This window comes from Prunus persica, chromosome G4 (assembly GCF_000346465.2).
Source record: "Prunus persica cultivar Lovell chromosome G4, Prunus_persica_NCBIv2, whole genome shotgun sequence".
Classification (NCBI taxonomy): Eukaryota; Viridiplantae; Streptophyta; class Magnoliopsida; order Rosales; family Rosaceae; genus Prunus; species Prunus persica.
The window spans coordinates 9,121,699-9,192,601 of NC_034012.1; the positions used below are offsets into that span (position 1 = coordinate 9,121,699).

At 36.0% G+C, this 70,903-nt stretch overlaps 9 protein-coding genes across 9 annotated transcripts in view; 3 read left to right on the forward strand and 6 right to left on the reverse strand.

Moving 5' to 3' along the window:
* The window catches only part of LOC109949026, a 1,762-nt gene extending 1,407 nt beyond the window's left edge, over positions 1-355 (reverse strand). Inside the window, exon 1 of the mRNA XM_020563248.1 lies at positions 186-355. Within this exon, the coding sequence (XP_020418837.1) occupies positions 186-240 (55 nt within the window). The 5' untranslated portion in view covers positions 241-355. The remainder of the gene's footprint in view (positions 1-185) is intronic.
* On the reverse strand, positions 27,012-27,851 carry LOC109948937. Its single transcript, XM_020562876.1, has 2 exons — positions 27,775-27,851; positions 27,012-27,363 (listed from the first exon to the last, which is right to left on the reverse strand). Exons 1-2 carry the CDS (start codon positions 27,834-27,836, stop codon positions 27,123-27,125), a joined length of 303 nt encoding a protein of 100 aa, XP_020418465.1. The 5' UTR covers positions 27,837-27,851; the 3' UTR covers positions 27,012-27,122.
* On the reverse strand, positions 29,629-30,788 carry LOC18779752. The gene is made up of 3 exons (XM_007212191.2): positions 30,578-30,788; positions 30,390-30,443; positions 29,629-30,153 (listed from the first exon to the last, which is right to left on the reverse strand). The coding sequence occupies exons 1-3, from the start codon at positions 30,673-30,675 to the stop codon at positions 29,973-29,975; spliced, it is 333 nt and encodes a 110-aa protein (XP_007212253.1). The 5' UTR covers positions 30,676-30,788; the 3' UTR covers positions 29,629-29,972.
* On the reverse strand, positions 32,127-32,815 carry LOC109948885. Its single transcript, XM_020562700.1, has 2 exons — positions 32,632-32,815; positions 32,127-32,517 (listed from the first exon to the last, which is right to left on the reverse strand). The coding sequence occupies exons 1-2, from the start codon at positions 32,724-32,726 to the stop codon at positions 32,307-32,309; spliced, it is 306 nt and encodes a 101-aa protein (XP_020418289.1). The 5' UTR covers positions 32,727-32,815; the 3' UTR covers positions 32,127-32,306.
* On the forward strand, positions 34,540-40,154 carry LOC18779010 (gamma-glutamyl hydrolase 2). Its single transcript, XM_007213828.2, has 10 exons — positions 34,540-35,241; positions 35,764-35,850; positions 36,523-36,612; positions 37,192-37,286; positions 37,702-37,762; positions 38,194-38,283; positions 38,412-38,474; positions 39,029-39,117; positions 39,627-39,719; positions 39,810-40,154. Exons 1-10 carry the CDS (start codon positions 34,798-34,800, stop codon positions 39,862-39,864), a joined length of 1,167 nt encoding a protein of 388 aa, XP_007213890.1. The 5' UTR covers positions 34,540-34,797; the 3' UTR covers positions 39,865-40,154.
* LOC18780626 (DNA polymerase delta subunit 3) lies at positions 40,534-45,712 on the forward strand. The gene is made up of 8 exons (XM_007213840.2): positions 40,534-40,737; positions 41,291-41,346; positions 41,434-41,558; positions 42,031-42,190; positions 42,929-43,362; positions 43,527-44,084; positions 44,433-44,532; positions 45,212-45,712. Exons 1-8 carry the CDS (start codon positions 40,669-40,671, stop codon positions 45,333-45,335), a joined length of 1,626 nt encoding a protein of 541 aa, XP_007213902.1. The 5' UTR covers positions 40,534-40,668; the 3' UTR covers positions 45,336-45,712.
* LOC18780637 (ubiquitin domain-containing protein 1) lies at positions 46,746-51,199 on the reverse strand. Its single transcript, XM_007213924.2, has 4 exons — positions 50,771-51,199; positions 49,384-49,506; positions 47,352-47,471; positions 46,746-47,136 (listed from the first exon to the last, which is right to left on the reverse strand). Exons 1-4 carry the CDS (start codon positions 50,805-50,807, stop codon positions 47,072-47,074), a joined length of 345 nt encoding a protein of 114 aa, XP_007213986.1. The 5' UTR covers positions 50,808-51,199; the 3' UTR covers positions 46,746-47,071.
* Positions 53,036-57,938, reverse strand: LOC18780717. The gene is given in 9 exon segments (XM_020561531.1): positions 53,036-53,954; positions 54,410-54,498; positions 55,997-56,206; positions 56,512-56,682; positions 56,905-57,016; positions 57,018-57,065; positions 57,067-57,098; positions 57,210-57,281; positions 57,617-57,938. Coding segments are annotated over 9 exon segments (1,467 nt in total). The 5' UTR covers positions 57,702-57,938; the 3' UTR covers positions 53,036-53,306.
* Positions 59,625-62,891, forward strand: LOC18779058 (protein transport protein Sec61 subunit alpha). Its single transcript, XM_007212033.2, has 7 exons — positions 59,625-59,760; positions 59,985-60,351; positions 60,706-60,933; positions 61,081-61,435; positions 61,526-61,653; positions 61,766-61,901; positions 62,224-62,891. Exons 2-7 carry the CDS (start codon positions 60,008-60,010, stop codon positions 62,461-62,463), a joined length of 1,431 nt encoding a protein of 476 aa, XP_007212095.1. The 5' UTR covers positions 59,625-59,760; positions 59,985-60,007; the 3' UTR covers positions 62,464-62,891.

Below are 70,903 nucleotides of genomic sequence, written 5' to 3' on the forward strand. Positions count from 1 at the left end.
ATTTTAGAACTAATTTTTTTTCTAAAAGTATTTCCATATCAAATAGAACTAGGATATTGTACAAGGCGAAATTCAATATATGCACCAAAAAGTATATATTTTCAATATGAAAAGAGAATGTTTAAAGTAATTAAATTGCAAATAATCTTCATCACAAACAATTAAATGAAAAAGAAAAAGCATACCGACTGGGCAGCCGGGTTTCAAAAGTGGAGACTTATCGCGATCAAGGGGGACCATCTCTGGCGGGCAAGGGACCTTTCCGCCACCTTTCTTAATGATGACAATCGAATTGCCACGGATTGATAAATCGCTTATGCGGGGGATATCTGGCCAGAAAAAGTCCTTTTGGATGCGGTCCTTATCCATCTCCACCGACTGGGCATCCGATTTCTGGCACTTCAAGGATGAGACAAGGTCCATGGCTGCGTTTGTTGGAAAGAGAGGAATGCCTGCCTACAGAGCTTTGGATTTATTAGGGTTCAGGCTTCATATAGAGATGAGACTGTAAATTGTGAGATTAAAAAAGGAGGTTCTTTCAATTAAAATTAAGTGCGCGATAGAACTTAGCCCTTATAAATTATTTCCTAATCTTTATTATTTTAACACGCATCCAATGTCGATTCTTTCTTAATTTTTTCTATTAGTAACCTAGACATACGTGCAGATCAATAAGAATCATTGTTTTTATAACTGGAAAGATGGGTTCTCGCTCTTCTGACAGCAAAACCAAAATATGCTAATTCACAGCCGAATTGCAGATATCTGGTAGTAAAATTAAAATTCACAGAAAAACCAAAATATGTTTTTGAAGCCAAAAAAGAGAATTGATACCTGAGAATAAATCAGCGCCTCAAGTACACCCTCAATCAGTAAACGAAGAACGCTCAGTAAATAACCAAAATAAGAAAATAGTAAGAAATCCTGAAGAAGAAGACTCTGTATGTCAATAACCAGAAGAATAAATAGAAGACTTAGGGTTTCCTGTTTGTTTTGGTGATAGCGCAGCTTGTGAAGAGAGTTAATTTTGGCTTTTCACTATTTAATTCCACAATCTTTTGTTTCCTTTTAGGAAGACTTTGCAAATGTAAAATAAATTTTAAAACTCTAAAAAAGTTAAATAGTGGAAAGTTTTTGCTCCGATCATCCAATCAGTGACATAAATCTTTATTTCAAATCATCATAAATTGACGGAATCAAGAAATACAAAGTTTATTGGCAAACAAAATTTAAATAAATTTAAAAAAAAAAACATACAAATGAACAAAAAAGAAAGACTATTATTCTTAGCTAGTCACAGCTATTACAAGAGGATTACGTTACTTGATTTTCAATTTGAGTCAGCATATTACATTTCCAAATGTTCTCTTATACGGTCGAGAGTTTAAAAACTCAAAGATATATAAGATGACCATTGAATTTGTAGCACAAGACTTAGACTAAAAGTCAACCAACAAGCAAGAGAACGATAACCCTAAGGGCTAGTTTGGCATTGCTGTGTTGTGAAAATAATCGCTGTCAAATTTGTTGTGAGAAAAATCAGCTGGGAGATAAAGCAGTTTGGCATTTGGTAAACTTTTTTTTTAAAGTGTTGTTGATACTGATTCCCGCATAATCAGAAAATGATTGCCACATAATCATTAAACTCAGCGCCTCTTCAAAACTGATTCATGCATAATTAGAAAATGAAAGCACCTCATTAGCTGTTTTCTCTTATAGCTTTCTCTCACAGCAATTTTAAACAATAAGTGATTTTCTCATAATTTACCAAACTGGCTGGGCTTTCCAAAAATTTTTAAAAATCACTTATCACCCCAAATAAGCAATGCCAAACTAGACCCTCCACATAGATAAAAACATAATTAAATATTCTAAAAATTAAAAATTAAAAATAATCAGAAAAAACCTTACAAGCCCCCACCCACTCCCCCAGCCGCCCCAATCCTCCCACCCACCCACGCCCACCCACCTCCCCCATCCTCAGCCATACCAATCCTCACCTGCCCACCCCCATCCCTTCTCTTTTGAGCACCAATAATCACCCACCCGCCCAACCAAATTGGTTACCCATCCCATCTCGCCAACCGCAACCCCTTTTCTCACGAGCAGCTTGATTATCACAAAATAATTTATTCGCTGTGAAAATCTACAACGCCCACATTGTTTGTCGTTGCATCCAACATATCGTCGCTATACTTGGTCCAATTTGGAAACGAAATTCATGTCACATTCTGCGGGAATTTAACATTTTCCTTGCTGAAAGACTACTTTTACTAGAAAATATAATTCCCCGCTGAAAAAATCCTCGCTAAAGCAACATTTTGTCTTATTGTAGTGCAAAACTGAAATCTTGTAGTAATAGTTTAAGCTATAGGATCTCACAAATTCCCAATGCCATAGCTCTATATTCAGCTTCTGCACTTGATCGAGCAACCACATTCTGCTTCTTACTCCTCCATGTAAGAAGGTTACTATCACACCCCAAATTTTTTCCTTTTATGGAAGTGTGAGGTAAAAGAAAAATTGAGACTAAATATTCAAATAACAAGAAACATGAAAACTAAACATAAACTTTTATTTAAATCAACGTAATTTGCATTGTAATTTTACAAGCAAAAAAAACAAGAAAGAAACACTCTCTCAGCTTTTTTTTCTTTTTTTTAAAACAACAAAACGTCCAAAATTATCTACAACTCGTTCTTCTTGTTTCCAGATCTGTTAAGTCTATGCTTTTAACAATTTTCTATTGGCTTCCCATGACAATATTGTAATAGGACATACATTGTAAACATCCGAGCCCAAGTTTAGTTCAAGAATAGTTTCTCTAAGTGTTCTTATTTGGCTGCTATCTTATGGAAGATCAATCATATTGACAAAGGCTTCGTTAAAAAAAAAAAATCATATTGACAAAGGCAATTTGTGCATTGCATCAATGCATTCATTAGATTTCTTAAGATTATGACTAGTCATCTTGTTTTCGTATGACTAGTCATCTTTTGCATCAGTAAGTTTTCTAGCTCATTGGTTTCCAGCTGGATCCTACCAAACTTTTTGTCTTATTCTACGAATTTTCTCAGCTGTCATGTGTACTATTCTGACCTAGGAATTTTTGGGTAAAAGCCAAATGATTCCTCATTTGGCAGTCGTGAATTTTGAGGTGAGGTTTTGAAAGATTTCTTCCATTCTTTTAACCACCATTTTCATCTATGAGTTTTCTAATTTAATTTTCGAAAACTGCTTTTGAAATATGAAATCTGCATCTAGCTAGAACAAACACATTCTCATATATATATATCTAGGTCAGATTCAAGTTTGGTTTCTTCAAGAGTATGGTTTCTTGAAGAAATTGATCTTTTCTCCTTAAATCCAAATTGTTGGTTTCTATTCGAGTTTGAGCTGGCTAGCTAGTGCCACAGGATGAAAGAGCTGAAGAATGAGCTCTCATTGCCAAAAGAACTAAGCTGCTAGTTTTGCTAAGTTGGATAAGAAGATTGTACAAAGGAGGTATAGCTTATCTTCCTAAATAGATCTAGGATCTCTTGAGCTTGCTTGTGTTTCTTTGTAAGAATCTTCTTTGCTTAGTGGATTGCCTGGTCGGTTGATGACCGTAGTTTTTCCCAGTGGTGGGTTTTTAGGTGAACAATTTCTGGTTTGCAGCTTCGTTATTTTATAGGTTTGTGTTCTTGATAGTTGACTAGTCATCGCATGATATTCATGCATTTCTGGGTTTGTGTTCATGCGGTTGACTAGTCATCATTATATGTTGTTTGCTATTTACTTGATTATGATGTTTTTCACACACTTTCACCATAGTTGTTGCTTTCACATGGTATGCCTAGATTGACGGGTCCTTCTGAGTGCCTAGGTTGTCACTAGTAATCTGCTAGGCTAGCATGTAAAGATTGTTATTCTCTATGTGTGTGTGTTCTTCATTATGGTTTCTCATGACTAGTAGTTAACTAGTCATAAGTATATTTAGTCAAGGTTTAAAGTGTGTGAAGATCATTGTTTATGCTTGAATAGCATTTAAATTACCCCTCGTCACCTAAGTACCAATTTCAATTTGTATCAGAGCACTAGCTCTTAATATAAATAGAGAGATCCTTTGGGTGCTAATTAGTATTAGGTCTGTAAACATAAAAATGGATCAAATTGCTCCTTGCATTCATGATGAGCTTGGTTTGTTTGTTAAAAAATATAGAAGGGTTGTAAAAAATAAAACCAAAGTCACTAGGAATTGTCAAAATCCTCCTAGTTCCTTTGCATGTGTGTCTCAAGACAACGTTCTTGAGTAGAGGAATTTTTTGGATTCTTATGGCTTTACGGAGAACAAAAGTTTCAAGGGTCTTGTAAAATGCTACATACATGGTGGTGCTGGTGTGGAATGTGCAAATAACCACATGACAGAAACTAAAGGGATAGAATAGTCAATTAGTGTACAATGGAGTGATAGTGATTGTGATGATTCCAACAAGTTTATCACTTCATCTAATGAAAAGGCAAATCATTTTGCCCTTACTGTTTCTGTTCATAACTCTATCCTTGCTAGAGTTCATGTAGTTAATGAGGGAGAATCTGAGTCTAGAAATGATAGGCAGGATGACCAGTCATACAGGAACTATGTGATATGACCCAGATACTACAGCAAGTTGCACTTAATGCAAAAGTATATTAAGAACAACAAAATGACAACCTAGGATCAGAACTTGGACAACTGATAAGTATGTCTTTTATAAGACAAAATGCGAAGTATGCGAAGAGAATAGTATTAGAGCATCAGAGTGGAAGCGTACACCTGAGTAAATTTGGTCGGATCCTAATTCCTATATTATAGGAAACAAACTCTAGAAAGCTGTTCTAGATAATCTTGGACATTGTAACATAGTTCATGACCAAAGGCAGTACATATCTATGCAAGAGAAATTGATACGTCAACACCTTTTGGATGAAAAGAAAAATCTCCTTTATAGGAGCACTTCCTACCATGAAAGATCAATGCTATTATAGTAAGAGAAATTCTCATGGGGCAATAGCTCAAGTTGAGGAACTCAAGTCTCATCAGGCATCCAAAATTCAGAGAAAACGTTATATAAATGAGTTGGTTACTCATGACGTTGATCGTCTCTAAGTGCCAAAATAAAGTTGATATAGCAAAGATCACAAAAGTCTAGAACACACCGGCTATGGCTTTATAAGTGACTTAAGGTCAAACACATTATGTGGCTAATTGGCTTACGTGCAACTGGGAGACTGTTAGACGTATGCCCTAGAAACCAATATAAAAATGGAAACTTCTAAGAAAATAATATATAATAATCAAAGGGGCAAGAACGTTGCTTTAGATATATAACGTGCACAAAGTAACAAGTCCATGGATTATGACATAAATGGAAAGTGGTCTAAAGAAGTTAAATGCACGAGACTTTTCTATACATATGGATATCATATCCTAAAACGTTCCTAGTCATAGGATCACTAATTGGACAATGGTGACCCGCAAAGACTGGTACACATTATGTCTGATCAATTGGGAGGATGACTAGTCTCAAGTCATTCGCGTAGAGACACTGAGACAGATGTGCAGGTGCTCTATAGAAGATGGAGTCCACTGAACGCGATCAACTCTAGAATTCTTGTATGGAAGTCTTATTCACAGGTGTCAAACAAAGAATTCTAAGTTGTGATATTACAAATTAATCCTTAGATCTGAGACATCACAGTTGTCTTATGTATCTGTTGTTTCTCTTTGAGAGCACTATATGATCGTATCGAAATAATGTGGCTTAAATGTGTTCCTCAAGATTCTCAGCATGTGTATAGAGACAAGTGAATGTACAACAAGTAATCTCTACTCGTAGTAAAAAGAGAGAATACTCTAAAGATATGATTTATGAATCTTTGGCCAAAGTATTGGATGGATATTGAAACAAGAACGTTTGCAATTTCATCAAATTGAATCATATAAATTTAGAGATGTTATATTACGGATTTTGACACAAGTTTACCATATCTCGAGAATATGACATAGAGTATTGAATTAAAGAAGGATCAAATTGCATTGTAATCACAAATTGACTAGGTTCTCTAAATGAATTCTTTTTAGCTTTTGTAGCCATGACATACTACTAGGTGTCACTCATAGCTTGTAGAAGCCGTGTAAAAACTAATTATAATTAGCCTTTCACCAATAGGGAGAATTGTATGGAGGATACAATTCACACTTGATTCAGAGTGAATCATTCATATCCACTGCCTCGCTAATTAGAACTTATAAGATCGCACACCGAAAAAGAATCGATTGAGAAATTAAGAAGAGAATAAATGATTTTATGACTTGGTCAAAGTCAATATGAAAGTCAAAAGTCAAAGGTCAGAGGTCAAAGGTCAAACAGTTGAACCGACACTTGACGCGGTCAACTAAGGATGATTGAGACTAACACTCGTTATACAAGTGAGTGATTAAATTAGTTAAATCACTAGAGTAATTAAATTGATTAGAATAATTTAATTATTCAATTAAAGTTATGAAACTTTAATTAAATGTCCCATATGACTTGGAAATTCAAAAGGGAGTTGACAATATAGACTTAGGCACATATGTGAGACATTATAGGATCAATGTGTTGAACCAAGATAGCAAAAAGATGACACACAAGGGAAGGGGGGGTGTGGATACTAGGGCTTGGGGATATTTTTGTCACTTTTGTGAAATGTTTTATCCTTTAAGTGTGTAGCTATAGTATTCTATCATTCTAGGGTTTTCAAATGGGAGAAATTGGAAAAGAGAAAACATCACGCTTTCTCTCCCTAACGCCTTGAATCTGTCACGTCAAGTGACGGTACTAGCACCACTCTTCACTTGTTGTCTACTCATCCTCTTATCCCATTCAGTCATTGGTGAAGAGCTTTGGGGAGGTGCATATCTTTGTACCTATTTGGAGAGCTACAAGGTGGAGAATCAACATCAAAGGGAGAGCCAACAACAAAGGGATCATTCCCTTTACTTGAACACCATTCTTGGTTTCAAAATTCGCTCCAAGGGTATGAACATTTTATAGTAAGGAAATCCAATTTGAGGCACCATTATGTTTTGGATTGCTTAGTGGGAGTAAGAATTTACTGTTTACATGAGAAGGAATTGGATCTTCAGAATGTTTTCTGCTTACCTTATTGGTTACCTAGAAAAGTCCAAATGGTATAGATTTTATTATCCTAACCAGGGTATGAGATTATTGAAATCAATAACGTCAGTTTCATTTTAAATGGTGAAAATAGTGGGAGTGGATAACCAAGAAATTGCTCATCATGGCAGAACCAAATTCTACAACATGCCACAACATACCATTATATTTGAGTCTTTCCTTTGAAATGTTACGTAATATTACTGTTGTGGATCCTATGTAAGAATATTTTATAAATATTATATGTGGCCCACATGAAGTGAACTATGTGGTAAATAAATTGTTTAATTGGTTTAATAAATATTATTCAGAATAATTATATTGGTCAAATATAGAGAAGCAGTTTCCTATGTTGTTATTGTGATGGGTGGTAATTGATTATGGGCATTACTAGGAAACGGTCATCTTTTTGCCTATAATAGTGCACATACGTACCCATCTTATGTGTACGCTAATGAAAACACGTATTAGGATTTTTCTAACGTGCAAAAGGCTATAGAGAGAAATTTATTTCCTCTACACTGACGGCTCGCCTACGGATCGCTCAAGACAAATATCTTGATATGGTAGAAGACTAATCATTCAAGGTATGTATGTAATTAAGTCTAATTGAATTTCAGCCTAATGCTATTGTGAAAATCATGAAGTTCAACATCTTGGATCATGGATTGGGTCTTATGATTTTACCCAATATTAAATTTACATCCTATGTGTATTATGGTTGGTTTCAAAATTGGAGAAACTTCTTTGCCATTGTGGATCCTATATATGTATGGTGGTTTTAAAATTTGATTACAATCACCCATTTTTTATTTATTTATTTTATTTCCAAAATGTAAAGGGAATTACACACTTCATTATAGGCATGCAGTAGGTAAACAAAGAAAAAGTACCATTATGGACCTCACTCACGCATTCAAAGCGAGAGGAAAACTTAGAAAGAAGATAAAACTAGATTGGGTTGATAAAATTAGTGTCACAGACAAAGCTAAACATTAATTTGTAAAACCCGACATATATAAAGTCACTCTGGTTGATCCAAAAGAACAATTAAAATAAGCTTTTTACTTGAGTATGAAGTTACATGCACCTCTATATTGAACAGCTCAAGGATATATCTCAAGGAAATGAGGTGCAGGTCCAGTGGTTAATGAACAAAATATAAATTACAGAAGGTAAATAAATGAAAGGGGTTAGATGTTTGGTTAATTTTAACAGGTTGAGTATTTCAAATTTTTGGGGAGTTTTGCAAGGGAACCAATAATTACGTCCCATAATTATCTCACCAACTAGTCTAAAAAAAATAAAAATTAATTAGCATTCTTGCAGTTATTTAAAGGAGTGCATGCCCAAGGTGAAGATGTTACAAGTGCAGTAAAGCTCCCACCAACTCCTTTGTTAGCTCACCAAACAAAATAGGAGACATACCAAGCTCATCAATTATAATCCACGGTAGAGCTTGAACTTGACAAGGCACATTACAGTCATCAAGATGTTGCGGTCGCACGCGACAATTTTGAGCAAATACTTCATGTTTTCTTCTCACTTCCTCATATGGTTCACCACAAATTGTGCAATCAAAATGTACGAGTCGTACAACGAATGTTTCTTTTAGCCCTACAACAACATTGTAGCTATATCCTTGAAACGTTTCTTTGAACACTTCATGCACACCCACATTAAGCTCATGTGTATAGTCTTGATCCCGCCTGTACCACAGAAAGACCAATGAATGCGAAAGACACTCGGTGAACTCATCGTAATGATCAAAAAGCGCGTGTAGAACTGATTTGCAATATTCCAAATTATAGCTGGATTGTGTCATCTTAGCCACGCACAAAAATCCACCGCTCATTTCATCAAAAAGGGCTGCATATAATAAAGTCCTTCTCATGATTTCTAATACGTCTTCGAAATATTTTTGCCTCCAATACAAAAAATAATCCCAAATATGTGGAGCACCAGATCCATTCAAAATTGCGTCATAATCATCAGATGTGTGTTCGCATTCAGAACCATTAACAAGATATGTATGAGGATAAAAGCTTCCTTCCTTTTTCTCGAATCCAACTAAAATAACGGACCCCTGAAATTCCTTCCCAAACTGTGATTCCCATGTGCCAATATACTCATGGGCTTTGTATGCTGCAAGATGGATGGCGTCATCTACTGCCCCATTTGTTTGCATTGCATCTCTTATCATTTTATTCACATCCATTAACACTTCTGCACATTTCTCAGAATCTCCCGCAATTGCTGCAAGTATGTGGCAATCATCGGTTAGACATAATTTAATTGCTTTCTCATTCTCTATAAATCCTTCCTTGTCACCATTTCCATTTGTAGCCCTCGTATGGACACCAACAAAGATTTCTTGACCACATATAATAGCGATGTTTGTTGTGCCCCATCCCTCTACCTGTGTAAAATTTGAATTTTATTGAATATTCTTGTCTTTTCTAAATTAAAAAATAATTTTTTTGGGTCTGAAAATTAAAAATATTTAGGCAGTTAGAATGAAGTAATTCAAAAGACATTAAAGACGTTACACAAACAAAACAAAAACAACAGAGAGGAAGATGCATTTGCATGAGGTTGTTCAGAAAAGAAATACAGGAAAATAAGATGGCAAAATATTATACAACATTAGGAAGATACACCAAATTAAAGAATCAGTAAACTATATGCAAGCATTCCTCCTCACGAAAGGAAAAAAAAAAAAACTATATTTTTGTAAAGTGGTGGTAATATCATAAACCTTCAATTCTTGCTTGGCTTTCTCCAAATATGCATGTTCCGAAACTAAGTTCGGCAATTTTTGATTGATCATAGAATATGCCTCCGTCGTTCCCATGTTCCACTGTATATGTCAACAAGTGTACCTACATTAGTGCAACAAATAGAATACTGGAAAACACAAGTGCAACTCGACTATAATCACCAATTTCTTGTTGAAAAATAAAGGTAAGCTTTTTGTGAGTCCAAAATAAAATACAACCAACAATTGTCCAAAAACAACTAGATGAGATGTCAAACTTTTAGGTCATATATACTATCAAGGAACTAAGAACAAACTAAAAGAGCAAAGAAAATAGAGGACTTTGATATAATAACATAAACATACATCAAATACATTAACAAGAGAAAGCAGAACATGTTGCTACCTCTTGTTACTGGCGTGGTTACTTCGACGCAGCAGGAGAGAGAGAGAGAGAGAGAGAGAGAGAGAGAGAGAGTTTGGCTGCAGGCAAATTAAAAAAGTCAGTCAGTTTCGCAATGGATGAGATGCAGAAAGCAAAGAACAAAAAAAGCCTGCTGTAGTTCGCTGGGAAAAAAAAAGTACTACTTCAGTTGCTATGTCTTTTGGCTCATAAGCCAGAGTAGTCCGACTATGTGTGCAAGGAAGTGCGGTGTGTGGCACCTTTACTGCAGAGGAAAAAAAAAGTGTTAGTCTATACCTGTAAAAAGAAGAGAAAAAAACAAGTGAGAGCATAGCAAATAGGTGCAATTTCTTACGTATAGGCCAAGATGTACCAAAGAAAGAAAGAAAGCTTGATGTTGTCTGCTGCGAGCACGAGCCTTTGAATGTGTAGTTGGGTTACGAACAAGTACCATGCCACCCTTTTATAAAAGCAGCTAGCGTTGTTTTGTTAATTAGGAAAGTTAAAACTCTTTCCCACTGGACCAAGACTTTCCATGCTTGCAATTCAAGAAATCATACAACAAAAAGAGAAATGTCAATATTGATACTTGATTTGTCGTAGGTGCAAATCATGTAGGGCCCACTTCAAATATACTTGGATCTGGAAGCAGAATAATGCTCCTATTTAAGGATATCCTAGGCCCCGTTTGTGCAGGCCGGATTAGACAAAATTGGATTGGACTTTATATTTTGAATTGGACTGGATGGTACTGGACTAGACTTTGTGTATGTTGTTTGGTGTTATACTTAATTTTGAACTGGACTGGAAAACATAGTAATTTGGAAAATTTATATTTATTTATTAAATTTCACAAAACAAAATTCTAGCCTGGCAAAACAGAAGAGAAAAAAAAAAAAAAAAGGTTAAAATGAAAAAAAAAATCGATAGTATGAAGCTATGAAGAAAACCAAGAAAGCAAAAAACAAAAACATTACTTCAAAAGCAAAACCCATCCAACAACTAAAGCAAGAACAAGATCAAATTTCTGGTTCTGATCGCCAGCCCTTGTAAAGAGAACCATTTTCCGCAAGGAATCACAGAGGTTTGACTGAACATTTTCAAAAGAAGAAAAATACAAACGAAACCAAGATGTGAATGAGTTCCAGATCTGAAAAGCTTGCAATGAGAGAAGGCCCGTCGACGTGCAGTACCTCAACTAAGTCGACAAGGCCCGTCGTTCATGATCGGTGAGAGAAGAGAAGGCTTCGTTCTAAATCCATATCTATCGATGGGTTCTAAAGACCCTGTTATTTTGGACTTGTGTCCAATAAACATATCCAATCCATGATTATGTATTTTAAACTCACCAAACAACATACTGGACCCATGTTCATTTTAATTGACATATTCAGTCCAATTCAGCCCGCCAAACATGGCGTAAAAGACTAATTTTGCTTTTGGGTTTGATGAATGTGTTTTGAATTTTTTTTCGGAAAAATTCAATCATAAGGTCAATGTATTAAGGGGAATTACATTTACGTTTTGCCCTTGTTGCCCTTTTAAGGAGTCTTATGACCTCAATACATAGTGAAGTGAAATAGTTCTTTTTTGGTAAGAAAAATTCTCTATCTCTACATTTAGGGCATTTTTGGTAGGCCTCACTCCCTTGGATTATGCTAAATAGGACTAAGCCCGTGTTTGGTAAGATAGAGGACTAAGTTAAATGGGATTGTGGAGTCCAACAGTAGAAAAACCTCCTCACTCGCTCTCCTTATCCAGAGAGCCTAAAATTTGGTTCGCAAAACAAGCCCTTCGCTAAACTGAGAACACGCAACTCCGCCTCTCTCTCTCGTTTGTGTTCACGACTCTGCCACTCCTTCGTTCAACATTGACTGCTCCCAGACAAGTTTTTCTGATCTCTCCCTTTTGATACCTCTCTTATTCCTTTATCCACTTTTCTCATATGCTCTCTCTCTGCAACATTATATTTTTCAAATGTAAAGGGTTGGTTGCTGTTGGCTAGTCCCCAAGCCATCTCCAAAAATTGGGCTTCCCTTATTGCAGCAATGCTTCCAAAGCTGACATAGATGACAGATTTTGGTGCTTCGCAGTTTAGCCATGGAATGCAGCTTTGGTCTTGTGATAATAAGCTGCTACTTGAAGAAGAAGAAGAGGCTGCAGGGAAGCACTTGTGAAATGGGCCTATTGGGAAAATTGGGATGTTGAATTCTTGGCGAATTGTGGCCAGTGAACTTCCTTCAAGGTCTTCAAAAGTATTGAAAATGATCCCATATGAGGCCTCAGTTTCCTTCTTCAGGCCTGACACTAGTTCATCGTATTTTTCTGGGTCCATAGTTTTGAGCACCGGAAGGTCTTTGACTTTGAGAGGTGGAAGCTCTATAACTGGTTCTTCTAGTTGAGAATCTAATGATACCAAGATAAAAATATACTAATGAAAATATGAAGTAATTGAAAGTATAGGTAATTGTTTTCACCCAAAAATTTAAGTAATTGTCAAGTGTAATAGCATATAACAATGCATGTAGATTTTGTATAAAACAGCCAGGGAATTTGGACTCTCTCTTTGTCTGGATATCTTTGTCTTTAACTAATTGTTTATTAAAAATCAAAGGACTTTTTCCATCTTAGTTAAATAGGTTTGATATAGTCAAATAAAAATACATTATATAATTCTTAGACTTCTAATAAGCGAATTAGATTTAAAACTAAGATCGATAAAATTAAAGCATAAAACTCAAAACCTATCGATAATGAGCGGTTATGCCTAACATCTTACGTATTCTTGGTATGAGATTTATGTACTTTGAACAAAGATAAGCAGAGGATCTGGATCCGCGACGAAACATGTAAAGAAAGAAGCTTAATAAAAAACCACACCTTGTATGGGAAGGTAACCCTTTTCCAGCAGAAGTGGAAATGCAGCATAAGCAACAAAGGAAAAGGCAGCTGAAGTCCTTAATAGAATCCTTGGGAGCTTAAGGCTCTCAGCAACAGGTTGAGTGAAGTGAAACAGAAGGTCAGAGATCAAGCAAGCAACAGGCTCCTGATTATCTGATAGCAACCTAGCCAAGCATTCTCTGAAGGGTTCAGAACACTTAACATTGAGAAGAGAAATAAACGCCAAAATATCGCTTGTGGAGGCCTCAGCTTGAGATAAGGCAACAGGGATTGAGTGGAAGGTGAAGTGTGGATAGGTTGAAGGGTTGAGAGGGTTGAATTGGGTGTGGATGATGGTTATGGAGAATCCTTGGTGGTGAAGAAGGTTGGCCAGTTCTAGCATGGGGTTTAAATGGCCTTGAAGGGGCATTGGAAACAGTATCAATTTCAAACCCTTCCTTTGCTCCATGTTAGAATTTAGAGGGAGCCTCTGTGAGATTTCCTTGGCTTTGGCTTCTGATTCTTGTCAATTCTCAATGTTAGGCATATGATCAATGTAAATTCCATGTGGCCTTATGTCCCTTAACTATTATTATTTTGCCACATTTGTCTCTTTTGTTTCAGAAGCATACATGAGAGTAATATTCTCTCCGGCGGAATAAGTATAAAATGTAACACGAGTTGCGAAGATTACAGTTAATTAAAAACATTAAGAAATATAAAATGTCTAATTATATTTGTTAAATTGCAATTAACGTTAGAGAAACAGTAACTCTTTATTCTCTATTATTTCAGTTTCAGACAAAGTTGATAGAAAAACATGGTTCAGAAGGAATATCTTTCCTGCTGGCGGGTGGAAGGGTCGGGCATGATGCAGACCAGTGTTTACCTGTGGTCAAACAGATACCACAATTCTTGAGAATCGCACGTCCTTCATCTTGGCCACAACAGGACCCTCTAAAGAACCAACCACATACCCTACAAACTACATCACAACCATTGCCAAGAATTGCATTCTTTGGGACACGATCCTTGTAAGGGCATCGTTGCGGAATGTGCTCACCCACCTTTAAACAATACTCACATTCACCTGTTTGCAGTTTGTAAATCTATTATTAGATACAACAAAAAAATTAAAAATAATTATTTATAGAAAAAATAAATGAATGAATGAGGATGAAAAAAAACCCAAATATCAGTCTTGAGAGCACATGATATTGAATAACAAGAATCTTTGACGAAATATATGTAAACTTGTAAATAGAGAAGCTACAGACGCAAGGGGAGGCAAGGGGTTGTTAGGAGGTGGGAGGAGGAGCTATATATTTTTTTTTTCTCTCTCTCTAAAATCAAAGGCATACCAATATCAGGACGAGGAAGCTGGAAGAAAGGAATGTAGGTGCCATCAGGACCAGCCTTTGTTTCTTCAGCTTTGCTACCTATTTGCAATTATATTCTTAAATACAAAAAAAAAAAAAAGAAGAAGAAGGTGATGATGTCAAAGAAGTTAGAAAGAATGAGATCTATGATCCATTAAAAAATAACTATAATATTAAATGTCGGTTATCAAATATGCACACACCAAAATAACTTGAATGCATAAATTGTCTTCAAAAACAGAATTGAATGCATCAACCAAACTAAAAGAAAAAATACTTTCTTTTTTTCCAAAATACAGAGTCCAAGCAAATTCCAGATAATCTTCCTCTCAAACCCTAAAAACAAAAGTCAAGAGCATACCAGGAGCACAAGGACATAAGAGAGGAGAATAAGTGTGAGCAGCAGCAGCCTTTGGCTCTAAATAAAGGGCTAGTATGGCATGATGAAACATTTAAATAAGGCCCTTTTACTATTCTATTTTCTCATTCAAATGCTGCAAACATAAAAAAGCGTTTTTAGAAAACTGGTCTAAAAACACTCAGTTCAAGTAATTAACCATTTGTCTACCAACGATCCAAAATCAGTTAGCAAAGGCATGGCACCATATTCTTCAATTACTTCCCAAAATTAAAAGAGAAACGTGCAACACAAAAATACACCCAAATAACCAAATGCGCAACGAACTCAAAACTAATCTCCCTCTAAAAGTATTTTCAAATCAAATAGAACTACAATACAGTACAAGACGAAATTCTATACATGCACCAAAAAGTAAATATTTTCGATATAAAAAGAGAAATTGTCATACACAAAAGCTGACACATAAAAGCCCAAGTAATTAAATTGCAAAAATTCTTCGTTACAAACCCTTAATTTAAAGGAAAAAAGAAAATCATACCGATAGGCCAGTCAATTTTCAAAAGTGGAGACGTATCGCAGTCAAGAGGTACCATCTCTGGTGGGCAAAGGACCTTTCCGCCACCTTTCTTATTGACGACAATCGAATTGCCACAGATTGACAAATCGCTGATACGGGGGATATCTGGCGCGAAAAGGTCCTTTCCACCGTGGTCCTCGTTGAGCCCCACCAACTGGGCATCCGATTTCTGGCAATCTAAGGATGAGACAAGGTCCATGGATGAGTCTGTTGGAAAGAGAGGAATGCCTGCCTGCAGAGCTTTGGATTTATTAGGGTTCAGGCTTCGCATAGAGTTGAGATTGTAAATTGTGAGATTAAAATAGAAGGAGGTTGTTTCAATAAAAATTTCAGATAGATGTGGGAAAAATGACTATGTATAGGAAGACCAATCTACCCATAGAGTCATAAAATTTCCATTGTGTGGTCTTCAACATGGGAATTTGGAGCATGGCCTTTGACATGAAGCCTCTAACAACAGCCATGTTAACAACTAATTAGAGATATACAAAGTTTGCTATATCTTCAGTTAGACCGATTAATAGGCTGCTATTTGGAATGATTTGTAGCAGATGTTGGGGTGGCAACTAGCCAAGTCGACTAATAAGACAATACGTGATAAATTATATGACCAGGAATAGTGACTTGGTTGTTGAAGAGATTAATTATTTGATCTACGTACTGATCGTTAGACCGTCTTAATAATTCTCTTGCATGAACGATTAAGTCATCAAAGTTAATATAAGTATCACAACTAGTCTGCTGATCAGCCTCTTTTATATGTTGTCTTGCCAATTACAACTACAATAATCTTGGAGTCTCGTGAATTGGGAGATTCTTCAATTCCCTTTTGCTTAGTCAACATATATAAGACAACTATTTCTTTTCAATATTTTTTTATTTGGGAGATTCTCCAATAAGAATTTAAGTTAATGATTAGTTACATATTTTTAATATCGCTAGTTGATTTGTGTCTAAGAAACTATTAATACCTTTAATAAATGCAATCCAACAATTAAAATTAAAAATATGTAACTAATCCTTAACATATACTTATTGTAGAATCTCCCATTCTTATTTTGCTGAAAGTTACTGAAATATTTTGTGTGTACACATTCCGTGTCTAGCGAGCTAGAAAGCTACATGCATCGAGAACTTATTATTATATTTAGGATATATATCATTCATATTATATATATGATGTTTCTAGAAAACTATTATTTATATATAGATGTCCAAAAAAACAAAAGGAAAAAGTCACTTGAGGAGTAGGTCTGACTTCTCAAATTTGGTTTGCAATCCTTTGGAGAAGTGAACAGCAGCAAATTAAATTACAGATCGATCCAAGTCAACGTAATTAGGTTGGCATATCCTACGGTCCTCTTTGTTTTCCCATTGACGACCAAAGTTTTTCTAAAAAATTCAGAGGTTTTCTTATTTTTTATTATTTATGATTATGACAAATATACCGACATTTTATCAATTGGTAGAAGCAGTCTTTTTTGGAGTAGCTAGCAGTGACATCTCCTTTACTTTTCTTGCCATCTTTCTGATCAGTCTTTGAGCTGGTGAGATCAGAAACATTCTGCTCCCTCAACCTCGTCGTCCCCTTAATTTGTCTGCCACTCCCTCTGCTGATCCCTCGTCGTCCCATCAAATAGAAACTAGGATATTGTAGATGACGCCAAAAAGGAAAAATGAAAAGCATACACAAAAGCTAAGACATAAAATAAAGTCCAAGTAATTAAATTGCAAATAATCTTTGTCACAAACCCTTAAATTGAACGAAAAATGAAAAAGGATACCAACTGGGCAGCCGAGTTTCAAAAGTGAAGACGTAATCGTATTGCGGCCAAGGGGAACCATCTCTAGCGGGCAAAGGACCTTTCCACCACGGTCCTTATTGACGACCAACTTATTACCGATGATCAACAAATCGCTGATGCGGGGATCATATCTGGTGGGATAAGGTCAGTTTTGTTGTGCGGAAGCGTCAACCAACTGCGAGTGAAAAATAACAACAGGTAGGAGAAAAATAGAACAAAATAATCAACAAGAACAACACCAAGATTTATACTGGTTCGGCAATTGCCTACATCCAGTTTGGAGACGACGGAGTATTCCACTATAATCAATGACAGAATACAATAGTGTTTAACCACTCAGAAAACTCAAGCCCCAAATATACCCAAGCTCACACACTCAAGAATATAAAGGGGATACAAATTGAGTACAATTTAGAGAGGGAAAAATAACCAACAATAGCAACAAAAGCTTAGTTGCCCAAACTATTATTTTTCTCTCTCCCAACTTCTCTCTTCTCTCATCAACTCTCGATGCTTTCCGCTCTACATTTTTTCCAAATGCATGTTCCCTTTTATAAGCCAAACATTTGCTCTTCAACCACCCAACAGCAAAAGCAAAACACACAAGTCAAAAGGTAAAAGTAAGCCATCAATGCTAGCCATTAATTTGTCTCCAATTTGTCTGCTAGCCGAAAGCACCGCAAGATGTCTGCCAGCCGAAAGCAGTTTTTCTTTTGACTAATTTTTTGAGCCAATCATCAACAATCTCCACCTTGGCTCAAAACCTTGAAGCAACACTCTCAATGGTCGTCTCCCAATCCCCCATGGGGCAATCAACAAACTTTACAAATGCCAATTAAGTCTAAGCAATGCTTAAACTTGAGCAACGAAACTGGCTTTGTCAACATATCCGCAGGATTCTCAGCGGTCCCAATCTTCTGAAGAAGAATATTTCCCTCGTCAATAATCTCACGAACAAAATGGAACCTCACGTCAATGTGTTTTGTACGTGCATGATGAACTTGATTCTTTGCTAAATAAATAGCACTCTGACTGTCACAATGAACATCCACATGGTCCTGTTCAATCCCCAAGTCATCAAGCAATCCTTGAAGCCAGATGGCTTCCTTTATAGCTTCTGTTACCGCCATGTATTCAGCCTCCGTAGTCGACAGAGCAACTGTAGATTGCAGAATCGACCTCCAACTCACTGGACCTCCAGCAATAGTGAATACAAAACCTGTAGTGGACCTACGCTTGTCCAAATCACCTGCGTAATCAGAATCCACATATCCAACAACACATTGACCAGTAACTTTATCATGCTGAAACAATAAACCAACATCCACAGTACCCAGAATATACCGTAGAATCCATTTCACAGCTTGCCAATGCTCTTTTCCTGGATTATGCATATATCTACTGACAATACTAACAGCTTGTGAAATATCAGGCCTCGTACACACCATAGCATACATCAAACTACCAACAGCACTTGCATATGGAATTTGAGCCATGTAATGACTCTCTTCACCAGTTTTAGGAGACATAGAAGCACTAAGTTTGAAATGAGGGGCAAGAGGTGTACTAACCGGTTTTGAATTTTCATTCATCCCGAAACGCTGTAGTACCTTCTTTAAATACTGCTTTTGACACAGACTAATCTTGCCCTTCGCTCTATCTCTTTCAATTTCCATACCCAGTATCTTCCGAGCTTCTCCTAAGTCCTTCATCTCAAATTCATTACTCAGTTGAGTCTTCAACCTTTCAATCTCCACTTTGCTTTTACATGCTATAAGCATATCATCAACATATAAAAGCAGATAGATGAAGGTTCCATCTTGTAGCTTGCGAAAGTATACACAATGGTCATAATGATTTCTTGTGTACTTCTGCCCGATCATAAACCGATCAAATCGCTTATACCATTGTCTTGGAGACTGCTTCAAGCCGTACAATGATTTTTGCAATTTGCAAACCCAATTTTCTTTTCCAGCAACCTTAAAACCTTCTGGCTGAGACATATAAATTTCTTCCTCCAAATCACCATGTAAGAATGCAGTCTTGACATCAAGTTGAGCCAACTCAAGGTCAAACTGCGCAACCAAAGCCAACAAAATACGAATAGAGGAATGTTTTACTACAGGAGAAAATACCTCATTGTAGTCAATGCCTTCCTTCTGAGCATATCCTTTAGCTACTAATCTGGCTTTGAATCTCACATTGTCTTTTCCCAAAGATTCCATCTTCTTGGCATAAACTCATTTGCAACCAATTGCTTTCTTCCCCTTTGGTAACTGAACCAGCTCCCAAGTCTCATTTTTATGAAGAGACTTCATCTCCTCATCCATAGATTTCTTCCACTCCACGCTCTCTGAACTTCTGACAGCTTCTTTGTAGGCGGATGGAATATCATCTTCAATAACGGGAAGTGCATATGCCACAATATCAGTAAATCGAACAGGCTTTCGAATCTCCCTTCTCGATCTTCTGATTGCAATAGAATCTTGTTGCTGTGGAGGCTCTTGGGTAGGTGCCTCCTCTTCATCATCCTCGTCCTCTTCATCAGAATCAACTGTAGGACTAGTGTCTGTAGTATCAGACCTTACTGGAACAACTGGAGTTTTCAGTAACTCCACCTGCTTTGAACTACTCATGGTCTTAGTTGCTTCAATTTCACCTTCATGCTTGTTCTGATTTACCATAGCAGCCTCATCAAAAGTCACATCTCTGCTTACAACAAATTTCTTCTCATCTGGACACCAAAGTCGGTATCCCTTCACGCCAGTGCTAAATCCCATAAATAGAGCTTTCTTTGCTCTTGGATCTAACTTGCTCTCCCTGACATGATAGTAAGCAGGACAACCAAATATGTGTAAATACTTGTAATCAGTACAAGGTTTACCAGACCATACCTCCATGGGCGTTTTGCCCTCATTCGCAGCAGCAGGCAACCGATTAATGAGATAGCTTGCATAAGTAATCGCCTCAGCCCAAAACGCCTTGCCTAAACCAGCATTAGACAACATACACCGAACTTTCTCAAGCAAAGTACGGTTCATGCGTTCTGCCACCCCATTCTGTTGCGGTGTCTCCCTAACCGTGAAGTGCCTCACAATACCCTCATCTTGACAAACTTTCAAGAAGGGATCAGACTTATATTCACCACCATTGTCTGATCTGAGAGTCTTGATCTTTCGACCGCTTTGCGTTTCAATCATCTTTTTCCACTTCAGGAATATCCTCAAGACTTCATCTTTACGCTTCATGGTGTACACCCATATTCTTCTAGAGAAGTCATCAACAAAGGAGACAAAATAATGGCTACCTCCCCAAGATGCATTATTGGAGGGTCCCCAAACATCAGTGTGAACATAATCTAGAATGCCTTTAGTGTGGTGAATAGCAGTGCCAAATTTCACTCTAGTTTGCTTACCCAGCACACAGTGTTCACAGAATTCCAATTTGCATGCCTTTGCACCTTTCAATAAGCCTTGCTTCACCAATCCTTGCAACGCTTTTTCACCAGCATGCCCGAGACGCATATGTCATAACCTTGTGGTGTCTGTGCTATCTGCGTCAGCAGCTTCGGTGACAGCTGCTCCACCAATAACTGTACTACCCTGCAAGAAATACAAGTTATTTCGTCTTGTACCTTTCATCACCACCAGTGCCCCATGCACAGCTTTAAGAACTCCACCCTCCATGGTGATCTTGAGACCCTTGGATTCCAAAGCGCCCAATGAGATGAGATTCTTCTTCATATCCGGAACATACCGAACATCACTCAATTCTCTGACTGTTCCATCATGCATCTTCAAACAGATTTTGCCTATCCCTTGTGTTTTGCAGGCATTATTATTGCCCATCAAAACAACTCCACCATCCAGCTCCTCGAAGCTAGAAAACCATTCCCGAATAGGACACATATGATAGGTGCAACCTGAATCCAAAATCCACTCAGTTGAGTGACCATCAGCAGATGAACTAGCCAAAGCAAACTCGAAATCTTCATCTCCAGATTTTGCAACATTTGCTTCAGAACCCGCTTTCTCCTTCTCCTTGTTCTTCAATTTGGGACAGTCTTTCTTCCAATGACCCTTTTGGCGACAAAAGGCACATTCATCTTTAGCAAGAAACTTCCCTCGTGACTTTGAACGAGATTTTCCCCGCTTCCCAGATTTTCTTTCCTCTGTTCGACCCCTTGCAACAAGTGCCTCGGTTTGTGAATTTTGAGTCTTTTGTTCCTTCTTTCGACACTCATGATTCACCAATGCCGCAGACACCTCATCCAGTTTCACCTCGGATTTTCCATACAACAAAGTAGTTGTCAAATGATCATAATCATCAGGCAATGAATTTAACAAACATAGTGCCTTATCCTCGTCAGGAATTATCACATCAAGATTTGCTAAATCAGCAAGTATTTTATTATAATCATTGAGGTGTTCATGCATAGAAATACCTGAGCGATATTGAAATCGGAAGAGTCGTTTCTTCAAGAAGAGCCGATTTTCTGTGCTCTTGGTCATATACTTCTCCTCCAATTTCATCCATAACTTCTTAGCAGAAGTTTCCTTCATATACGGGTATTTCAACTCCTTATCAAGGAACGATCGAATAGTGGCACAAGCATGGAGATTAATTCGAGTCCACTGCTTGTCATCAATATCTTCTGGTTTATCCTCCAGAACCATATCCAACTCTTGTTGATACAACACATCCATAACTTCACATTGCCACATACCAAAATTATTGGAGCCATTAAATTTATCAACCTCTAACCTTGTACTGGCAATTGGATGTCTATTGGATGTAGGTGCCGACGAAGACGATGTCGATTCCTTTTCCTTCAAAATTTCAACTTTTTCTCCAGCCATCAAATCTGCCCGGCACTATTCACTGCTACTGTAGAACAGCACTATTCACGGGGGGGCACTGTAGCACCGACACTATTCACGTGCACTATTCACCCGTCACTGTAGCACCGACAGATTTTTCACTCCCACGAAACCCCAGTCGAAAAACTGGAGCTCTGATACCACTTGTTGTGCAGAAGCGTCAACCAACTGCGAGTGAAAAATAACAACAGGCAGGAGAAAAATAGAACAAAATAATCAACAAGAACAACACCAAGATTTATACTGGTTCGGCAATTGCCTACATCCAGTTTGGAGACGACGGAGTATTCCACTATAATCAATGAGAGAATACAATAGTGTTTAACCACTCAGAAAACCCAAGCCCCAAATATACCCAAGCTCACACACTCAAGAATATAAAGGGGATACAAATTGAGTACAATTTAGAGAGGGAAAAATAACCAACAATAGCAACAAAAGCTTAGTTGCCCAAACTATTATTTTTCTCTCTCCCAACTTCTCTCTTCTCTCATCAACTCTCGATGCTTTCCGCTCTACATTTTTCCCAAATGCATGTTCCCTTTTATAAGCCAAACATTTGCTCTTCAACCACCCAACGGCAAAAGCAAAACACACAAGTCAAAAGGTAAAAGTAAGCCATCAATGCTAGCCATTAATTTGTCTCCAATTTGTCTGCTAGCCGAAAGCACCGCAAGATGTCTGCCAGCCGAAAGCAGTTTTTCTTTTGACTAATTTTTTGAGCCAATCATCAACAAGTTTTGCCACGGTCCTTAATTGTGATTAATTGTGTTATCAAACGTGACACCTATCATCCAATCAATCATACAAACTTTAGTCGAAATCATCATACTTGGATCAAGAATTACAAGGTTTATTGGCACACAAAATAAAAAAAGCAAACGCAAGAAGAAGAAAAACATAAAAATGATACTGGGGGAATTACAAAAAGGATGCAAAAACAAGGCTATTGTTCTTAGCTAGTCGCAGCTATTACAAGAGGATTCAGTTACTTTGGGATTTCTGCTTTGTCTTGGCATTACTTGATTTTCAATTTGAGTCAGCATATTACAAAATCCAAATGTTATCTTATACGGTTAAGAGTTTAAAAACTCAAAGATATAAGATTACAATTGAATTTGTAACACAAGACTTTAAAAGTTAACCAATATCACAACCAGCAAGAGAACTCGAAGCTTATTCATTAATCAGAGGTTCTTCAGAACTTGTTCTGGAATCGGTTTTCGATTTGAGCCATTGGCACCATTCTGCTCCTCCTCATCCGTCGTCACACCATTCTTTTGAGGTACTTGATTGATTTGTGGAGGGGGGCCTGTGGTAATTACTGGCCTGTCCTCATCCGTCACAGCTTCCGTTTGAGAGGTTTTATTGATTTGTGGAGGAGCACCTGTAGTAATACCTGGCCTTCTGGATCCAGAAGCCATATTAGCAACTAATTAGAGATATACTTTGAATGATTTTGTAGCACAAAGTTTTCTGGATAGCACGAAGTTTGCTATATCTTTTTGTGGCATCTATTAGTTGAGCCCAAGGGATGATTTATAGGCATCAGAGATCTTGTGGTAAAAACATTGCTATCCCAAATACAAAAACCAACTCATCAGTAATTAGAATACCATCTCAAATATGCATTTTTATAATCTGACAAGAGTACATGAATATAAATCGATTTAAATCGATTTCCCATTGACCACGGAGATGTTCTAAACCCATGGACTTGGGAACTGATTAATTTAAATTCAAATGGTGAAACTAATGTGAATTCCTGTTCCTGGACGATGGCATGTGTTTGTGAATTTGATTAGTCTTTCCCAAGCTTTTTAAATCCCACATATAGTGACTTGATTGTTAAGGAGATTAATTATTTTATCTGATCGTTAGACCGATTCTCTCTTGCATGGACGTAAGATTCAGTCATGCCACAAGTCCACACTGCTATACGTATCACTACTAATCTGCTGAGCCTCTTTTATATATTTTCTTGCCAATTACAACTACAAATATCTTGGAGTCTCATGACTTGGTTTATCAACTGACATTTGTCGTCATTACATATGTTACTGTCTTATTTATTAAAAATTGAGTGTTATTAAACGAACTCTAAAATTAACTGAGTACACCTTACCACCAAACTATTTATTGAATTACTAATTTACCCTAATATAAAATGACCAAAAAAAATATATTGAATTGTGAAACAAATATAATTTTAATAGCAGTAATCCTACGGGCACCAACTTAAACACCAACTTTTTATTGCCAATTGATGTGTCACATGACATCGATCATCTATTTTAATTTCATCAGCTTTTTTATGTTTTTAAATTTATTTGATTAATTAGTTTAACAACCAAACCCTAACATCATCCTAGCCGCACCACTGTCATCGCTGCAGTACTAGATCCGCCATGATTCCACCATTGACAAACGTCTATAGATCCAATATGACTTTTCTCTTTTGCTGGTTCTTCATGTCCTGGAAATCCCAAGTTTATTTGAGGCCATATAACACTACAATGTGATGGACAAGATGATAGCTGAGATAATCATGTTACTTCTTCCAAATTTGGTGTGACAGAGGATTTGCCCCAGATTTGGGTGAAACACCTCCACTTTTTCCTTGATCAAGTTCATGATAAGTGACGGTATACAAAGTTTAAGGGCCACACCCACAATGAACGAGACTTGAAATTTTAGGATAAAGTCAATTCTACTATTTTCTTTATTATATTTATATTCTTTGTTCAGTTTCCCAGCTTGATGGTTATTATATGACTTCTGATAAAGTGTATTTGGGGTGTGCTAAGAAGGGTTTAAATAGGGTGAATTTAGTTAATTTTATAATTTAATTTTAATATTAGGGTATATTTAGATCATATGGTATATTCAGTTAATTTTAAGATTCGTTTAACAACACTCTTAAAAATTATGTTATTTTTGATAATTAAAGTTTACGGTAATTGAAACTACTTTCCTCCTCCTCTCTCCTTATCTTTTTTCTAGAATCTTTCTTCTAGACCCAAACACTAAAACTCTCTCTCTCTCTCTCTCTCTCTCTCTCTCTCTCTGTGGCTACATGGTCTCCAAAAAGAAGTATGATTGCTTTGTAAGTATCCATTTCAAGAATTCAATCCCTTATTTCGTATTTGGGTTCTAAGTTTTATTTTTATTTTTGCAGAATCTGGGTTGGTTTGTCTCCTCTCTCTCCCTCTTCGTTCCAGTAACCCTCTCGCTCTTGGTTTCTATCAATTCCTAGACGCCAATTTGTTTTTTCTTTAAATATGTTTCCTGATGAATTTTTCTGCATTTGTTCTGAAAATGGGTATATTGTTGTTGGTTCATTGTATCTTGTTCTGAAAAAAAATGGGTATATTGTTCTTGGTTCATTGCCCTTGAAAGTTTGTGAATCTCTTTTGTTTGCTTGTGCTGTGAATTTTTTTTTGGGATAGGATTGTTAAAGTTGGCTCGCCATATAGATGCCAAAGGAGGAAGAAGAAATGATAGAAAAATGAATTTCAAACCAGTGCTCTGGGTTCTGGCGCTCAAGGTTTCAGTTTCCTGTTCCTAATTAACTTGTAGCAAAAGTCCTATACATTATAAATAGGATTTTTAGGGCTAGGTTAAATTATAGAGAGGAAAATTCGAGAAAGAATTTTCAAGAAAGAACCCTAAACACAATAGAATTGAAAGGGGAATTCAAGGATGGTTTTTCAAGTGCATCAAGATTTGAACAAGAATGAAAGAAAAGAGAAATAGGTTCTTTTGCAACATATATTTTACTTATATACAAAGTTGGGATATTCAGAATTTGTGGTGTTTTTTATTATCATATTTATCAAAAGTTCATGTTAGATATATGTATACAGGTAAATATGAAGTAATAATAAGTACATGATATAAACAAATGAAGGGGAATATAAAGTATTAATAAATATTAAGCAAAAAAAAAAAAGAAAAAGAATAGTGTGGTAGTAGGCGAACATTTTGTCAGCAGAGATCAAAGAGGTGATGAAGGAATTCGTCGGCTAGTTCTCGGCAGACGAAGGCATGCAGCGGCGACGAACAACTTCGTCAGGCAACATCATTCAAGCGACGAATCTTTTGTCGCCTAAATAGCATGAACAAACACAACGATGGTGTCCCGACGACTTTCAGGCGACGAAGTTTCGCCACCAAAAGGTTCTCGCGACAAAGAGTTTTTGTCGCGTCAAATACCAGAATATGAGGCGACGAAATCAGCTTTTTGGCGGCCTGAGCTGTGGCGACAAGCGTATGGCGACAATTGATCCCAGGCTGCGGTTTCCTGTTTGATTTAGTGGTAGCGTAGCGTGTGAAGAGAGTTAGGGTAGCCAGACAAGAAAAAGAGCGTCCGATAATTTTGGCTTTTCACTATTTAATTCCACAATCTTTTGTTTCGAGTAAAATTTTAGGAAGACTTTGCAAATAAAATAAATTTTAAAAGTCTTAAAGTTAAATAATGGAAAGTTTTTGCTCCGATCATCCAGCATACACAATCTTTATTTCAAATCATCATAAATTAACGGAATCAAGAAGTACAAAGTTTATTGGCAAACAAAATGGAAAAAAAAAAAACATAAAAATGAACTGGGGGAATTACAAAAGGATGCAAAGAGAAAATAAAACAAGAAAGAAAGACTATTATTCTTAGCTAGTCACAGCTATTACAAGAGGATTCCGTTACTCTGAGATTTCTGCTTGTCTTGCATGACTTGATTTTCAATTTGAGTCAGCATATTCCATATCCAAATGTTCTCTTATACGGTTGAGAGTTTAAAAACTCAAGGATATATAAGATTACCATTGAATTTGTAACACAAGACTTTAAAAGTTGACCAATATCACAAGCATAGCAAGAGAACTATAAGCTTATTCATTAATCAGAGGTTCTTCAGAACTTGTGCTGGAATCCGTTTTCGATTTGAGCCATTGGCACCGTTCTGCTCCTCCTCATCCGTCGTCACACCATTCTTTTGAGGTACTTGATTGATTTGTGGAGGGGGGCCTGTGGTAATAACTGGCCTGTCCTCATCCGTCACAGCTTCCGTTTTAGGTGTTCCATTGATTTGTGGAGGGGGGCCTTCAGTAATATCTCGCCTTGTAGGTCCAGAAGCACATCTTCTAAACAAAAGAAAAAGAAATAGAAAAAGGAATATTAGTGTAAATAATTATATGTAAAATGGAACTTAAAGAAATGAGAATTACATGTTTTGTGGTTCGAATTGGACTGTATTAGTGCGTAATGGTCATTATTTAGTGAACTTATAAATATTGAAACTCGAACTTATTAAATTGGACAACAATTCAACATATTGTGCCTTGTAATAAGGATTGGTTTGGACTCAACTCCAATCCAGTCCAAACGGAGTAAGAAATGCCGACCTCCTTACTCATATAACCTTTAATTATAAATAACTGTGTAAAAAAATTATGGTTTTCCAAACTCTAAAGAAGAGGGGAAAATTCATCACCAAAAGATAAAATAAAAGATGTGGGAAAAATGACTACGTATAGGAAGACCAGTCAACTTACACAGTCATAAATTTCCATTGTATGGTTTTCAACATGGGCATTTGGAGCGTGGCCTTTGACATGAAGCCTCTAACAACAGCCATGTTAGCAACTAATTTTTTTGCATGGACGACTAAGTCAAGTCACAAGGCCACACTGCTCGAAATTAATATAAGTATCACAACTAATCTGCTGATCAGCCTCTTTTATATGTTGCCTTGCCAATTACAACTACAGTAATCTTGGAGTCTCATGACTTGGTTTATCAAATGACCTTCATCGTTACATATGTCGGTATCTTATTTGTTAAAAATTATACTATTTCTTAAAAATTATGTTGAGAAATGTCCCATATTGACGATTAAAGTTTACGGTAATTAAAGAGCTTAAACATATCCTAATCCATTAATTTCCTCTTTTGTTTTCCCGTCAACTGAGGTCCTACGCCAAGAACGACTTTGAAACTTTCCTACTTGTGTTAGATTACATGCTTATATGTAATATATGTTTGTGTCTAGCTAGCTTGATAGCTACATGCATCGAGAACTTATTACTATATTTATGCTATATATGTCATTCATATTATTTATATGATATTTCTAGAAAGCTATTATTTATATCTATGTAAAAAGAAAAGTCACTTGAGGAGTAGGTCTGACTTCTCAAATTTGGTTTGCAATCCTTTGGAGAAGTCAAGAGCAACAAATTAAATTACATATATGTAAAAGATTGTTTTAGTTTTTTTTTTTTCGGTTTAATACTTGTATTATATACGTACATACGTATTTTTAATAATATTTTAGTTTTCCATACGCGTCTTAAAGATCCGATAAAATACACTTTTTTTAAAAGCAAACATACAATACACGTATTAAACACGTACATACATATTTTTCACATTTAATACACTTTTTTTATATACAAAATACAGATTAAACTCACATATTATACACGTATTTTTCATATATTATTAAAATATATGTATATATATTAAAATATTATACATTGCTCGAAGTTTTTAGTTGTATCTCGTCAAAATTTTTGCCAAATAAAACACGTGTGTATTTTATTCTTACTTCTCCTATTCCGTATTTTACTAATTAAACTACTAATTTTTCATTTTCATTCTTCAAAGTTAAATATGTAGAAATTGGCACGTAACTTTTCATAATTGATAGTAATACTAATAATGTTAAACCAAGTCAACGTGTGGATGAGGATGACCCTCTTTAATCCAATAATTTTTGCCTTTTGTTTTTCTTTCGGGGTTAGTGGAAAACTTTTCAGTTAGTGGAAAACTTTTCAGAACTTTCATATTCAATGTAAACTACTGAAATACAGATCGATCCAAGTCAACATAATTAAGTTGGCATATCCTACGGTCCTCTTTGTTTTCCCATTGACTACCAAAGTTTTTTAAACCATGCATGGACTGGGGAACTGATTAACAGAAATTCAGTGGTAATCCTATTTGTTTTTATTTATGATTATGACATACTTGCATTCCAAGGTTGCATATTATCGTTGTATATGTGTGAAATTTTAATGTGCGAATTCATGATCACCTATGTGGGTGACTTTTGTGTGGTTTGTTTTGATTAGTCTTTCCCAAGCTTTTCAAAAGCCCCATAACATTGACTTGACTGTTAAAAGATAATTAGATCTGGATCGTATCTTTGTGCGTGGACGATTCAGTCGAGTCCAAAAAAGTTTTTATATTCTGTGAGGCCCTCTTCAAGTATGAAAATTCCGACTTTGTCATTTCGATCCTACAAGGTGTTCTTCAAATAAATTTATTTCAGAAACTCCTTTATCGAAAAATTATATATCATTGGGAGAGAGGAAGGTGGGCCGACTTAACTTAATTCATTGTACTCAGGCTAAAACACTTCACTAATCATTTGATTATTATTTATAGGAACCATTAAACATGACATCTACCATTAATATGATTATTATTTATGCATACAATATGCTTTCTACCATTAATATGACATCTACTTTAATTGCCATATCCTTCTCAGACATCTTTGAGCTTCGCGTTGAGACCGGATCGAAGGAAGACTTATGCATCTTACTCACAAGCTACTCTCTCTATTAAAAAGCATAGCTATTTTAGAATGTTATATATATCCCAGTTCTTCTTTGCATAGCAAGTCCGTTATTTATTAGAAGACGGATTATCATAAAGTGTCGATATCATTGTCGATAATATGTTTTCAATTGGTAGAACCAGTCTTTTTTGGAGTAGCGGTGACATCTTCTTTGCTTTTCTTGCCATCGTTCTGATCAGTCTTTGAGCTGGTGAGATCAGAAACATTCTGCTCCCTCAACCCCTTCGTCCCATTAATTTGTCCACCACTCCCTGTGCTGATCCCCCCTGGCCTTTTAGCTCCACATCTTATGGACCAACAATATACAATCCAAGATCAGTGATCAGTCAAATACAATAATTAACCAACAAATTACGATGTTTATTTCTCTCTAATATAACACATATTTTCACAAATCATCATCATAATATTTAGTTTATAGATAAAAGGGTCTAAGTGCAGTAATTTATTAGTGCGACGGTAACCAGGAAAAATAAAACTAAATAACTCATATATGCATGCAAATTAAGGAAACCACCGTACATTATGGAGTGACTAATATTCCTGGCATGCATACGGTCGTGGTGAGGATGCAGCCTGCACATATATAAACCAATACAATCATAATTAGCAACAAACACTAAAATTATTTATATTTAATCTTTCAGAGATATATATATATATGAAGGTAAACGCACAAATTAGAAAACAAATTAAAGATGATCACTTACATAATCATGGGTTGATGTTGGTAGGACTTGCAACTGGGAATTGATTGGACCATGTTCATCTTTGGCATGACGATTAAGCCAGGCATACTTAGAGCCATGATCCGCGGATCAATCGATGTTTGAAGAAATTAACTCCCTATCTCTGCTGATCTTCTCAGTAATTTAGAGTGATCAGCTTACTAATTGCATGTGGATATTCTAAGTTAGAGAAAGTCTCGGATTTATAGAGAGGGCCAAAGTGAATATGCATGGCTTCTAGTCTAGGTGCTGCAATAATGCAACTTGAACTGGACCATTCGTTCTACTTTCTTTTCCTTTCCCTTTTTTCCCCTATTGGACACAGAAAGATAAGGTCCTGTCCTCAACCCTTTTGGTTGGTTTATACACGTTGAATGTCTGCCACTTGCTCCATGGCAGTCAAACTTGGATTGAATCATTAGTCATCTCACTGCTAGCACAAACAAACAAAGAATGACTTTGACCGTTGATTTAATCCATGACTCATAGTGCTTAATTTTCTAGGGTTGTTCATGGGCCACCTCTGTTAATTAATTAACAACAATTAGGGGGCTTCCTTCTTAATTATTTCAGGATTATCTTAACTTCATCATTGCCCCTGCAATGATGAACTCCCTTTTGTTGGTTTTTCTTTTCTTTTGGAAATTTATCAATATAGAATGCAATGCATGGTATATGATACATTTATGTTACCTTCTTTTGCAGAAGCAACAAACTTGTAGATAATAAAGAACAAAAGATCTAGTGCATCAATTATTTTCTCAAAAGTATTCATAAGAGGCTAATTTTTATAGGCAAAATTGCAACAAATGGTGATTGAAACACCGTCACATAATGTTACATATAAGATGTGTGTTATAATATGGATGAACTGATTGCATGTAAAATCACACCAAAAAATTACTTAACATAAAAAATTTCGTTAAGTGTGTGTGTATATATATATATTGGTCTAGTTCATAAATAAGCTGACCATTAATCATTATGTGGTGATCAATGTTCATGAGTTACTCTGTACTCAAGCCAGAGGCAAAAAAGAAAATGAGGCAAATAGGATAGTAAACAAATATATATAGGAAAAAGGATGTAGGTGGTTCATTCACATGATTCACGTTGGGTAATAATGAACACATTTTCTTTGTTTAATTTGCTAATGGTGGAGACCTGTCCCAATCTGATCTGTACATATCGATTGAACTACTATCAAACATTGCTTCAGTACTACTTTTTTATCATTAAAAAAAATTAACTGATTATGACATTCACGGTAAGATGTTGTTGTGCTCATTATAGTGAATTGGGTGTTTAGGGGCAAGGATTGACCAACTTGCCTAACACATGTTTAATCGTTTTGCAACTTCTCTGATATGGCATCAGTTATATTTTAGTTTTTATCGTTTAGAAATTGGCAAAAACAACCTTAAAATTACGAATCTTTAAACTAGAGTGGCTCCTTTGGCTAATTAATTTGGCCCACATTTTGCTTACATGAAAACCAAATCGTCTGCACGTATAGATTCATAGCATATTACGTATAGAAAACTAACACATAACAAATTATTATGAAGAAGAACTTATATATATGATCAAGTACATAATGTGCTAACAAGTCACACACTCAGCCACAAAGACATGTTTAGCCACCATAATATTATAACTACAAACCTTCCCTGCAGATTAATTAACCTATTAACAACCCATGCATATATTATTAATCAGTGGCATCATCAGCAGTCTTGGTTGTATTGTTAACCTCATCAACAATGGCATTTCCTTCCTTTGTTTTTCCATCTTCTCCAGTCAAGCTGCTGCTCCTGAGGCTCACCTTCTCAGTTCCCAAACTCCTGCTAGTAACGCTAAGTACCTGGTTAATTTGCGAAGGAGGCCCTTCAGTGATTTTCCTTCTCGCCGCCGCGCATCTTCTGATAATCAAAGATTCATATTTGTTAGAAATCAAACCTAGCTTGAAAGAAGAGAGAGAGAGAGTCTAGAGGGAGATATATATATATATATATATATATTCATATATCACTCACATAATCACAATCTTATTGTGCAGGCTGCAGGGCTTGGAATTAATGGGCATTTGGAGCATGGTCTTTGGCATGATGAAGCTGTTAACCAGAGCCATGGCTAGCAAATTTAATGAAGAAATATATGTATGGTTTACAGCTTAATTTGCTAAGTAAATCAAATTAAGCCTGATAGCTAGTAGCTTGTGAGTTCTAAAATAGGGCGCCATGGTTCAATTTATAAGCTCAGTGTGCATACGTGTGGCGGGTGACTTTTTCTTCGAGCTGGTCAAACTTAGACAGCTAGGAAACCAACACCCCGGAAAATCTTAAAAAATATGACTTCTTCCTTTTTGGTAATTTTAATGCTCAAACGAGTATCATAGTGTTGTGGACATTTGTGATAAATTAAAAGTTGGCATATATTCCCTTCTGGCTTTTCCATGGACTTTAGGTTTGAACCTTGGGACTTGGGGAACTAATGGAGTTGTTGTTCACGTGGTTTCAATTTTATAGTTGAGGAAAAGATGAGCCGTAGATGTAAGACCTTTCACTTTAAGTGCATTGCAAACTTTGACCTTGACACAAGATGTCTTGTATAGGTCTCGATTTGCAGATAAGAGGTCTTAAGTTCGAATTTCTATGGCATTATTTGTGTGTGTGTGAGAAATCTTACTTCCCTATAGTTTAAACTATCTCTTGTACTATAAAAATATATATATATATATATATATATATTATGACTGAAAATAACACTACATAACATATTGACATGGTGTTACAAATTAAAATCTCATTAATTACAAAATTAGAGTAAATTGACGAACGTGGTTATTAAATTAAAATGCATAGACCAAATTAAAAATTCGAACAAAACACATAGATTGAAAAAAGCTACTTAACCCATTTGTATTTGAATAAAATTTATGATGTGTCGCCTAGTATTATAATATGCAGTAGAAATCTATAGTTTATAATTGGCCGGTGCCAAATCCAATTACTTAAGATATTCATCGAAAAAGAATGTCATAATTGAGTTTCGTTATGTTAAATGGGTCCGATCCTTTTCTTCTAATCCATGTTATCCCATCTACCCAAAAAGGGCCAGGTTGGAGTGGACAAACCGGGGCTGTGACATAATTTGTTGAGGTCCATCCATGTCCTAATGAGCAGTGCTAAGGCAAGTTGCTCCCTTGTGTGCGTTATGGGCGTCCGATCGTAACATTTTTTTTTATGTCCAACCGATCGTAACATTCTTTCAAACTTAGAAGATGTATTGTTCTTCTGTTTTTAATGATCAGAAGCCTTTAGTCGTGCACATACCACCTCCTGGTCGGATTTGTCCCATTTCTCTGCCTCTCCAGCATGAAACAAGCCTTGAAGAAGCAAATGGGCAAGCGGTAGTGGAATTTGAGGGTAATTAGGGCTTCTCCTCAAATTGGTGTCTCTTTGGGCTCATGGGCTAAGGTGATAAATAATCTTTGGGCAAATAGCATTGCGTTTTCACTATTTCTTTTTGCAACTTTGGCCCATCTAACTTGTTCGAGTTTAGCATCATAGATGCTACAATGAGAGGTTATATTGAAGGGTTCCTTAGTAGTCATTTGATCAAGTACATAGTTTTTATTGGATTAATGAATTGAACTCCCTCGAGAAGCCCCTTACTCGGCATAGCATAAGAATAGTAATACCCTTCGTAAAAGCACAATGAGTTGGTAAAACTTAATGTTAATCACATTAACCCAATGGTAATCAAATATCAAGACGACAACCACTTATGAATCTCGCGTCAATTTTGTCAACGAAGGGTCTTGAAAAAAGCATAATCTAATGTACATACATGGGATTATGGAGAAAGACTTGTCTATATCTATCGTTCGACGGAAAGTTCTTATCGTGATCGTGCGGTCAGAAATATTTCCCCCCTGTGAAACATAATTCATAACGTGACCACTGACGATTTGCCTCCGCATTTTTCTGTTGGGTTCCTTTTCACGTAACTTCACAATCCACCCTCTTTCTTCCTCCTCTTCAGTCTTCCAAATTGCCGTACTATAAAGCACTGAGCTGAGCTCCCTCGCTGCTCCTCCCGCACGTTTCAATTCAACAAACACTTCTTCAACTTAACTTTCCCCTCCTCCTCCTCCTCCTCCATGTCAACCCCAACCTCCCCATTTCCTCTTTCCCAATATGCCCTCCCATTTCCCAACTAATCCCACTTCTACCCCAACACCCAACTTCGACGACCCAACCTCCTCCTCCGACAACCCGAACGCCGCCCGATCACCCAAAACGACACCGTCAGAGATGTGGAACTACCTCTGGATTCCTTTCCTGATTTCCTTGTCCAAGGAGCTCAGCTTGGCCAAGGCCCAGTCCCCGATTCTCTTGCCGAGTCAACTCGGAGTCGGCCCCTCCGACTCTCCCTCCACCAGGTGTACGGCTCTAGACCCCAAGCTCAATTACCGGCCGGTGATCGGCATCCTCAGTCATCCCGGCGACGGCGCCTCTGGTCGGCTCAGCAACGCCTCGACGGCGTCGTATATCGCTGCTTCTTATGTCAAGTTTGTTGAATCTGCTGGGGCTCGTGTTATTCCTCTCATCTACAACGAGCCTCCTGATGTTCTGTTCCAGGTGATCACCCAAAATTTTAAATTTGGAAACTTTATTTTACAATGATTTTTTTTTTCTTGACAAGAATTTGAGCTGTTTGGAGAAGTTGCTTCTGTGTTCTTTACGTTAGCTTTTTTGAGAATGAACGGAACAAGAGATGTACGTTACCTTATGTGTTGAGTTAATTTTACTCTTATCTTGGAAAAGATCATAACTTTTCAAAAGCCAAAGCAAGTGCTAAAAATTGGCTTTTTTTCTTCATAAGCTGGAGAAAAAATACAAAGTAAAGGCTGTGCTTTTATGTTGGCATTGTCATCAAAAGTTAAAGTTGGTCTTTGTGATATTGGGTTTTTTTCTTTTTCTCAAGTAAAGGCTGTGAATATTTTATATACGCTTTGTTTCAACTTTCAATAAATAGATATGTTTTACTAGCTATCATTTGCTTTAGTAATGTGAGGCTGAGTTTCTTATTTCATCACTAAAGCAATCTGCCCTCTCCCAGTGATTTTGTTATGTTGCTTACTATATACAGCTGCATTGCAGAAGCTCAATCTGGTCAATGGCGTGCTTTTCACTGGAGGCTGGGCTAAAAGTGGTTTGTACTATGACATTGTGGAGAGAATATTTCAGGTAATGATACAATCTTTGCAATATAATCATTTTAGTCCATGATATACAGGGTGACTTGTGCTAAGTAAGTTTTCATGCGCATATAGTCCTGGCTTTCCAGGCAGCCCAGTTAAGTCAAACTTTTATATTTTCTGGGGCTAGTGTTCTGCCCAACAAACAGAAGACTGTACTCCTTGATGCACTTGTAGTTGCTCATCTGGGCCCAGCATTATGCAATACTACTACTTGCTGCCCTTTCATGCAATATCATGGGGTGAATGGTTAAGATACCATTCGCAAAATGGATCGATCTAGATTGTTATAGGGATAAGTGTCATGATGCTTATAAGGCATTGACATGATACTGAGCTTAGTATCGTGTAACTGTCCAAGATCATCAGCATCAAGTATCATTCTCCATGTACTCTAGCCAACACTGAGCCAAAGAAATTTGACAGGTACAGGTTAGAGAGAGTGGTAACCCTAAAAGTTAAATGGGATTTTAGAGGTCAAAGTCCAGGACTGTGTATTGCAACCATGGCATAGTTGTCATTGTTGGCTAACATCAAAGGTTTCAAGGCTGTTTTGCATCATAGAGATATCCAGTAAATTGACTTTTACTCAGGATAGTTTCATTGCTTTCTGAAGAATACTTCCATGTTTATGAGCTATTCTGTTCCTACTTTTGTGCAGAAAATTATAGAGAAGAATGATGCAGGGGACCATTTTCCTTTATATGCCACCTGCTTAGGTTTTGAACTTCTAACAATGATCATCAGCAAGGTAAACTACCACCTCCCACAATTCATTGCTTTTCCAACAGCATTCAGTCTCTTGTCATTCAAAGTGCATATTTTTTCTCCCTTTTTCAATACTTGAATGTCTAAATTGTCACTTTCAACAATGAATATAGTCAATTTTGTTCTTCCCAAAGGTGGTTTAAATGATTCAATTGTTAAAAGAAGTAAACCGGGATGCCATGTTATTTGCACACATGCCCAATCAGATATTCTAACTATTTTATTGCATGTATGCTATTCCTGCTTTTTTGAATGGCCTTTCTTGGTTTTTTTAGGTTGGCATACAACTTGAGACTATTATATAAACACTCTGTTAATTAGCATGGAGATGAATTTACAACTTTGCCTTGAACATTGAATTATGGAATGATAATTCATTCTCTTTTCTTAGTTGATTGCTTGTCATAGTCACCCTTTCAATTTGAATCACCTTTCCTGTCAGTTAGAGGTAGTATTTTTTTTTTAACTCTTCAATCTCTTATCCTTATAGATGTTTCAACAATTCCTGCTAATATAGTTGTCTCGATTTTATGATTGACGCAACTTTCTTTCTTTCTTCTAGAACAAGAAAATTCTCGAGTCTTTCAGTGCAGAAAATATGGCATCAACTTTACTGTTTACTGAGAACACGATTATTGAAGGAACTGTGTTTCAAAGGTACATATAACTTGTAATATGGTTTTCCAATTCAATTTGTATGTAATTGATGAGGACTTTAGTTCTCTTGTGTAAAACAATTTTCTTTTGAAGAGAGTCCTACATTTCTGTTTTATTGCTAGAGATGTATGTAATATTTTTATAAGAAAATTGTTCACTGAAATGGCACATTTATCAAATTTAATAAATATGATGGAAATGTATTTATATTTGTCATCACTGTTTGATATTTTGGACATCTGTACTAAAAGGGAGGATGGTTGATATTCTCTGAGTTGTGTAAGTTTGCCTTCTGTATCTATAGTTGTTACTTATAAAATTGATTTTGGTAGGGAAGTTTGTGTCATGTCATGTTACTGTTTATCAAAGGGTGATTTAATTCTGCAGCCACTAACGTAAGCACATTCTTTTGCAGATTTCCTCCAGACTTGCTTAAAAAGTTGAGTACAGATTGTATTGTAATGCAAAACCATCATGTAAGTTCTAATCTAAAGGCTCTTTCATTCAAGTATTAAACATAGTTATCAAATTTATCCTTCATGCTTGTAAATTGTAATCAGGCATGGCCTGATCCTGAACAATCAATTCAAAATTATTTATTTGGTTAAATCTTACCATTGTTCATTTCTTTTTCCAAAGGCAAACCACTTCAAAACATACATCATTAGCTTCGTTTGAGAAAGTCTAGATTGTTTCATTGTGATTCTGAGGTTTGGCCAATCATCTGACAAAATTGATGAGACAAATGGCTCCATTTTGAGAATGTCTTATATTATGCTTCTTAAACTAAGAAATTTTGGGTTTAGTCAGTTATGCTTTAATTTATGTGGTTATAATCCTTAGCGTACAAAGAGAAGAATAGGCTTTCTAATTTAACCTGAGTTTTTTTAACAATTCAATGCAACAGTATGGTATCTCACCAGAGAGGCTGCAGGAGAATCCCAATCTGTCAAGTTTCTTTAAGATCTTGACGACTAGTACTGATAAAGATAATAAGGTACTGAATGTAACTATCTCACTTCATTATGTGTTTCATCAATTCATTACACATTTCTCTTGTATCAAGTTTCAATCTCTTTTTTCTTCCCCCGAAGATTCTAATTGTTGCAGTAACTCTAATACCAGGTCTATGTCTCCACAGTTCATGCATACAGCTATCCTGTGACTGCCTTCCAATGGCATCCTGAGGTATTACTGTAATATCGTTCAGTCTTGTCTTAAACTGTTACTATTAATTTCAAATTTAGCAATACAAGCAAACAGCACAGTAAAACAATGCTTGAAAATGGAAACATCTTGAGGCTCTTATTTGAATAGGTGTCATCAAGGATCTCTGCTATAAGAGTATAACTGTATAACTCACAACCTTGTGAAGGATAAGCTGTTGTTGTGGAATCATGAACAAATGGATTTTGCTTTATTATCCATCTTTATATGAAAGATTTAAGACAAAGACCACAATAACTATTTCCACTTAAGACATTTGTAATGTTAATATATTTGGGGTCTAAGAAATTTTTTTGATAATTATTTCCATAAACTTGTAAAAGGATTTGCATTGCACAAAAATATTTAGGCACATTCTACAGATTAAGTGAAGAATGGTAAATTAAGAAAAATTGAAAAGCAAAAAGACTAGAGTTTGCATAGAAAAAAGGTCATCTAGGACTGGGTGTATTGTACCTATTGCCAATTCCAATGGATCTGTTTCTAATTGTGAAGACTAACCAAATGCAATGCAGAAAAATGCTTTTGAATGGGGCTCACCAATGATTCCGCACTCAGAAGATGCCATTCAAGTGACCCAGCATGTCGCAAACTTTTTGGTCAGGTTAGCGCTGATGCTTTATCCTTCTGTATCTGTTTCTTTTAGCTCCAAGTGAACCACTATGGTTTTTTAATTGAACTTTGGCTGAAATGTTGAGGAGCACTAAGAAAAACTCTTTGGGAGCGCGAAGATGTTGCAAAGTTAGGCTCAGAGAATCACATTATTCCTTTATTCAACATGCGGATATTATGTCTAACAACATGCGGATATTATGCCTAACAACTTTCAAAGGTGTCATATTTTAGAATAGGGTGATGATTTTCCCACTCCCCTTTTGTCCACTTACACTCCCTTTTGTTTTTTAGTAGTTTTTACTATAACAAAAAAGGGAGTGTACGTGGACAAAAAAGGAGTGGGAACACACAATTTCTAACCAAGGGAGTGTAAGTGGACAAGAGGAGTGGGAAAATCAGCTCCCTTTAGAATATACCTCTAGAACTTACCCCACAAAGTTTATTCAACCAGAATGATAGCGAAGCCTAAACTTACTCCAAATTGAATTTGTGGTGCAGTGAGGCAAGAAAGTCATTAAACAGGCCGCCTGTTCGTAAAGTCCTTGACAATCTCATCTACAATTACAGTCCAACTTTCTGTGGGAAGGCTGGGTAAGCCTGAAGTGCCCTTGAGACTACATTATTATTTTGGATTTGTGCATGAACTTATTAGCTTAATTGTGACATGCTTTCTGACTGTAGGAACGGATTCGATGAAGTTTACATCTTTACTCAACCGTCACTCGCTCATCTGTAAATCAAACATGTACATGGAAGATTGTTTATGGAGATTGGGTAAAGACTGTTTGAAATGTAAACATATTGTATTTATAAGACAGTGGTGCTCTTATGAGTCTAAAAATGTCTCTGCTTTTCTATGCCACGCCACCAGTGTGTTGTCCGGCGTGTCTGCAAGGCTCTTGCACAGCTTTCATTTAGAATTGGCACCTTTACTTGTGCTATCTTCCCCATTATATTTCAGCTTTGTAAACATACAATACTTGGAATGAAGAAAATAAGCATCTGTTTAGCGTCATATTATTGGAAGACCTGTTATTATTCTATTCAATGGAGATGAGGCAAGAGCTAAATTCTTGCCCATAAATGTGAAGGTAAATGTTTTACCTTTGAAGCTTACAAGTTTTGGCTTAACAAAAACGGTAAAATTACATGGGATATTTCTTGACACGCACCGTCGATCAAATTTTTTTTTTAAAGTATAAGTAAATTGGAATTTTCATGACCTAAAAATGGAATTTGCATGATTGCATCAATCGAAGCAAAGTAGGGAAGGGGAAAAAAAAAAAAAAAAAAGGAGAGCAAACCCTGACTATGGCTTCCCAAATAAGCACGTGCCAATCCACAGAGCACGTGCCTATGCGAACTACATAACATAATTTATAGCTTGTAAGTTGTAAGTTGTAAGTTGTAACCACTCAGAGAATGGCGGGAAAAAGAGGTGAGCTTTGGGAGGGAAAATCATTGAAGATCTATTTTTCACGGGCTCTTATTGTTATTCGTAGAGAAAATTAACGACCCAAGTTTTTCCTTTTTTGAAAAAATGGCCCAAATCGAAACCCTAGGAATCATCCAAGACATCGAAACCCTCGTCTCCGATCAACTTCAAGTGGTAACAATCCACCCTTTCTCAATCTCTCGTTTTTCTTCTTGTATTTCACAATTTTGTAACTATTATCTTAATTCACTGTGATATTGATACGGCCCATCGTTTTTGCAATATGAATTTCGCTTCGAGTTTCTTTTATTTAGAATTTTTTGCCGCTGAATACTCTGTTATTATGGAGCTCTGACAAGGGTTTTGCTGAATTTCGCTTTGTTTCAACTAGTTTACTGTTATCTTGCGATATAGTGCCTATATTGATGTCTGCTGCTATACGAATCTTGTACTGGCATCAGCAAGCTGAAAAAGTTTACTTTTTAAAGTAATTTTTTTTAAGGATATGATAATGGGTTGTTGCAGAAATGAAATAAGCTAGGAAACCCTCTCATTTTGATTTGGAGATTGAAATGTGACTTGCATGTTTAGTTGAATATAGATAATCCTGAAGTTTGTTAAAGATGAACAAAGAAAATTTTCACTAGAACTTGAGTTGAGATTTGAGGAACCTCATAGGAATTCATAATATTGTCTAAAGAAAGCTACTTTCAATGCTGATGGGCAGGTTTCCTACAAATGGCTGAGTCGGAATTACTTGGTGTCTTCCAATGCTGCGAAGAGGTAGGGAACTGTCTTAAAAGCTTCTGGCTTGCTTTTTTTTTTTTTTTTTTTTTTGGTTTACATGTGATTGACAGTTTGTATATATAGGTTACTCCATGAGTTTGTTGAAAAACATGGAAATGGGTTGGAAGTGGTATATGTTTTGGCTGGCTGGTTGAAGAGCAATCCTTCGAGCTACCATATAAGGCTTGTTTCTGGGCCTAAACTTGCAGGTAACATTTAATTATAGAATAGTGTGCACATATACTTATGCTGATATCACTGGCGTTCATCCTGGTTTTATTCAATGCAACATGGGAGAGAGAGAGAGAGAGAGAAAGAGAGATTTCCAATAGGATGTTTTGTACTTTTTCCGCAAACCTTATAACTAGTACACACATAGGATTATATACACAGCATATGGTTCCGCAGCATAGAATTATATAACTAGTACACACATAGTACTTGAGTTATGGTTCCGCAGTTTGGAATAGATGCTATTATATCTTTTGAACTTATTCATACTTTCATGAGCAATATACCAACATTGGTTTCACTTTTTAAAAAATATATGTAATTGTTGAATCTAATATAACTGTTCCGTCTGTGTATCATCATCTTTTTAATAAGACTTGGTCCGTCTTGTTATTAAACATCAGGTAAGTGAAAATATTATGGAACTCATGTCTCTCAGCTTTTATGCAGAAGCAAAAGAAGAATTTGAAGGCAACTGTTCAGTCGAGGTTTATAGTGTGCAAGCTTGCATCCCAAAGGATCCAGCTGCATTGTGGAATGCTGAATTTGTACAAGCAGAGGAGCTCTTCAAGCAGGCTCCATCGGTTGAAAATTGCTTGAGGGATAACAGGTATATTTCATTTCATTGTACATCTGTATATAAAATGTATGCTTTTTCTTTAAAATTTAGGAAGTTCCGGTGCTGAGTCTGGTGAATCTGAACAGATTTTTTTATTTATTCTTCGGCTCAGTGATGATTACTTGATAGTTTGACCGTTTATTCATTGGAACCCTTTATAGAAAGCACAGAAAGATGAAGAAAAGTGAATGAAAAAGATCTATCACTCTGAGTTTTTAATTTTATTTGACTTATTTTCTGCTTATTAACAGTATTTCATTTTAGTTATCATAAAGAAAAGGCTCAGATTAGTAGTTCAAAATGATCTATCACTATATGCTCTTAGATTCAGACCCAAAAAAAAAAAATTGCTCTTAGATTTTTAAAGATGAAATTGTTCATCTCAAGGTTAAAGAACTTAATCAAATTTTGTTCTTTTTGTCTCTGATTGGAAATTAAAAAACCTCATTCTTTGTTTTGCATCAGATATTCCTAAAATTCTGAAAATTCTAGGAGAGGACATTTGGCTTTTATACTTTGCAAAATACTAGAGTTTATGTTTTCAGCACTCATGCATGGTAGTGTACTCAGCTGAGAGGGAATTGTTCCATTCATATTTTTGTTTTCTTTGCTAGAATTTAATGTATTATTTTCACAGGACTTTAATCTATTTGAGAGATATAAGACATATTTATACAACTACATATGTGATATTTGGCTTCCTTGATTTTCGATGCTCCTCTTCTTCAGGTTTTGTGGGATTTCCAATTCCTTTGTTAAGCGTAATATGGAGGGAATGCCATTGAGCATTGAAGCTCCACAACTTAAAACCAAAGCAGTTGTAGGGCCATCTGAAAGCAATTTAACTCATCAAAATATTGCATTTCCAAAACATGTCCAGAATAAAGGACAACAATCTAGCCCAAAAGTTGGTTTACAGGCTCCCAATGTGGTAAAAGATGTCAAAAGTGAAAGCAATGGAACAGGAGCTTTTGATCAGGCTAACAAACCACCAGCAGTCAAAGATAAAGTTCCTCCTGTGCCTGCTAACAAAAAGAAAGTCCAAAATGATAAAAGCTCTTCTGCTTCTGGAGGTTCATTGGCAAATTTGTGGGGTCGTGCATCTGTCAAGCCAAAGTCAAATACTCTGTCAGAAAATAATAATTCTATTCTTAATCATACTGGTTGGTTTCATTTTGCTTTATCTTTTTACCTCTTGCCATGATGGATAAGTTGGGAATTTAAAATTCTCTGAGAAACATTTTAGATGCAATACGGGTGGTTTTGTTTTGCTAAAAAATTGTATTGCTGGCTGAAATGTATCTTTGTGTCCTTCCTCCCACTTCAGGAGCTAGTGCAGACGCTCAAGTTTGTGCCCAAGAAGCAGTAGCCAGTGTCAGCAGCGACGATGATGGTCACGAAGTCAATTTCAAGAGAGCTTCCAACGGGGAAGGCACTAGAAAAAGGAGGGTTGTCTTTGATTTCTCAGATGATGACGAAGATGAAGATGCAGTTAATTTAGCATCACCAGATAATCAAAAAGAGCAATCATGCCAAGATCTGAAAGAAAGTAGCAAAGTTTTCGTTCCAGAGGGAACCAGTTTGAACTTTGACGAGCAGGTAGAAGATAAACCCAAGGTAGAAGATAAGCCCAAGGTAGAAGATAAACCCATGGTTAAGGAAGAGGTTTCTGTTGATCGAAAATCTAACCAATCTTTCAGAGAAGATTCTTCAGTTTCAGGCATCAGCAAAGGGAGAAATGCTGGGATTATCCTGAAAGAGAAGACACATAGCTGTATTCCCGAAAAAGATCTTAACAAAAAGGATAAACTGAACACCGCTGCTTCAAGTTCACCTAAAAGAAGAAAAGTTTTGAAGACAGTGATTGATGAACGTGGAAGAGAAGGTACGCTTTGGTTTAGATGCCTCGATTTTCAAAGAGTCCCATTTGCAGTATGTTACTTGGCAAGTTAGCATGGCTGTTTCTGCTGTAAAATTTAACCTTTGCTCTTATTCAACCAAATATAGTAAATTACGATGGACTTCATAGTAACTGTTTATAAGTAAGTTTTTCTTTTGCAACTTATTGTAACTGTTTAATATTAGTTTCCTTTTAGGTTATATATAGTTGAAATCAATCAAAAATAAATATTTTCTCACTGTGTGAGGTAATCTTCTCCTGTATCACTTTGAACAAGACATATATGTCTATTTTTTATCTATTACTAATTTACTTTTAATCTAATTTATACAGTGACTGAGGTAATCTGGGAGGGTGAGGAGACAGAAGCAAAGAAAGCCGACACTAGTATAACGAAGAAAGTTGATAATACAGTTGCCAGTGCTGTTAACAGGTTAGTTTAATTCGTTACAATTACTATTACTATTATTATATTTTTTATTCGTGGTATTATTATTTCCGTTTTATCCATGTTACTTGTGTTATTGATAAGGACCAGTCTGCTTAACTTGCAAGTTTCCATTTTACTTGTCTAGGATGCTTGTAAAGGAACAACATCTTCTTTGTTTTTCACGCTCTATTCTTTTTCACATCATGTGAATTCTTGATCAGTGGGATTACAAACATACCAAAAAAGTTCACATCTTATTCAACTGTGCTGATTCCAACTCCCTGTAAATTTGTGGGTTGAAACAATGTGGCAAATGTCATTGCCTTGTGTTAGAGACGGGTAATTGTATCTGATGTTGCAACCAGGTAGTGCAGGCTTGAACAGCTAGAATATTGAATAATCATGTTCTGGATATACTGCATCAAATAGTGAGATGTTAGAAAAACATGTAGATCCGATGCTGTATATCTCAATTGTTTTGAATTCTGATCATCACAGTTGGCCTTGTATACTTGTACTAGTAATCGAGGCATTCATGTGGTTTCTTTTACTTCCTAGCTTGGATAAGTCAGTCTTGTTATGCTTCATTTGTGCCAAAATATTTCATTTCATTGACTTTTTTTTGCTGAAGTTTTAGCTTGTGCCTGGTGCCTGAACTCTAATGTTGGATTTGTTAATCCAGGCCTCCTGCAGCTAAGAAGTCAGTGGTAAACACTGCTCCAACAAATGGTAAAGCAGGAAGCAAAAAGGGTGGAAACAAGGACCCTAAGCAAGGCAATATTCTTTCGTTCTTCAAGAAGGTCTAAGCCCTTTTTCAAACCCCAAGGATCCCTGCAGCAGTGTTTGATTATAACGGTTCTTACATCTTGTTATATTTTCAAAGATGACAGAGAGAAGAGTGTTTGCTTTTCTTCTCTGCTGCTAATCGAGGGCTCGAATGTGTATATTCTCTTCTTTCGGATTTATACTCTTAATTTCAGCATTAAACCGTCATGGTTTATTTTTGTACTAGCAGAGTGCACACATGGGGCCATTTGGATAGTCTGATTACTTCAAATTTAAATGTGCCTGTGTTCATATTCTACCTTGGATCATGAATGCAGGTAGGGATGGCATATTCCACATTGTGGTTCACCGGCCATTCAAGTTTACCATCGACATAAATGAAAATTTTATTTATTAAGAATTTGACCACCATTTGAAAGATTTGTTGCAGTGAAGCATTTAACTTCATCACATTGAATAAACTGTTTCGACTCCAACTGAAGGGATTTTTTTTTTTTTTTTTTTCTTTGGGCAGCTAGACTCCAACAGAAGCTAGAACAAATAGTATTTGCCTCGTTTCTTTATGACCAAAACCCAAAATTGGGATTTTCTGCGTACCTTAACTACAAGCAGGGATTCTTTGACACAGTCACGTAACTCATCTAGCCACACACAAAAAAGGGGATCTTTGCATTGAGTGGGACCAGTGTGCTCCCTCTTATTTGTGTGTGTGAATAGATGAGTGATATGATCCACCCCTCGAATTCAAGAATTTATCTTGAAGTTAGAAAGGTGTGTCGTCCAGCCTACTAGGGTGGCCACCTTTTAAGTTTTTTTTTTTTTTTTTTTTTGGCCACCTTTTTAAGTTAGCCTTGGCTTTTCAATGTTTTCGGTTTCAAAATTTCTTTACATGATGTCAAAGGACATACTTTTCTTGTCCCAATAGCTCTAATAACGGCTAGTTTTGGGGATAAAAGTAATGATGACTTAGCCAAATATGTAGAATTGGACTGACAACGTGGCCGAGTATTTTGCAGGTTCATTGGTCTACAGGCTTTGTTATTTGTAACAATTTGGGCAATGTTGTTATAATTTTTTTTTAAATAAAAAATAAAAAAAGATTTTGAGCAGAGTTAATACTGAAGCATCAACAACAAAGTTACAGAAGTGTAAATAGACGGGTGCACTCAAGTAACATCATGATTATCTGTTTTTTGGGCTTAATTATATTTTGGTCATTATTAGGTACTTATAAAAGTAGCAATGATCTCTACTCATGGGGTTCACTCACACTATTCATTGAATTGAATTCATGTAAAAGGAACTCATAATGACACAATTTGAAGCAGTAAACAAAAGCAAACTTCGAATACAAAGGATGGCGCTAAAGCCTAATAACCTTTGGCTTATGACAGCGTAGAGCTCCAACAAGAGTCCATAGAGTCTTAACTACTTACAGAAAATGAAATTTTGAATATCACAAAATACGTTTATCTGCATCTTGTTGGTTCCAAAGATTTGGTACAACCTGGGGGTTTTCTTTCGGGGGGAGGGGGGGAGAGAGAGAGGGAGGGAGAAGGAACAAGTGAGATAAAATAAGTCCAAGCATTCCTGTCCAACTGAAGATTACAGCAAACTAGGAAGAATCCAAGTGAATGCAAATGGAAAAGCATAAAAAGTGACCAACTCTATTAAAGATATGGAAGAGAATGAGAGAAAAATATACATGATTTACATTCAATCTTGTGAACAAAGTTTGTCATATCCTCTCCTTGAGTCAACTCTCTCGAATCAAGTTGGTTGGCTCACTCAAAACATACTTGGGTAGTTCATATTTTGCACCTGCGAGAAGTCATGTAAGGGGGCAAGCCAAGAGGATTTGAAAATAAAGAGAACTTATGAAGGTAAATTTGATAATTTAGCACCACTGAATCCTAACAACCTTGAAAAAGATACAGTTTTGGTAATTTTTAAAAATAAAAAATAAAACCTGCATAGATAGGAGTGTTTTCGAGGCAGCAAATAGTTGTGAAGACAAATGCAAATTGGATAAGTACCTCTTTCATCATAGCAAATTGTCAAATCAGCACTTTGAACAATGACCCCAGCACTGTCCACAATCGCTTGTGCAAGGCTTAGATCTGCTTCAGCAGCAGCTCGAAGTGCATCCCAAATCTCTAAAGTCCAGTATAAGTGAAATTTATGGTTCAGATATAACATGTGTGAATAATGTGACTTCAAAAAGAGGGGGAAAAAAAACCGCAGTTGCAATGGAAAGTCAAATAAGAACTTGATCACGATAATCACTTTTCTTTTGAAAAAATCCTTTTTAATTTTTCTATCAGAAGCATGAGCCTACAACACCACTTCCTATTACAAAAACAAACACATCAAAATATAGGGAAAAAAATATTGAGAAGACTTGTGTGAACCATCGCTGGGTGGCATCATGGCATGTGATCATTGGTAATATTTGCAACATTCTGATATTACATTGGTAATATCAGAAGGTCAGAGGTGCCCACTAGTGAAGAACTTATTCAACTAAATACAAATCCCACCCTTAGATATTTGGACAAGACGCTAATCCTTTTTTCATCTGGGTAAGATGAAGCACAATCCTTTTCAACCATAGTACCCCATATAGGTTGTATTTTATTTAATAATAAGCCATCATGTCCTTCCCATGACAACCCACACTCTTTTAACCTTCCCATGACGTTGTAGTTTGTTCAATGTCAGAATCCATATTGATGCAGCCATTAGCTACCATTGCATTCGCATGATGTGATCATCTCCAATATTGGTTCCCCCTTATTCCTACCCTGGTTTGCATTCATTTAACAGTTTATCCTCACTCGTCTTGACCTTATACACTAACAAACCCTCATTTAAGCTACAAGACCTTCTACAGAAAAGTTCCTGGGTTACTCAGTATACCTTACACTAAAATTACCCCCCAAAACAAACACCTTCTATCCAATTAAGACATTTCTTAGGCAAATGCTAGTTCTGAATAAAACAGATAGAGCCGTCATAGGATACCCAAACTGAACTAGAAGTTTAATCTTTAGAATGGTGAGAGAAACTCCAAACTGTCATAAGAACAACACTTTAAAGGGATAAACTCCACCCACCCCTCTTTCAAACTGAAAAGGGAAACACAACCAGCACAAGACCAAAGCCTGCTTAGTTATACAGATAATAATACAAACATGCTTGGAGCGCTGCTCCAGAACACACAACAGTATATGAAAATCAGATTCCCCTATACTATTAAGAATGCTCAGGGTCAATACCAAGATTCGGGTATCTTTACTATTCATTTCTATACAGAACTCATGAATTATTCAGGATGATCATAAACTTACCAAAATTTTATAGTTTAAAATCTCGTACTCAAGTTCTCTAGAACATTTATGCACCTTAATGGTCATTCAATCTCAAATGAGTGCATATAATGGTTGAATTGATACATCAACAGACAATTATAATAAAAACTAAGAGTTCTACAATTTATTTTGTGGATTGAACTCAAACAACTGAAAGGAAACCCGTCTCAAACCAACTGTTGAATATCTAAAGGTGACTAGAAAAGCAATAAAGTATAGTTTTCATCCTGTTTTCTCAAGTCAATGTTCACATGATAAGAGCTTCTATTACCCTTCTTACTGTGTGTGTATACAATCAAGCTCACTAATCATTACTGATAGGTTTAAGAAAATGGCTGTCCTGATGAATTAAATATGGCGGATTATGATGAAAGATATAATTCTAAATTGCAAAGATTTCCAGATATCTTCCCTGGTTTTCCATATATGAACACATTCTATTGTTCCTTTGTTTAGTTGCCACCCCTTGGTTTTCTTATGATTTTCACAAATGTGAAAGATCTGTTTGTGTTATAGAAAAATATTATCTCAGTAGGAACAAAATGTAAAAAATAAAAAACACTGACTAAGTAATTTCATACCAGGTAAGCTAACCTTAGGTAGAGCCCAAAATTCAATCCAAAGAAAACAAAAAGAACCCCAAAGATTTTCTGTAATTATTCATTGTCATTATACATACATTCAGAGGAAATATTACCTTTCCTGCCTCCATAGTGAGGAGCAGTGTCCCAAAACTCTTCACGCAACTGCAAGAGCTGAGACTTTGTTAATGGCTGAGGATGCTTCCAAGGTTTTGGCTTCCGAACCTTTTTCAAAGCCCCTGTTTGATATACAAGTTCTAATTATTGCCTCTGAAATTACGAGTGCTTTTAAATTCCAACAATCAACCACTTTTTCAGCGCATTGAAAATGATCCAAATATAATCAAGGATTTATTAATAGAAAGAACAACAAAACAGTGACAACTTTATTCCATCAACTGAAGCCCCCAACAGATGAGCCTACTTCTTTCCTTTCCCTTATTTTCTTCTGTGAACTAAAAAGAAATACTTAAGCAGTACAACCACAAATCCCCATCCAATAATAACCTGAAGTAGTTCAATAAACTAGTCTAGAAAAGGAAAACTCATGATTTTTTCTGGATTATGTATGCCTTCCAACTATGACATTCATAAGTTCAATAAGACCTAAATTCTCTTTCCAGTAGTACTTCACAATATAACAGATGGCATAATAAACTAAAATTTTATCTAACGCATATCATTGCACAACTTTCAGCTTGCGATCTATAAAAAAGCGCAGATCACACATACATTCAGGCACACGCAGACATGGGCATGAACACAAGGGTAAGAGAGAAGAGGAAGATACATACAAGACTTTCTGAATTTGGGGCTAAACTAATAAAACCACCTAATGTTTTTCATTTATGATCACATAAACGTCCAACATACAGGCTGGAAACTAATGTCAACACGCACACATCGATGTTAAGATCAGAAAGATAATAACAGTAACAAAATTGTCTGAATCAAAGAATGCCCAATACCATCTTCAGCATAAATTCTAAGTCTGGCTTTTCAATGCACAGCTTGATAGTTGAAAGCACATTTAAAGGCCTACATCGATCTCTATAACCGCAAATTTCAGGTGTTTGATTCTTCAGCTAAACGGAATGCCAGTGCTTAATCCTCTTTCTAACTCTATCTACCAAAATGCAATGAAGGTTCCCTGTTCTTTTTCTCAAAAGAATTCCACTGCTTCATCCTTTTGAGCATTGTCAAACAACAAAGCATATGAATCTTGCAAACCATATTAGAAACTGATTGTTGAAGTTAAAATAACAATAATTCATAAACCCCAATTGCATGAACAAAATTTCAGGGAAAACAAAGAATTCAACAGCTTGACTCAGCTCAGCTCAGCTAAGCTCAACCTTTCTCTGTAAATCATATCAGTATTTTACAATCACTTCAAAGATTTCAACTTTCGTTTCCTGCGTTTTCCAAGCAGCCAAACGGAAGCCAAAGCATCAAACCCAAAAGAAAAACGAACTGAGGCAAAGAATGATAAAGTGACCTCACCGTCTCCTTTGGTCTGTGACGATCCAGCACAACCCATTCTACAGAGAGAGATAAACGAAAACGAGAGAAATTGAGAGCTCCGAAAGAAGCAGAAGAAGAAGCAAGCAAGCAGCTTTGAGCTTCGAGCTTCAGCTTCGTGAAGACGCAAAGTCAAAAGTGGATAGACCCGACCCGACCTGACTTCCGGCCAGAGAACCTGCGGTTTTTCCGGTGACAGATCGAGAGTTGTAATAGTAAAAGTCGGACGCTTTATTAGATTTTTTTTAGATTTTTTTTTATGTATTTATGATTTAATTAATCATTGCTCAATTATATACGAATGACAGGAAACATCTTCTACTTTTTCTTTATTTTACTTTTTTAAATATTTTAATATTTTTCTACAAATAGAGTGTTAGTTGGATTGGTCTCAATTTTTGGTGTAGTGTGGATTCAGAGAAATACTTTCATGAAATACAAGTATCACTATTTTGATATCTCATGCCAATAACATTATGACACGAGTGATAACACTTTCATTTTGCGTAGTATTATTGATCGGTGATGGTAAAATAGTGTTATTTTCATTGCATACCCATTTGTTTTATGAAAAAAGTTGGTCACTCCAAAAGACTAGGCAATGCAAGTCTACAAACCTTTTTTTATTTTTTTACATTTACTATTATATTTTATAGAAAATAAGTGAGAGAGTAGAGATAATATTTTATTATAAAAAGCAAGTAGAGCTCGGTATACCTCTTCATTTTGAAGTATGCAATATTACCTTATTGGAGAGAGTATGTATACTTTGCCTACCCATTTGTCTCTTCTCTTAAAACATGAAAATACTGATATAACAAGACAAATGAAATTTACCTAGTTTTTGGCATCTTCCTCGTAGAGATGCTCTGTATAAAAAAAATTTCAATTAGTAATTATTATCGACCCAATGAATTCTCATGTATTTATCTTTCTGCTTATTTCATCTCTCACTTTGTCAATCGTGTTCACAAACTTTTTTCATTTAGTATTTATATTAGGTGAGTCCCAAAAATAAATATATTATATATGTGGTATACATATTAATAGTTATATGCGCTATTTTTTAGTTGTGTATTGGTAAACTATAATGAAGCATGTGAATGTAATGTATTGTGCATGTATTTCTGGTGACATTCAACATTTTATTTTCATTTTTAAGAGGGAGGCATCACAGTCTATTTAGACGAAATATTCAAAGAAACTAATGATGAGTTCGGCCGGAAGTATTTTGTACGATAATTCAATATTTAAATAAACTTGGCACTATGCCACCATCTAATCTCCCTCTTCTATTTGCTGCTTGACTAAACTCTCAATGCTTCTAATCTGTCTATCTATTTATCCATCTTTCTATCTCAATGTGACTTGTGAGGTTGACAGGAATGTTTAGAAACCAAACCAGCGGGCAGTGGGGACTCTTTGTTGTTCAAGACTTTTCGTTTTCATCTTTAAATCCTTCAACAGTGGCCTTTTGTCATTCTAAAGAGACCTTTATACCTTTCTAGAGCCAAATCAATCCTTGTAACCTTAATTCTTTCTGTTTTTCTGATCTTGTAAAAGTAATTTTTAGGTCTACCTACATACTCATCCTACTGGTAATTGGTTCAGTGAGCAATAATTTACTTTGGTTTGGTTGTTTCCTAGTTTCCTTTCAATACAACCCATCTAACATCAGCTTTTTTTAAGGGCTCATTTGAGAGTGATTTTGAATAGGCCGACAAGCACTTTTATAGAGAATCACTTCTCTATGTATTCACTTAGTGATTTTATGGAGAAGCACATGGGAGATGGTTCTCCCCAAAATCACTTAAAGTGATTATATGGGGAAACACATCTTCTCCTCATAAGTGATTTTGGCATATCCAGAATCACTCTCAAACAAACCAAAAATTTATGTCCATATCTCTTTCCAAATGACCTCCTTCGAAAGACACCATTTCAGGTTTTTTTTTAGGTCGACACCCTTTTAGGTTGAATGCATCTATCCATCACCGTTTTACCAATATCCACCCACCTATTATAAATTTATGATTATGACACCCATCTATCCATCACCGTTTTTACCAATATCCACCCACCTATTATAAATATATGATTATGACACCCTATGCCTAGAAGACAATTTCACTAATACATTTACTATTTTTCGAAATACTTGCAAATTTATTAATTTTTAACGATATCAACCTGATTAGCGTATGAGTTTCCAACCAGTGACCATATTATGCAAAACAAAAGAAGAAATTCGAAAATATGCAAACCATTCTGCATGTCGAGTTTCTCATTAACTTCTTAACAAAATGACAGCCGTGTTATGGTCCCTAAACTAAACAGTCATATGTAAGATAGTGCTTGTTACACCATTGTTGAGTCTCAGCTAAGCCATCTGTAATTTTCTTTTTAAAACACATCTTCGGTTACAGACTAGTTCAAAATGAAATACAGGATGCACATTCAAGATAGGGCAAAAACTAGCTGAAATTTGAAGGGCAGCAATCACTAGGTCACAGTTTGATCAAAAGCGATACGAGCTATCAGGTCCATACCTGCTCCTGATATTGTAATTTTCAAACTTTGGATTGTCATAACCTGCTGCCTTCATATCCATGGGTTTTGGTTCTGTCCCAGCTCCAAAAACTACCTCACCACTCTTATCTCGTTGGCGGTGCCTTGGTCTTTCTTTCTGGCTCTTAGACCTGCTATAAGAAGCAACCTCACCAGATCCATAGAATTCTGCAGAATCCTGTCGCTTTGAAGACCGGTGCTTGCTTGACAAAGAGGGATCTTTAAAACTAGCTGACTTCATCTTTGGTGGCTTCATTTCTGAATATTTCTCACTTGCATTGGGTGTATGGGCCTGTCGAGTCTCAGATAGAGGAGCAGGAGCACTCTGTCTCTGAACTAATGGGGTCTCAGCTTCATCTTCAGGCATCCTAAGAGCATCTTTTAATGGTGTGAGGCCTTTCTGGGAGCCACCAGGCATAAAACGGGAGGGGATGAAGTGAACAAATATGCCAGCCAATGCTTCAAGCCCAAGCTTGGATAGATCAATGATGAGCTGTCCAAAAGATGGCCATCCTGGTTCCTCTTTCATGCTCTCCACCATTGGAGAAGATTTCCCATTGCTTGGATGCTCTTTAATTTCACTCTTTAAAGGTGGCTGCTAAACAAGTTATGCATTACATTAAGCGAGTAACACAACTTGCACCAAACAGAATTTACCACAATGGGAAGCATGCACAGCTCTATTACATTGCAATAAAGAAAAAGATGGATTGACTTGGCAAGACCAAGGAAAAACTTGTACAAATGGTAAAACCACAGAAGCATACTTTTCCTTTCCACGAGAAAAGGTGACTTCAGAGATTAGTGAATGCTTTGAAAGAAAAAAGAAAAAGGAAAAAGAAAGAGATAATTGTGAAAACTGAAGCATGCACGAGCAGTAATGAAAAAAAAATAAGGGCAGAAATATTTGACTAAATAACATGTTTTGCTTGTAATGCATTTATTAGCTGAGATGGGTGGAAAATGAATCAAATTTTGGTAAAATTCATGACTAGACCAAGGACAAGCTTTGAAATATAATGTTTATGCATTAGTAGATCATAAGAGGTATACCGTTCTCGAGAAGAAAGAAGGTCCGTATCCCTGCTGAAGCATGCATGTAGCATACCCTACCAAGACAGCACCAACAACCATAAGCACATCTGCCAAAAAGACCCACAAATGTCAGTCAGAAAGAGGCAGCACAATCTGAAGTAGAATTTGAAACATCATAAATATCAGATATTTTAATGCCGCATATAATGCAGGATTATAACAAGCTTATTAGAAACACTCAAAGAGAAGCAAATCATTAACAAAATCTGTGTCGTTTAAAGAAACTGAACACACTACATATATCTTGTGCAAAAAGGAGAATGTCAAACAGAATCATATCCTCTACACTGGATGCACAATACAGTGGTCTCAAATAGGTTTTCCGATTAGTGCTTCCTTCTTACATATACATATAACGTCTATATTTGTTTCACAAAAGGTAAAAACTTGATGTCTATTTGCGGTTAAGTTACACAATATGGACATAATTTTGAATTTGATAATGTTTAATGATAGCATTTGCTGAACTGTAGCTCTATGTCAGTCCATTTTAATCTGTTCAAAACTTCAAACCAACCATAACCCTTCCTTTCCACCCATACTTACATATTCACAGGTCACAAGTGCCATGGGATCTAAATATGCACCAAGAAATATGATTGAAATTAAAACTTGATACGATGCTGGGCCGAGGAAGTGTCTGATTTCCAACAGCCCCCTACCAACAGTACAATAAAAGCTGAGTGTATGACATTGATGAAGATGATGTAGTATAATGTTATATGAGCAAAGGTCTAGACACCAGTAAACTACTTCTCTAAGCTCATGCCCTATTTCATTTGGCTTCTACTAGCACAGTGATGCTTATTCCTAGCTTAGAAATGAATTTACTTCCTTAATATCCATATAACTGTCTGCAAAGGAAACAATTTTAACAAACACATAGAGACATCCTATACATCAAGAACTACAATGAAGTGAACACCTGATCTTCATAAAGAGTATTCCTCGATCCAGATTACATCCAGCCGACACAAAAATTCATCAAATTGAACTTTTAATTTTATGTCAACAAGTGGCAAATGGCTGCTATATCTCTGCTATTTTATGTCCCCATTGATCAGTTAATGGCCATATACTACATTTGAGCTGATAGGGCAACTTATGGGCCATCACCTTCCACACATTCTGCTTCTTAATAATAAGAACTTTAAAGTTTGACCATAACACCATGGTTTTTCTTTGGATCCTCCGAGACATAGACCTTCTATTTGACATCCCTCTCATTTACAGTATCAAATTAAATATTACACAACGATAAGCATTTGTCAGCAAAGCGAACTGATCAAATCATTGTGCATGTTCATCATAAAGTAGAAAATGTGAAATCACACTTGCATAAACTAAAAGGAAAAAACAGCTATACACAACCTATGCAAATTCTAGAGATAGTACATATGCACATGAAGATCAGTGAGTATGCCTGCCTAGACACATTGCATGGTGTAGCTATTTCCATTTCCATAACAGCCAAAACATGAGTTATAGAGCTTTTATGTCATCATTAATGAATGAAAAGTAAACATAAGCAACAGCGGATCAAACCTGTGGCAGAAATTGAACTGTACTGATAATCACAATCCTCCTGGTTGAGAGAGATCTGCCGGAGAGCAGCATTTCCTCTATCAACAACTAGCAAGGAACAAGTAGATTGAATATATACCACATCAAAATCATTTGAGAACATCGCATCTTCACTGGGCCCATCCCTGTAGCCTGCAACATTTGATTTCCCGCCCGCAATGGTTGTCACACCTGCAAAAAGTTTGTATAAGAATGTGAACAATATAATTTATACAAAATCCACTCAATCTTTTTATCGGAATTTGTAAATAAGGTTTTCAATAAAAAGAATCTAGAAAACTTCGGAATTTTTACAGTTTACATTCCCGTGTACAAGTTATATTTCCATACATTAGTTTTGCTAATTCAACATAAATACATGCCATACATACATAAAGAAATTTGATATTTTTCCTTAGTTCACTTGTTGCCAGCATACATCTGTAGAAGCTTCTAACTAACTATGAAAGTAACAAGAACTACATGTACTGATGTACCAGCATCTCCAATCTTTCTTATGGCATGATTCACGGTATCAGCAACATATACATTCCCTTGATCATCCATAGTTACACCTTTGGGATGATTGAAACGAGCATCACTTGGCTTTCCATCAACATGTCCTGTGTAACCCTGAAATGACCCAGCAACCAATCTTCCCCTACTATCTGCAGTAATGAAATGTTCATATTACTCTAAAACTCAACAATATTGAATTCCACAGTCAAACGACCCTCTACAACAACATAAAAGGCAAAAGTAAGAAAATATGAGCATCAATAATTGATACAGAAAACTTTCATCTGACCAAAAGAAAAAAAATTGAAATAGAAAAATGTCAAAAAAGTAAAAATGGAAATTTAAATATCAAGTTAGGGAAAAGAAGGAACAATCTCAATACGGTAAAACAACATAAGTATTGTTGCATAACACTAATCCGCATAATGTTGCTGTTAACGGAGTCACGGCAAAGAGTTCGCCATCCTCTGAGATGCGGATTTTGGTAAGGAATTACTCCAATGTCATTACCTTCCAAAACAGTCTCAACTAAAGTACCCATTCTCAAATTGAAGAACATTCCCATCTGCAATACAACAAAGTGATAAACCATATAAGACCTGTACAGAAATTATGCCAATTAAGCATAAAGTTCATGAAAAAGAACCAAATATTCTAATAAGTCACTTCAAATTACCTGATTGCGGTGTTTTGGAGGATATTTCCCTGGTCCACTTGAGAAGAGAAGACAAGTGTTTTATTAATGGTCCTGAGCAAACAGTTCATTCAAAACCATATCATAAGTGAAGTAATATTAAGAAACTAAAAAACCCATGATGTATATATGCAGATCACAGGAAGACAACATATTATCATTACCAAGTGTATGAGTGAGAGAAAGCTATTTGGGAATATCAGAATAAAGAGAACAAATTTAGTAGAATCAAGAAAACTAAGAACTAGGTATCTAATTATCTATATAATAAAGCTATACATTCATAAGAGAAGCAAGTGAGGATACAAAGCATACCCAGTAACCCAACAGATCAAACACACAACCCAAAACATGAGAGAGAGTTAGAGAAGTTGGTGAGTGATAGTTACCTGCAGGAGCAGCGTGAGCTTGGAATTGGAGGGAGTAAGCGACAGTGAGTGTTAGGAGAGTGAGAAAGAAAAGTGAATTTCTCATTGCACTGGGAAGAGAGATGAGCAAGTTGGTTTGAATTTTCAAGTATAAGTAGGTTTACGAAATCATGACTTTGATTTGAATTGCAGAGCAGCTGCGTTTTGTAAATTTTGGGTTTTGGAAGCAAAGTACCAACTGGGGCTCCGTGTTTTTGCTCAGTACTTGGGGAGCTTGATTATGGTGACTGACAGCCGGTACACACCTCTTTGCTTTGTAGTGTTTTTCAAGCTCTCTCTCTCCTTGGATCTTTTTTAATCTCTACACTTTCTCGTTTTTCTTTTTTTCCTTTTTCACTTTTTCGGAAAGTGAGTTTTTTCCAGGAGGAAAAAATAATTACTGGGATAATTATCTTCTACTTTAATTGAGAATATATATAGTTTTTTTTACCAATGCACCATGAAACTTTGAACTTTGTTTAACTTTTCGAACTTTTAATTTGATTTGAGCCCAGAACTTTCACTTTATGCCAATATTCACCTAACCGTCAATTATGTCACAGTTTTGTGTTTGATTTCATCATATGTATACAAGTTAACTCACGATGTAACCAAGCATTTACCCATTGGGTTTTATAAATAATTTTTGGTCCAACGTTTAGGAATCTAATTGAGCAGCAAAAGTGGGAGGAAAATTTTAAGTCTCGTTGATTCGGGGATTAGGGTCATGGGAATAAATAGGTAAGAGATTCTCATGTTTGGTAAAATCGTTGTTAGGAATTTTAATATCTAGTACATTTAGGGTATGTTGAAAGTATGTCAAAGTAAGCATGAATTTGAATGAGCTAAAATTACCCTCAATTTGACAGAAATATTGATATAATTAATCACATGAGGACATTCGATATGAATTGAAAATTTAAGGGAGCTCATAACTAAATTGAAAATTTAGGGGCAAAGTAGAACAAGATCTATAACTTGCAGGGTATTGTTAAATTTTGCCATAATGAGCCTTATTTGTTTGATCTCCTGTCTTGAGGAGGAGAAATTCTAAGGTATTATTGTTACCCTGTCATATAGAATTATCAATTTATGATAAATAAATTGATTGAATGACAAAGTCGGTATGTCATGAACCTAAAGTCGAGTACTAATATATAAAAACACATATTAATAATATCTTATAAATTAATTGAATGACAAATTTAATATGTCATGGATCTAAATCGAGTACTAATATATAAAAACACGTGTTAATAATATCGGTAGATTGATGATAATACCAGTTGTTCTATGATAATTCGCATTGAAAAATACTCACGATGATAAATAATAATAAAAAAAGAGTGCTGCTAAATGAATCCTAAAATTAACTGAGTACACCCTATGATCTAAGTACACCCTAATATTTTAATTAAAATGTAAAATTAATTAAGTACACCCTATATAACTACCAAAAATACCCCTGATACAGCCTAATACTTGTAGCATTATTTTTTCGTTGATTTTCAGCTTAATTTTTTTAATAGTGTTTATAAATCTTTGACTTTTCATACGGATTTATGCTTCTATTAAAATTGTTGGCATTTTTTTGGCAATTCCAAGTTCTTGCAATTACCACTTCTTTCGTTAAAAACACAATAGGACAAGCTATCTCTTGATTATGGTTGAATATGATTAGTAAGGTGTACTTATTAAAATTATATTTATTTCACAATTCCATATATTTTTTTTTATCATTTTATATTATGATAAATCAGTAATTCAATATATCAGCATTATGGACTTATGTGTAAAAAGAGAATATGATCCTCTTTTTTTTTTTTTTTTTGGGGAATGATCCATCTTTAAAATACAATTCCAAATTCTGTTTTGGGTGTCTTTTTCCACGTCGTTTATACAGTCACGTGTCCATCATTGATTGGCTTTGACCTCGTGGCGACCAAGTCCCACTTTCACAAGCAGGCAACCTTTATTTGTAACGCCCATGCCTTTGAGGTCCATTTATCGTTTGCAGCTTCGGGTCGAGATCCAAAATCCGATAATAGCTCCCTCAGATCGGATTTTCCCACCAGAGAAGAAAACCCATTTCTAGGGTTTCGAGCTCCCAAACTGGGGTTTGCACGGTCAGTCTCTGAACCTGAAATTGATCTTTGTTTGTCTTTGTTTGGATCCGATGTAATTGTGTGAGTGTAGGTGATTTGCATGTGTGGTTGTGTTTGTATTTCTGAATTTCATAAGAATCAACTGGATCTAAATCACCACAAGCATAAAGCCCAGATTTTCCATACCAATTTTGTTTTTGGATGCAAAATTTTTTGACTTGGTCTCAAATGGTGTTTTGGATTAGGTGATTAGCCTTGACGAAGCAACATGGGAGGTGGATTTCGAGTTCTTCATTTGGTCAGGCCCTTTCTTTCGTTTTTGCCAGAAGTTCAGAGCGCTGACAGGAAAGTCCCATTCAGAGAGAAGGTGATATACACCGTGATCTCGCTCTTCATTTTCTTAGTATGCAGCCAGCTTCCTCTGTATGGCATACACTCCACCACTGGTGCAGATCCCTTCTATTGGATGCGTGTTATTCTCGCTTCCAATCGAGGGACTGTCATGGAGCTTGGGATCACCCCAATTGTCACATCTGGGCTGGTCATGCAACTCCTTGCTGGGTCTAAGATTATTGAAGTGGACAACAATGTACGCGAAGATCGTGCTCTTTTGTAAGTATAAATCTTGAGGCCTTCGAATTTTATTTGGGTTAATCTGTATTGATTTGTTCGTTTGCATACTATTTGGAATCAATGCAGCCCAAAGGGTGTTCGTAACTGGCTGGAAAAGTTATTGTTTTTAGAATATGTTTTCAGTTTTGGGTTGAGATATTGTAGTGCCATTGTTGTACTGCTTTCTAAAAACTGTATTTGGAATTTTTTTGGAAACTAAGCCTAAGAAAAATGGCGTATGTTAATTGTGATCATTATGGGTGGCTTTAATATTTAGCATTCTCTTTCATTTTCAACCTGCATATGCATATTGCTATTTGTATTCCATGTGATGATTTCCATTTTTCTTCCCAGGAATGGAGCACAGAAGTTATTGGGCATCCTGATAGCTATTGGTGAGGCAGTTGCCTATGTTCTCTCAGGGATGTATGGTAGTGTTGGCCAACTTGGAGTTGGAAATGCCATTCTCATTATCATTCAGCTCTGCTTTGCTGGTATCATTGTGATATGTTTGGATGAACTACTTCAGAAGGGATATGGTCTAGGCTCTGGAATTTCCCTTTTCATTGCCACCAATATCTGGTGAGTTTGTAATCCTTTCTTGCCTAGTTATGTCCAGCAATGGGATCTTTTGCATAACAACTTACAGTCTGTTCATTCTTTTGTGGAAGTTTTCTGATATACTACTCCAAATTTGAGTACTTAAAAAGTTATATAATTCTTTTTCAGTGAAAACATTATCTGGAAAGCGTTTAGTCCCACCACTATCAACAGTGGGCGAGGAGCTGAATTTGAAGGTGCTGTTATTGCCCTGTTCCATCTGCTGATAACTCGAACAGATAAGGTTCGAGCTCTTCGTGAGGCCTTTTACCGGCAGAATCTTCCAAATGTGACAAATCTGCTTGCGACAGTGTTGATCTTCCTAATAGTAATCTACTTCCAAGGGTTCCGTGTGGTTCTACCTGTGAGATCAAAGAATGCTCGTGGACAGCAGGGTTCCTATCCTATCAAGCTGTTCTACACCTCCAACATGCCCATCATTTTGCAGTCTGCACTTGTCTCCAACCTTTACTTCATCTCCCAGGTACTGGAGATTTAAATGTTTGTATGGGCAGTTTGGGGACTTTCTTCTAATGTAAATTGTAACAATGCTTTTTTAAATGTTTATGTGCAGTTGCTGTACAGGAGGTACAGTGGAAATTTCCTTGTGAATCTTTTGGGTAAGTGGAAGGAGTCTGAATATTCAGGTGGACAATTCATTCCTGTTGGTGGTCTTGCATATTATATCACTGCACCTTCAAGGTAACTCAGAATGTTTTCCTTTATTTGCTCTGCCTGATAAAGGTTGCAATTTTGTTAGTAAACCTGATGATTATCTGTGCTTCAATTGATCTGTTGCTATAATGTTTTGCAGCTTAGCTGATATGGCAGCCAATCCTTTCCATGCACTTTTCTATCTTGTGTTCATGTTATCAGCCTGTGCGCTTTTCTCAAAAACATGGATTGAAGTTTCTGGATCCTCTGCCAAGGATGTTGCCAAGCAGCTCAAGGTATTAAATCTGAATAGTTTAGTTATGTATTCTCTAATAGACCAAAGAAAGTTTTTATATTTTTGTTGAGATCTCTTTCTTGCAAATGAGGGGGTTTGTGTGGCTAGATACCTACCCTTTATATGTATTTTCTAATATATTTCTTATGATTTGTTTCACTTTATGCTTTCGAGTTTAATGACCAGATCATCCTCAAATTATATTCATACCGGAAGCGCTATTTATATAATAAAGATGCATTTGAACAATTCTTAAATCAGAACTTTATGGATTATACACAGAGCTAAGCATCATGCTAACAATATCCCTTTATAATTTGCAGGAACAACAAATGGTGATGCCTGGTCATCGTGAATCAAACTTGCAGAAGGAGTTGAACCGCTACATTCCCACAGCTGCTGCTTTTGGAGGCATGTGCATCGGTGCACTGACAGTGTTGGCCGATTTCATGGGTGCAATTGGTTCAGGAACAGGAATTCTGCTTGCAGTGACAATCATCTATCAGTACTTTGAGACATTCGAGAAAGAAAGAGCCAGTGAGCTTGGTTTCTTTGGTTTCTAGGCAATTTGTTGCCAGTAATGGTGGGTCTCCCTGACAATTTTGGTGTGCTGAGAGATGTAAGTAGGTTTTAACAGCGAAGTTCAAGATATTAGGCTAGTCTCTTATCACTCCTTTGAAGAAAATACAAAAGCAATGCAATCCTCTAAACATAGTGTTATATGGTTTCTTTTCCCTTTTGCGTTTCCGCCACTCCCGTGTTTCATTGTCAAGTATCGTTGGATCTATGTAACACTATCAGGACCTCTGGATCTTTATAATTTACTTGTCTGAAATCTTTAAGGACACCTTTGAGAAGTGGCTGGCAGGATTTTCCCCATGCCCAAGAAATTCCCTTGTTAATTATGTTTTTGTAATTCTGTTGCACAATTGACTTCGCCTTCGCCTAAAAACTAATATCATTGTTTACAGAATACCTGCTTGGCTATGCAGTTCTAATCTTTTATGTCCCATCTAAAGTGTGGTGTTCTACCTTTTACAGTTTTTACTAACATCACAAGAACTTACTGTTGATTTTGTCACGGGGTTCGTTTACAAATTGGTTGATTGAGATGTGACTCTGATGTGTGTGACTGCAACCTTGAAATATTTATGTTTAGCTACCTTAAGTAAGCACATGCCAAATGGAGAGGCTACAGCTATGATTGAAATGCAGTCTCTTTTTCTTTTTGGATTTGCCAAAAGAAATTGCAATACATTTCGTTTGTGTTTATACAAAAAATTTCATTGACTAGCCAGCAGTGATGGTTTTGTATGCGTATACAATACGCGTCTATTTCGATCCGTCTTTAGCAAAAGTGTTATTCGAACCGTCTATTTTGGTCCGTCTTTAGCAAAAGTGTTATTCGAACCGTCTTTAACAAACGTGTTATTCGAACCGTTTGCTCCATCTTTAGCAAAAGTGTTATTCGAACTGTCTTTAACAAAAGTGTTATTCGAAGCCAATCACATATTTGTTGGCGTGACTTGTGGATATTGACTTACTTTCCTTACACACCAAGAATTCCTATTATAATTGTAATTGATTTACTTTAATTCCTGATTTCCTACTGCAAATAGATTTAGGAATTTATTATTTACTTGCCTATTCAGGTTTCGTTGTATTATAAATATGACCTCCTACAAGGAGAAGAATACACAGAAAATTCCCACAAACAAATATTCTCTCATAATTTTCATATTTTAGCATGGTATCAGAGCCTAGTTCGATCTAGGGACCTGTGCTTGTGTTCTTCTTGAAATTTAAGTGCTCTTCTCCCCCCTTGAGAGGGGGGGGAGGGGGAGTGAAAGGGATATGTTTATTGACCTATCCCAATTACCTTGACATATTTCCATGAAGATGTTGCTTATTTCTTGACTCCGACGACCCCTTCTCTTCAAGGGGAGAGGAAGATTGAAGAGAAGTTGTGTATGAGTGAATTAGCTAAAGTTTATATGGAAGAATTTATTGTTGCCATTGTCTCTACTGCCGTGCTCATGGGGTTTCGATGTTCTGCCTTACCTATTGCCGTGCACACACAGTTTCTGTGTTCTGCCTTACCTACTGCCGTGCTCACAGGGTTTCTGTGTTCTGCCTTATCTACAGCCGTGCTCACAGGTTTTCTGTGTTTTGCTATGTGCCCTATTTTTTAGGGTTTGCTCTTGTGTTTCCGCTGTGAACTTTGTTTTAGTTTGTCACTTGTTTCACTCGTGGTTGACTAAAAGATCTTCTCTACAATTGGTGTTTCTCAAGTATGGTGTCCTGTGACTCGCTTGTCAAGTTGGGCCTACGAAATATCTTTGCCCAACTTGAGGGGGAGTGTTGGCGAATCCTTATTTCATTAGAATTTTGGTTACTTACCAATTATATTTTGTCCTATTGTAATAGAGATTATTTTATTTAGTGTTATGGGGGTTGATGATTTTTTCAACCCTCATAGAGGTAGCACCACTGACTCATTCTCTCATTCTCCACCAACCATCGTTGAGTTGTTGAGTTGAGTGCCCAGATGGCTCCGCTCCTACAGATGCAGACTTTTACCCCAAACCCGATCCAGAATCAGGATCCTCTTTTGACGACCCCGACCCCGACCCCGACCCCGACCCCGACTATGATGACGACCACCCAGACCCCGACCCCGACTCCGAAGACGACCCCGACCCCCACTCCGATGATGACCCCAACCCCGAATTTGTCTCTGATTCAGACCCTGATCCCGATTTCGACTCCGACTCCGGCCTCGACTCAGGCTCAGATTCCGATCCTAATTCCTACTCAACCTGTATCCTATGCATCTTCCGCTGCACAGATTATGACTTCTCGACTAACGACCCCGACATATGGACCAGATTGCGCATTTTGTGAAATCCGAGGATCAATTGGCGGATATTTTGACAAAGGCGATTTCCAGTAAAGCATTCCACAATTCACTAGATCAGTTGGGCATTGGCGACATCTATGCACCAACGTGAGGGGGAGTGTTGGCGTGACTTGTGGATATTGACTTACTTTCCTTACACACCAAGAATTCCTATTATAATTGTAATTGATTTACTTTAATTCCTGATTTCCTACTGCAAATAGATTTAGGAATTTATTATTTACTTGCCTATTCAGGTTTCGTTGTATTATAAATATGACCTCCTACAAGGAGAAGAATACACAGAAAATTCCCACAAACAAATATTCTCTCATAATTTTCATATTTTAGCAATATTGTCATATAAGAAAGTTTGTCATATAAGAAAGTTAAAATGCAGGTGCAATCCCATTCCCAGCCAATCACGCATTATTAATCACACATTGTCATATAAGAAAGTTAAAATGCAGATACAGTGGCATTCCCGATTCAAGTAAGTTTATTTCCTTTATGGTCTGAAGTAGACAAAGCCAATACAAATTAAACAACCAATCTATAATGTACCTTACAGCACTTCGAGCAACTCAAACTGCCATGCCCAAATGCACCGAGTTTCTTTTCCCTCATGTCAAACTTCATGTTGGGCATGTTGGATCTGGGTAGCAAATTCGTGGGTCTCTCCATAGAATTTGCACATTTGTGAAGTGAATAATTATAAGTTTGCCCACTGGGCTGCCCAATTGGGCCTTCCCCAGCTAATATTCTTATAACTTTGTTTTTTGAAGACATTTTCTATTGAAATGGACGGTATTATATTAAACTCATACAAATTATACGGATGTTAGAATTCGAATACAAAATCTTTTTTGGAGAAGTATTTACTCCAAACCACTACCAGTGGGTCCTTTGCAATATTATGGTAACTTAAGTTGCCTAGCCACGACAAAAACCTAGCAAATATCGAATTTTCAGTTGCATATTGTTGTAGCGTAGTGTTCATCTTGTAAGATATATTCTAAGTAAAATATTAATGTTTAATAAAAGTACAATACAAGCAAACTATTAGCTGAGGCTTCTAAATCTTATACTATTTTAAGTCATGCGACTTCTTCATGTCGTTATATATTTATATTAATTAAGAGCATCCACAATGAGTTCCTTAAATCACCTCCTTAAATAAATTTTAGGGAGAAATTGGAAACATACAACTCCAACCATACTCCATATCCACCTCCTAAAATAGGAAAACCTTTAGGAGCTCCTAAATCTGAGGAGAGAGAGAAACCTCTTTGTTTTATGCATAGTTTAAATTCTTAATTGATACTAAATATATTTTTATATTAATTTTTATAGAGATGGACCAATCTTATTGAATTATAAAATAACTATAGTATTTATGACCCCTTAAACTAGGGAGTATGATTGGAGTTCAAATTTTATAAAGAGCTTAATAATTTGTGTGTTTTTAGCTAAATTTTAACTAAAAAATAGAAAGCATGATTGTAGATGCTCTAAGAGGGAACAACAACGACATCATTTTCCTGGCATGGTGCACACACTAGCAATTCTTCCTTTTAACCACCAACCTTGTAGGCGAATGTAATTAATTAGCACACATTTAGGTAGTTAGGTTTATATATAGGCTAATTAGTTATCATGAAAGCTAGCTATTAGGTTTATACATAGGTTAATTAATTATCATGAAAGCTACTGCTATTGAAGATGCTCTAATTCTTTATAAACAGAGAGGAATGATTCTAATTTAGGATCTCATCCAATATTGGAAATAAAAGTATGACTAAACCATAAACTAAGTAATATATTTGTTTAATCACACAACAATTATAGGCTCGGTGGTTACTCTCCCCAAAGATTCCTTTTTAAAAACGGAATAGTAATAGGGGTAAAACTTGAAGTTCTCCTTATTTTCATTTTGATGATTGATAAAATTTTCTTCGTACCATCGAGTTTCTCAAAAAAAGAAAAAGAAAAAAAAGAATAGTAATAATAATTGTAGTTACAAATTTCTACTTATTATGTTGCTGCATGCACGCACACACGCACGCTAACATATATTTAATCTTTTGATTAAGATAAATGAGAAGTAAAACGTATAGATAGATAATCATCATTGTATTTTATAATATATAGAAAAAAAATCACATATCGCATTCATGCATTTTCACGACATTTTGATATGGATGGAATTGAATCATGTGCTCTGGTTCCACCATGGAAAAAGTTTATGCAATGCAAACCATATTAGTGGTACATATAAATTGATTGACCTTCAACTTGTTAAAAGCCAGTCATTGTGTTGTCTTGATATGTCTTCAACATAAAGGGAAATACATCATTTTGTTATGTTGAAGACTTCTAGTTATGATTTTTGTTTTTCCTTCTTTTAACAAGGGAAATCTTTAAATTATGTTGTCTTGATGAGTTGCAATAGATTAGCAATAAAAATATGTTAACGATATAATAGATGAATTACGCATACTGTGTAATATTTTTTGGAGCTATTATTGACACTCTAAAAAAAATATTCTACAAGATATCGAGTACTTGAATAAATGCTATTGATCACTTGAGTTACCAATGCGTTACTCATGCTATTGGTCGCTCGAGTTACAAATGCATTATAGAATATGGTTGACATTTTGTTTATCATATTTAAAAACAAGAAGAAAATTATGATAATTATGTTTGTAATATAAGATAGATTGTAGGGCATAGTTATTATTTTCAATCATGTTCTCCACTCATCATCATGCACTTCTGCGGACACCAAACATAAAATTACAAGCTGCTAGCTGCAATGATTTAAGAATAATATTTAGACTTTCATTGCCTCCAAACAAGTCGTCCAATTCAATCATGTTCAAAACCTTAGGCATTGCAATCATCATCATACTTGCAAACAGTCACTCACAGACATAGTGAGGCATGACAAATTCCATTAAAATAAATAAACCAATGGAAGAATTAAAATGACACTAAAAACAAAAGCTGATAGATCCTCTCGATTTCCTTGCTTCACTAATCAGTCATCTTCAAAACGATTTTCCAAACAAAAGTTTCTCTCTGAGTTTAGAATAAATGGCCAATTAATTAATTTTTTAAAAAATCAGAATAAATAAGGTAATATCATTATTTTATTTTAAGAGAACCTCGACGGAACGATGAAAATTTTATTAATAAATAAATAAATATAATTATTATATTAATTGAGTATGTCTGGCTTAATTTTCTGGGACCCTAGTTGCATGAATCATGATGTGAGAGAAAAAGACTGCTAAATTCCTATTCAAAGACTAGTAGAACCACCAGCCAGATTTGTGGTCTTCGCTTGGCCAAATTGAAATTGTCTGAGATTTTATAGGAATCACATTTCACAATCATTAATTTTGCTCCAATGCATGTTCCAACCAGCCATTCAATCTAGGGGGTGGACTTACTGTGATTTCGACTCATCACCTAAAACCCAAATTTAATTGTTTTTATTTGATTTCTTTGGTGTTTAACCAAAATCTGGTTTGCTAAACAACGTCCAACTCAAAACAAAATAAACGTGGCTGTTTTACTTGTTAATGAAATTCCACCATCTTACTTTTATTTTATTTTATCTTATTTAAAGGAAGTTGCTTTTGCTTTCATCCCAACTATTTTATCAACAATTTTTTCCCAATCCAATTATAGAAAGATTATTTTATCTCAACCCATGTGTCATAGTATCAAATGCCTAACTAGCAGTACAAAACAAAGCGTAAATAAAGTTATTAAAATGAATAATTAAATTTAAAATCACATGGCTAATCGACTACACATCAAATTAATATTGATTAGACAAACCAACGAATTAGAGTAGCAAATAGAAATGTTTGGGGAAAAAAAAAGAGAGTAGCAAATAGAAATCAAACACAACTATTGTTTTAAAAATAGTTCAAACAACTCAAAACGCGTCCATATTAATTAAGGACAATATAACCAATATAATTTAGGGAGCTTTAGTAATATACCCAAAATCAGACCTGAAATTATAAAAAAAACCTTATTTAGAATTCACTTTAGAAACACACCCAAAAACTATTTATTATCTAAAAAATGAGTATTGAAGTTCCTATAAATTACATATTTGCCATTGATTAACTTAAAACAAGCTCAATACAAAAAACTCAAAATAAGCCCAACAAGTCCAACTTAGATTTGACCACCAAAAAAAAAAAAAAAAAAAATTAGCAAACCCGAAGTACATTGTTAATACCATGTCATAGAAGTACATTATTAATACCATGTCATAAAAATACATTGTTAATATCATGTCATAGAAGTACAATGTTAATATCATTTCAGAGAAAAAACATAGTTAATACCATTTTATACAAAAAACTCAAGCAAGACATCCGATATCTTCTGAAAAAACCACCTCAAATTGTCCACAGTTTCACCAGAAACAATCGCAAAGGCAAAAGGAAATACCTCTACCAAAAAGAAAAAGGTACACTGTTAATACTATGTCATAAAACTATTTTCCTAGTAAAAATCACATTATGCATATCATAAACTTCAAGTGCACAGCTATATAGAGAGCAAAATATATAGCATGCTTTGTTACTGAAAATATGTTAATACTATGTCGTAGAAGTATACTGTTAATACTATGTCATAGAAATCAACTCAGTTGTAGGGTATGAATAGTTGTTACTGGAAGCTAACAACATCATTTCATTCCTGCCACCATCAGAATCAGCATATTTGTGAGGAAGGAAAGAGCTGCCGGACAAGACTTTAGAGTAGGATCCAGCAACATATGAAGCTTGATTCAGATACATCATCATTTTGGCGGGGGGTTCAGAATAAGAAGCAAGTTTCTCATCCCCTGCATAGAAGGGGTTCAACAAGTTTTGGTTGCTTAAATTTTGGAAATATGTAGCCATAGCTTGGTTGGTTGGTTCCTCTGTCTCCAAAGCCAAAGCCTCGAGTTAACCTGTGACAAAATCCAAATTACCAGTCTTGCTCATAATCAAATTACCATTGTAGATCATAGAAAATAAGAAATTCATCAAAAAGAAAGCCTAACCAAAATTACCAAAAGCAAAACCAGCAAAATGAAAAGGAACCACAGAGTGATCAAAAGAACAAAAGCCATATTTAACCCAAATATCAAAATCTTCTTATTCTTCTTTTCCATATCATCAGAAGTATGTAGTGAACATGTTAACCTGAAAGGTGTGGTATGTGAATGAATTGTGAAGCAAACACAGATGGATAGAAGAGAAGAGAAACTGAGGCAAAGTCCACTACCTCCTTATCCTCCCTCCCAAACTGGAGACAAATGCCGAAGTCACCTGAAACGGTGTCGGAAAACTCAAAATCTACAGACCTTTCCGAGCTCGCAGCGACGTCGTGAGTGGTTGAGGTGGCTGTGATTTAGCCCAGATGTGATCGTCGGCCCTGGCCGGTCCTTTTCCGATCAGTCTCACGGTTGGCCGTGGCTGGAGCACCAAGATCGCCGACCAACCTGGTTTCCGCGAAGGGAAAGAGACAAGAGAGAGAGCCCTAGAATTTTTCAAAAAAACTAATTTAATACTAAAAGGATAATAAAAGTATTTCATTTAACTAATTAAACTAAAAAATTTAACAGTTGTGAGTTTTGGGTGTTTTTTGATCGTGTTTATATACATTGAATGATGTAGGGTTTCTTTATAAAACTACGTCTAGGAATGGGTATTTAACTAATTTTCTATATAATTTACTAGGTCACTACAATACAATGTTCTACTTCGACATGACGGGGAAGATTATTATACTAGATTGTACTGATTTTACTCTAATTTTTCATGTGTTTGTGATAATTTGTTCATGTTGTTCATCCGTTTTGATTTTAATCCTGTGATGGTAGGGTAAAGTTCCTCATTGGTTTGACAACCATTGGTGGTCAACAAGTCAACTTTCTTTTGTGCGTGAGCATGCCACTGCTAGCAGTTCAAAACCCTATTAAACTTCTAAAAAATAGATAAATTGTGCCCCAAGTTACTGACTTTTAAACAAGCAATTGTGAATTTGGGTGAGGAATATCTCCTAAGTAAGTTCTTTTCTTGCCT

Excerpts from the sequence above, each read along its gene's own strand:
- LOC18780626 (XM_007213840.2), top strand. The coding sequence starts at position 40,669 with ATGGCCCAAATCGAAACCCTAGGAATCATCCAAGACATCGAAACCCTC. Across the intron at positions 41,559-42,030 it reads TTCTGGGCCTAAACTTGCAG|AAGCAAAAGAAGAATTTGAA; the intron begins GTAACATTTAAT and ends GCTTTTATGCAG. Across the intron at positions 42,191-42,928 it reads AATTGCTTGAGGGATAACAG|GTTTTGTGGGATTTCCAATT; the intron begins GTATATTTCATT and ends CCTCTTCTTCAG.
- LOC18780637 (XM_007213924.2), bottom strand. The coding sequence starts at position 50,807 with ATGGGTTGTGCTGGATCGTCACAGACCAAAGGAGACG. Across the intron at positions 47,472-49,383 it reads TCACTATGGAGGCAGGAAAG|AGATTTGGGATGCACTTCGA; the intron begins GTAATATTTCCT and ends ACTGGACTTTAG. Across the intron at positions 47,137-47,351 it reads AATTTGCTATGATGAAAGAG|GTGCAAAATATGAACTACCC; the intron begins GTACTTATCCAA and ends GACTTCTCGCAG.
- LOC109948885 (XM_020562700.1), bottom strand. The coding sequence starts at position 32,726 with ATGGCTCTGGTTAACAGCTTCATCATGCCAAAGACCATGCTCCAAATG. Across the intron at positions 32,518-32,631 it reads CACAATAAGATTGTGATTAT|AAGATGCGCGGCGGCGAGAA; the intron begins GTGAGTGATATA and ends TTTGATTATCAG.
- LOC18779010 (XM_007213828.2), top strand. The coding sequence starts at position 34,798 with ATGCCCTCCCATTTCCCAACTAATCCCACTTCTACCCCAACACCCAAC. Across the intron at positions 37,763-38,193 it reads TTGTAATGCAAAACCATCAT|TATGGTATCTCACCAGAGAG; the intron begins GTAAGTTCTAAT and ends TCAATGCAACAG. Across the intron at positions 38,284-38,411 it reads GTACTGATAAAGATAATAAG|GTCTATGTCTCCACAGTTCA; the intron begins GTACTGAATGTA and ends CTCTAATACCAG.
- LOC18779752 (XM_007212191.2), bottom strand. The coding sequence starts at position 30,675 with ATGGCTCTAAGTATGCCTGGCTTAATCGTCATGCCAAAGATGAACATG. Across the intron at positions 30,444-30,577 it reads CAACATCAACCCATGATTAT|GCTGCATCCTCACCACGACC; the intron begins GTAAGTGATCAT and ends ATATATGTGCAG. Across the intron at positions 30,154-30,389 it reads AATATTAGTCACTCCATAAT|ATGTGGAGCTAAAAGGCCAG; the intron begins GTACGGTGGTTT and ends TTGGTCCATAAG.
- LOC18779058 (XM_007212033.2), top strand. The coding sequence starts at position 60,008 with ATGGGAGGTGGATTTCGAGTTCTTCATTTGGTCAGGCCCTTTCTTTCG. Across the intron at positions 61,654-61,765 it reads TATATCACTGCACCTTCAAG|CTTAGCTGATATGGCAGCCA; the intron begins GTAACTCAGAAT and ends AATGTTTTGCAG. Across the intron at positions 61,902-62,223 it reads ATGTTGCCAAGCAGCTCAAG|GAACAACAAATGGTGATGCC; the intron begins GTATTAAATCTG and ends TATAATTTGCAG.
- LOC109948937 (XM_020562876.1), bottom strand. The coding sequence starts at position 27,836 with ATGTCAAAGGCCACGCTCCAAATGCCCATGTTGAAAACCATACAATGG. Across the intron at positions 27,364-27,774 it reads CAATGGAAATTTATGACTGT|AAGATGTGCTTCTGGACCTA; the intron begins GTAAGTTGACTG and ends TCTTTTGTTTAG.